At 33.7% G+C, this 72,089-nt stretch overlaps 3 protein-coding genes across 7 annotated transcripts; 2 read left to right on the plus strand and 1 right to left on the minus strand.

Moving 5' to 3' along the window:
• The first annotated feature begins 2,817 nt into the window (after positions 1 to 2,817).
• On the plus strand, positions 2,818 to 5,774 carry LOC126970670 (mediator of RNA polymerase II transcription subunit 7). Of its 3 annotated transcripts, none has more exons than XM_050816759.1 (4): positions 2,818 to 3,085; positions 3,234 to 3,441; positions 3,548 to 3,816; positions 5,533 to 5,774. In XM_050816759.1, the coding sequence occupies exons 2-4, from the start codon at positions 3,253 to 3,255 to the stop codon at positions 5,735 to 5,737; spliced, it is 663 nt and encodes a 220-aa protein (XP_050672716.1). In that variant the 5' UTR covers positions 2,818 to 3,085; positions 3,234 to 3,252; the 3' UTR covers positions 5,738 to 5,774. The 3 variants fall into 3 exon arrangements, with proteins under 3 accessions (XP_050672716.1, XP_050672717.1, XP_050672715.1); XM_050816760.1 differs by having other exon boundaries at positions 2,818 to 3,049; XM_050816758.1 differs by having other exon boundaries at positions 2,818 to 3,015.
• A 964-nt stretch (positions 5,775 to 6,738) lies between these two features.
• On the minus strand, positions 6,739 to 11,438 carry LOC126970633 (apoptosis inhibitor 5). 2 transcript variants are annotated; one of them, XM_050816704.1, is made up of 8 exons: positions 11,178 to 11,438; positions 10,891 to 11,052; positions 10,452 to 10,796; positions 9,889 to 10,086; positions 9,389 to 9,583; positions 9,037 to 9,306; positions 8,756 to 8,920; positions 6,739 to 7,834 (listed from the first exon to the last, which is right to left on the minus strand). In XM_050816704.1, the coding sequence occupies exons 1-8, from the start codon at positions 11,250 to 11,252 to the stop codon at positions 7,559 to 7,561; spliced, it is 1,686 nt and encodes a 561-aa protein (XP_050672661.1). In that variant the 5' UTR covers positions 11,253 to 11,438; the 3' UTR covers positions 6,739 to 7,558. The 2 variants fall into 2 exon arrangements, with proteins under 2 accessions (XP_050672661.1, XP_050672660.1); XM_050816703.1 differs by having other exon boundaries at positions 6,739 to 7,837; positions 11,178 to 11,435.
• A 10,636-nt stretch (positions 11,439 to 22,074) lies between these two features.
• On the plus strand, positions 22,075 to 48,840 carry LOC126970667 (homeobox protein CDX-1). 2 transcript variants are annotated; one of them, XM_050816755.1, is made up of 4 exons: positions 22,075 to 22,512; positions 30,644 to 30,658; positions 45,801 to 45,946; positions 47,461 to 48,840. In XM_050816755.1, the coding sequence occupies exons 1-4, from the start codon at positions 22,179 to 22,181 to the stop codon at positions 47,704 to 47,706; spliced, it is 741 nt and encodes a 246-aa protein (XP_050672712.1). In that variant the 5' UTR covers positions 22,075 to 22,178; the 3' UTR covers positions 47,707 to 48,840. The 2 variants fall into 2 exon arrangements, with proteins under 2 accessions (XP_050672712.1, XP_050672713.1); XM_050816756.1 differs by lacking the exon at positions 30,644 to 30,658.
• The last annotated feature ends 23,249 nt before the right edge of the window (positions 48,841 to 72,089 follow it).

The following is a 72,089-nucleotide window of genomic DNA, read 5'->3' on the forward strand; positions in this document are numbered from 1 at the left end:
TGAAAATACATTGCGTAGTTAAAAAATCTAATATCATTCATCTGGACACAGCGGGAAGCGATTTTGATTTATACTATGTAGCGATTATTGAAAATAAATTGAAATTAATAATTTATTTGTTTTGAACATTATGAAATTTCAAATTTTAATACTAAAAGTTCTGAGTTTTTACTTCTATCGACAATTGTAGAGCCTTGGCAAAAAAGAAATTGGCAATCAAACTTTTTTTTATGGGATGAGGATTATTTTTTTAATATATAAAATTCGTCGTTCGTATATAAAGGTCGCGGTGTTTGTTACCAAACTACCCCAACACGTCCCAAACGTATCGGGTAGGTATGAGAATCGGCCAAAATCTATTTTTATATCCATGCATTTTTTTAAAAAAATTCATATGGCAATAGTCAATACATTGTTTGCTGGGTCAGCTAGTAAATTTATAAAATTAATCTATATAAAATTCTATTTTAATTTAAAATCCATGCAATTCATATTATCAATAACCAATGATATTTAAAAGTATAGATAGGTTACGTAGACAACATTCGGTGTTTGAAAATGATACACTAACGCATACATGAATAATTTAACATTGCAATAGCACACTACATTACAATTACACGTCAAAGAAGGATAGTAAATGCAATTATCGCAAGCGAAAAAGAGATAACTCTAATTAACTAATTGCTTCGTATTTGTATAGAGAAAATACAGTTAATTCATCAGATATGATTTTTTACCGTACACCGTGATTTATGCCTAAATTACGATTCATTCATGAGTTCATGTAGTAAAATTAAAAGCTATAAAGTAGTAAAACTGAATTGAAATTAGGTAGATAATGTGTCATTGATTTTATAAAAAAAATATTTAATATTGATTATAATACGGTGTCCCAAATTTATGGGACATGAAGGGAAAGTACCTTAAATATCGAAGATAGGCTATTTTACTGAAAGTAGACTTTATGTTATTTTTAAATGTTAGTACTTCTGCATTCAAAGATTTTTCTAAAAATTACTTGCCTCGTCTAGGAATCGAACTTTTTTATGATGCCAATCGAAAGAATGACCAAAAACTAATAACTCTTCATAAGTAACATAGTATTTTAAAAGAAAATAGAAAGTTGCCATGACAACGGCAACATATTTATTTTGTTAGATAAATAATGAAATCAAATAAAATGTTATAATTCATGATTTCTTAACTGTGTATGTAATTCTATGATTTTTTTACTTTCGTATCATCAGTGTATCTTCCCATAACACATGACGGCATTTTAATGTTGTACCTATATCAAATTGTAAGCAATTCTGTCAACAACAAACGGGTGTGTACCGTTTTCGTATCGAGAGAGCGACTACGACGAAAGGAACCAATTTACTCAATTTAGGAGATTGATTTTCGGCGCGCTAGTGACATACCTATCTACCTCTTTTAATACTATAATAATATATACTATAATCAATAACTCGAAACTTCCCAAATTACAGTGTAAAAATTTCCTGTCATTTACTTCTGTAAACCTGAAAAATAACTGCTGTCATCACTACTCAAGCGTCAATTTTTTTTGGGATTTTATGACCTGGTAACTAAGACCTTTAAAACAAGTCTTTTTTATTATCTGAATATGTATACTTTTCATTTCACCGTTCACGTATCACTTCACTTTATTTTATATTGTTAGAATTGTATTCTTAATATATTTATATAATGGTTTATAACTTCTTTTGTCTCTTAATAACTGATCAAGTGGAGGCGGGCGGGATGAAGAATCAGTTAAAATTTTGGAGTAGAGGTGTGTCATTCAAGGTTTTTAAATTAATTTAACTGTTTTTTGTCAATGGTCAACAGGTTGAAAAAACTGTTAAATCATCAACAGGTTTTGAAAAAACTGTTATATCGTCAACGGGTTTTGAAAAATCGGTTATTGCATTTATTAATAATTTAGGTTTTTATTTCGACAATATAATATCAAGTCAACGTTTTCGTTCGCAAATTCGTCTTTTTTCATTGAAGAAAAACAGTTAATTCGTTAACGAATATAAAACTGTTAATAAAAACAGTTTATTGATTTAACGATCACCTCTATTTTGGAGTCACTGATTTCACAAGCCAGCACAAGTCTGTCATTCTGAAATGTTTGGCAGTCGAAAATAAGGTGGTCCATACTTCCTTACGTCTTCATTTTAATTGCAATGTGGGAAAATTTTATTTTCAACAATATCCAATCTTGCAAGGTGTGACGGTGCAGTATTATGGCCAAACGCAACCTATTTATCGCGGTAATAAAATCTCTGTTGCAATCCTTCAATTGATTGTACCAGGGTCTGATAGGCATGTTTTCTTGTATGCGGCCATTACATTTTCCTTTATTATCTTGGTCTTTCTTCCACATGTCTAACCATAACTTTTAAATTTATTGGTCAATATATTGGAGACAATCAGTCATAGGAATCTCTATAACATTTTTAACATCAACTGAATTAATACCTTCATATGCAGTCTTATCAGCCATTTCGTTACCTGTTATACCTTTATGTGATGGCACCCATAGGAAGGCCACTTGAATATGCTCAAGGTGGTATTTATATATTATTTCATTTACAAAAAAGAGGATATAGTTAGATTAGTTAAACCTTTTATTAAGCTTAAAGAATCTGTTACTATTTAAAAGTTCTTAAAGTTGTGAAATATAAAAAATTATACGAATTTCTATTTTTATAATTAGTTTGGCTGTATAGATATATATTCTTTGCCTAGTCTAGTAATAGACTGAGACAGATCACAAGATACCAGGCCATAAACTCCAAAAAAAAAAAAGAGACAGATCACAGAGCTAAAACCTAAATTTAATTAAATAAATTTTTGATTTTGATGAAAGTAGTTAATTGTTAAAAGTTAAAATGTATTCGTGATATTATTATTATATTCTCATATATCTCTCTGCTTGGCTTGTGTTGTACCCCTGTACCTGCGTCTTTAACTTAGTATATAAACATATTCTCAATATTTGTAAGTTTTCAATAAGATTTGTGTTTTTTATTTCGTAAGTAAATCTTAGTGTTTATGATAGTCAAAAACAGTAAGTAAGAGTATATATAAAACCATAAGTAGCCTTGTTGATTGTTTATTTATTTGAATTTTAAAACAATTACTATACTGGCTAATTCATGATCGAATAAGTTAAAGAAATTACCACGGCAGTCATATCTCGTAATTTAAATTTTCAGGACATATTTCTACCCAACAATGTCTTCAGAAACAGCACAAGTCAGTTCGTTACCTTTGCCACCCATTCAATATATAAATTTTTATACTGATGATAATGTAAGAAGAAATAGAGCCCCTCTACCGCCTAGACCTATTCATGATTCATATTCAATGTTTGGCAATACTTTTAATGCAGATGATGCTATTATAAGATCATTGGAAAGTCAGGTAAGAAAATTTAAAAACTTACTATAATGATAGTATTAATATTACAAAATAGTATATAATATCATAATCATCAATAATATATAATATTTTTTTATTCTTATTCAAGGGCTTCAGAAGATTATATCCTATGCATTTTGAGAGGAGGAGGGAGCTTAAGAAACTTAATCACTCATTACTTGTGAATTTTCTAGATCTACTAGATCTTTTAGTTCATTGTCCAGACTCACCTAAAAGAGCAGAAAAAGTAGAAGATCTCAGCCTATTGTTTATTCACATTCATCATTTATTAAATGAATTCAGACCTCACCAAGCAAGAGAAACATTAAGAGTTATGATGGAGTTACAAAAACGACAAAGAGTTGAAACTGCAATGAGGTATGTATGGATTTTCAAGCTTTAACACACACTATCCCAAGAAACTTATGCCCTTGTAGCATGTATATAATATACAGCATATTTTCTTACTATCCAAACACACTTTGGAGAGGAAAACATACAGGGCTTGAATATTACAACATAGGGTCAGTGAGGCCAAAATACTAGCAAGATAACTTTAGTAAGTATTGTAAGAATGTTTAATATTTTAATAAATGACCAACAAGGTTCTTTATTGGTCTTTCACACATTAGTATAAAATAAAGCTTAAGTAAGCCTGGTTTCATTACATACAGTATTTTACTGTGGGGTCATTCTGCTGATATTGACATAGTGTTAGCTCTGCAAAACAGAGCTGTTCATATTATATATCAGCTTGGTTATAGACAGACACTCAACGAAAAATTTAAAGAAATAAATATTGTGACTTCTTTGTCCGTAAATTTATGAAAATTTAATAAATGTTTACATAAATCCAACTACTCCACAGTTGAATATCTAAGTGATGGGACAGCCTGAGCCTAGATTATGATTATTTTATAGCAATAGCAATGACAGTATAATATTGTATATTTTATTAATAAGAGCACAAAAAAAGAATGCTGAGAGAGTTTCTTGTGTCGCTTTTCCCTCAGAGGTCCCATTTGTTTCCGGAGTGCCTAGTATTATCTAGTATATTAAAAATGACATCAAAAAGGAATCTATTTTCAAAGGTTGTCTACCTTGGTTCAGTGTATACTCAAATCTGTTCATGATCCTCAATTTGCTCATTTTCTAAAAATTTACAGAGTCAATTACTTGTTCTTGGGATACCAGGAGTACCAACTGATTAGCTAATTACCAATATTACACCATCATTATTGGTCACCATCCATGTAGCTCAGCTTGCAAATCTCACTCATAGATGGGTGGAAGCTAAAGGCTTGACATAGTCAAAGATTTTGATCAAGGTTAGCACGAAGGGATTCTAAGAAGTGTATTGTTATGGGTTCCTAGAGAAATTATACAATTGGATTACTAGCTTATCAGATCACAGCATAAAATCGAGTTATAGTGTTATGCCCTGCCCTGTTTCTCTCTGCTTAACAATGATATGCTGCAATTCAGTGGTATTCATTGCTATGTAAGCAACAGCACTTGAAGCTTATTATGATGATCAAGTCATATCCATGCTACTTGATTCTTAGATTTTGCACAGAGATGAGGGGTCTCTCAGCATCTTCTTCTTATACATGGGGAGCGATCAGATAGGTTGTTCTGGATATTATACCCAGCCGAAGTACACCACAGGACATGTGAATGCAAAAATTCCAAACAAATTCTTTATAGAAATTTTGACTGTATGTATGTATGTCCTGAAATTTTTTATTCTTATCTTACATGAACAATATTAAAAAGAGGTTGGGACAACATACTTTGACAATGGACAACATCACGGGCATCAGCTAGTATAAAATAATTATTGCTATCGCTGCTAGCCCTAGAAAGTTGTAATGTGTGGTATCAATCACACTGTATGCATTTAAACATGCATGGCTTGTTGAACATCACAGTAATTGTAGTGTATGTAAAATGAACTGAATATCATAGCAGTTTAGTTTTATTACTTTCAACATTTGATACAATTCAACAAACCTATCTTATGTCTGCTTTTAAATATTGCAATATAATAAAATCCACTAAATTAAGATACTATAACCATATAAATTATTTCAGATTTCAGAAACATTTAGATAAAGTTCAAGATATCCTACAAAATGCACTACAAAGCCTGCCTGATCAAAATGAGATCGAATCAAATTTCAAAATACCACCAGAAATATTAGAACAAATGGAAAGCAGTCCAAATGATACTTCTAATCCAGATGCATGTTATGAACTTGATTATATTATGTGTAATGTGGTGGACAATATGAGATAAAATGTACCATTTTTCAGAGAATAAATAATTTGGTTCATTTAGTTTTATTCATTTTTCCTGCACATAGGATTTCAAAATTACATATTTGTATGGAACTCTTAATTTTGCAATATCTATATTATGCTTGCACGGTTATACAAGGTGATGACTGTTTGCGAATTCGCAATCTGGCTGGTATGAGGGGTTCAGACTATTCTCAAATTAAGGTATTAAAAAAAAGAATTGACCGTCAAGAGTAAACATTTTACCAGTGGGAGGCTCCTTTGAACAGGATGCCGGCTAGATTATGGGTACCACAACGGTGAATATTTCTGCAGTGAAGTAGTAATTTGTAAGCTTTATTGTGTTTCGGTCTGAAGGGTGCCGTAGCTAGTGAAATTACTGGGCAAATGAGACTTAACATCCTATGTCTCAAGGTTACGAGCGCAATAATAATTGTAGTGCCACTCTGAATATTTATAATCAGACTCAGAATGAATATATAAGGGTATTTCAAGAATCCTGAGCAGCACCGCATTGAAATGGGCAGGGCGTCTCAATTGCCATCAGCTGATCGTCTTGATAGTCCCTTATTTTCATTAAAAAAGACGCCCTGCATCTGGCACATCTACGAAGATATTCAAATTTCTAACAGATGACCAAGTTATACGGCTGCCGTCTTACCACTGCCAATATAACGCTATTAAAATAATAACTATACAGGTACTATAACCGCTTTAATTTAAATTCCCATTTTTGACCTTATTGTAAAAAATAAGTTCTTTTATTATGACATCATTATCAAATTATAGTACAGGAGGCCATCTATGATGTCCAAACAAAAGACATGATATGAACATCATGTGTCGCAAACTGAGGAGCGCATTCGCCGCTCACAATATTGGGTTCAATCAAGAAAAGCAAGCTGCATTATATTGTAATGGGCTATAAATATTTCACTTTCCATCAGGCGAGTAAATAAATTACCAGACAAACTAGGCTAAAAATAAAAGTCAAATAGGTAGAATTAAAATTTATATTTGAAATTGTAATTATCTGGTCTCAAAATTCATGTTTCTGTAAGAAAATGAACCGTAGAAATCATTCTGAAACGATAAATATTAACCACAATACTGCTAGAAAAGATGTGCATGAATGTCAAACATATTAATGCCCATTACTTACCAGACCTTGATAGAAGTGCAGTCCATGATGATAAAATTGTGATACTGTTCTACTTACAATAGCTACAAGGGCAGGCCTTTAATCAGTTATAGCTTCCATCGATGATGAGCTCCAGATCTTGTTCATTTCATTCTCTGAGCACTGAAATTCACAAACTGACCCGCAAATGCCTTCTCAGAATCTATTCACTATACATTCCTAGTCATACCACCCACATATTACTTGACTTACATTAAAATATCCTACTCTCTATTTATTAATAATACAGACTTACCACAAAATATTAACCAATACAGAGGTTACTGGCAATGTCAGCTGACACATTTGTTGTCAAGAAAATAGCTGAAACAATTAAATAAAAAAAATCCATTGACCACACCATTGTATCACACAAGATACTTACCATATTGGTTTTTTTCCCATGCTTAATAGCTAAAACCAGTTAAATATACCTAACAAAAAATGCCAAACAGATCCGTGGGCTACTTCCTTCGCTGAGGCACCTGCATAATTTGTCTAATGAGATGTCAGTTAAAAGTAAATATGAAGTAAGTTAGTCAGGTATTAAAACATTCTTGCAAGTATTTTATAAGTCAACCCTACAAAATTTGAGAAAATAAGTCATTCCACTAATCTAATTGTCAGTCAAATTAAATGTTAATAGTTGTTACGACGTCTATAAGGTCCATTATCACGGTACTCTCTACGATAGCCACCACGACCCCTCCCCGAACTACCAGTGAAACGGCCGCTACTACCAAATCTTGAACTATATTTTCCGGATGGTGGTGTGTACATTTTCAAGTTTCTATCACCACTTCTTGATCGTTTTTCAGGGGATTCTTTATTGTTGCTGTTGTTGTCAAATGTGATTGGACGGTGTCGTTTTTGATTAGCTGCGTCTTTTTCCTCTGTTTGTGTTGGAACTATATCCTGCTGAAAAATTATGACATCAATAAAATCCCAATACACATTGTTATATAAAAAATGTAATATAATATAATCATTCTACAAGTCCCATATATCCAAGTTTATAGCTTCAAAACACCTGTAGCTTATTTTGCAGCACTCAAAAGACCACAATTTTTTTTACAAGATATCAATATACGACTTTGACAAAATTCTAAAAAAACATCTATATGTTTAAAAGTTAACTAAAGTTACTAAAACATTATTTTTGCTTACATTAAATACATCATCTTTTTATGATTTTACCCATAAAATAAGTATTTTCCTTAATATTGGCATTGCAATTTGACAAATTGTTAAATTTTAGAGATCTATTCCTTGGTATTGATCCTAGAGAGTTGGTTCTGGTCTCGAATTGTAGACAAGTTTTTCAAAGCTCACAACATGGATATGTACTGATATATCAGTACTATTAGTAGTCCTGAACTGTCCATAAATGTGTGTTTTTAGTGTTTTCTAGCATTCATTATGTCTGGCCCAGAGATCAATGAATGTATGGTAAATGTAACATAATAATTAGGAATGTAAAGTTTGTACTTTAACGATTTAGAACCCTGAGAGCTAAATAATCCACTAAGTTACATATATTTTAAAAACACATTAAAACTGCTAACAAGATGATTAATTGTAAGTTTAAACTTAATTAATATAATATAAATTAGCTACTACACAACCAATATTAGTACTCATATCAGAATAGCTTATATATATATATAAATATTTGTAAAAATTATTAAATTCATATAATATTTCTTCTATTAATGTAAGGCTGTAAGTTTTGAAATATATTCCATCTTTAAGCAGCAAACCTTAACAACAATTATTATTACACCCAAACTACAATATAACTGATACTTAATTACTATAAATAAGTTAAATACTTACCTCTATGTATGGCTTTTTCGTTTGAAGGAAGAGTTGAATTTTGCTCTTAAAACTGGGTGGTGTACGGAAAATATCTCTTATAAGTGTGTTAATATTTGATGTTGTCTTCAGAGCGGCAACTTTTAGCTTGTTATCATCTGAATTTTCATCTTCACCTTTTTTTCCCTAAAAATATTAATTAATAAAAGTCAAGCAACTATAACTGCCTATTTCAATTATAAGCCTCTGATAAACAATAGAAGGTTTAATTATTTTATCAATATAAGTGAAAACTATGTTACCCGAGTCACTTCTTTCAACTTCTTTATATATCCTTGTGTCAAACGTGCTGTGTACTGCAATCTTAGCCGCAGAGCCTTTAGTCTATCAACATCAGCTCCGAGTGCCTCTGGCGATTTTCTACATAAGGTATGTAAGGCATAGAGTGCATATTCTACATGAGAGAATTGTAATGATGGCCCTGATTTTGATTCATCCTCTTTTGTCTCACTTTTCTTTTCTTTATCTTGAATGTCATCTTCACTTGGCAATGGAGCTTCAGGTAAGTAGTTCTGAAAAAAAAATTAAATATAGCAAGAAAAAATATTAATGCCAGTGCCAATATATGATCATATATTGAGAAAGGACCATTACCATTAAAACATTATAAACAACATTAATTTTATCCTGAGGATTTTCAATTTCTCCACAAAATTCCGTTATTTCAGCAAAAGTCTTCAAGAGTTCAAGTTTTACATCTGTTCCTCCCTCTGTAGTAGTTATTTCATTCCATTTTGGTAGAACATGGTCACAGAATATATTTACAAATTGTGTTGAATCCACTTGGGTCTAGAAAATATTTATTTAATTACATTACTTACACAATAATATATAAAAATTATTGGTTTAAGTTAATTAGGTTTGATTTCTGTAAAATTACAATTTTGACAGGATTTTACAATTAATAACACAGAAATTAAAATTGAAGAAAAAGGGAAAGTTCTTACAATTTTTTGTATTTCCACCCAATTAAATTTTAACATAATGAAGAAAATAATTGGTTTCTTAAGCTTGTTTTTGACTGTATTATTTATTAGGGCTTTATTTGAATATAATTTATTAAAACAAGCCTTTTTAAATAACATTATACTTACCGAAAACAAAGGTATTGCATGTTGAGAGCACTGCAAAAGTCTGTCCACATAGTCTGGGTCCTCTATATGCCAGTCGTTTGGAGTGAATGCCAGAGCAGCAATAATTTGTGTTAATTCTTTCTTCCCTGCTGGTGTCTTGCCAAGACGAGACCATTTTAGTAGATCCATAATATGTTCAAACTCTTCAGCAACTACATCCTATAATTTAAATAAACTTATTTGTCTTAAAATAAATTAATAGTGGGCATACAAAAAGATTGACTGACAATCTGGTCTGGATTGCCTGAATATGTTGGGCGAGGGCAGCGCAGGACCAATTGTTGTGGAGATCTTTGGGAGAGGCCTTTGTCCGGCAGTGGATATCTTCTGCCTGATGATAATACAAAATAAATAAAGTATTATATGTATAATTATGATTAATTTACTATTTGAAGCAAATTAAGTAATTATAGTTTAATGATAGCATAAGTGTCATCATTGTACCAGGTACATAATTATCTTGTAAATTAAGTAATTACATTGAACAATAACTCAAATGATGAATGATTCAAATTATATCATACCTCTAATAATTTTTTTCCTTCTGCGATGATGAGATCCTCTGCTTCTTTATTTATGATTTCTCTTCCAAGTTGTTTCACTTTAGTGGCTATAAATTTAATGCATCTCTCTCTAACAGTTTCATTAGGGGCATCACTATCTGTACTCTGGTGAATTTGTAAGAATAATCCTGCCAAAGCTTCTTTAGGATCAATTTTCAGAACAGCAAGCAATGAATTAGTAACCACATTAACTTCTGTTTGATCTTCTGACTGCAGCAGTTGAGCTAAAATATCAGCAATCCTCTGAGTATGTTCTTTGCTAGTTTTACACATTGTAGGCAGCTCTTTGATAGCTTGCTTACGGATCTGAAAGCAAAGTTATACTTATTCATATAAATACGAGATGGATACAAGTTTATCACTAAAATATATATGTGTTTATTTTTTTACAAATACATACAGCAATGTCGTCATCTTCACATAGATCGAACTGAGCTTCAATTGCTTGTTCCGCCAAACTTGGAAAACTGCTGAAAAATTTCGCGATAAACTGTGATGCTAATCGTTTTTCCTTATCGGATCCCTTCACAGCGGCCAATATTTCAAGGTATTCTTTTTCGTGCTATAAGTGAAAATATATTAATGAATATAAAATATATAATATAGTAATGATAAAGCTACAGATATAAGCCTAAACTGTCAAGTATTTATTTAGTAACTAGCAAAAACATATATTTTATAGGTTACCTTTGATATATCATCTTTAGCATCAGCAAGCAAACCGTAATTTTGGTACAATTTTTCAATATTATCAGCAGCCATTATGTAAATATTACTACACTATTTCATTAATACTTGTGGGTTAAAGAATTGAGTAGTTTCTATACTAGTCACAAGTATGAATTATCCACAATCCACATGAAATAACCAAAGAAATAAGACTATTTTTAATACCTACTGAATGTGAATAGGTTACGACTAACGAGCGCGGTTGAGAATTTGAGAAATTGTAAGCGAGACGTCAAAAGAGTGAATTTACTGAATAGTGAATAGTGACACAATCCTATTCAACTGACAAGTGACAACGACGCCATCCGCTGACAGTATTGTAATGGGTGATTGACAGCCGACTGCACAGAGTACATTATATAATGTAGGTTGACTGTTTGTGATTGTGGCTTGTAATTTGTTGTTACACAATAAAATGGAGGTCTAACTTATATCAAGTAGGTTTTCTTTGCCCCTAACCCAATGACGTTCTCTACATATGGACATATCATTTGCAGTCTGATAACGGAACGGGAAAAGTGTGCTTAAAGACAAAGTAAGCACACTTTTCTCAACTGTGTGTCAATCAACAAGCCTAAGTGTGCTATAAAAAGTGCTCAAATAAATACATTAACGACTTTCTTATTTAAATGAATGCTGGTGCTTCCCGTGTGGATTGCAATTTTGTCCAGATCTGGCAATGGCAATCATGAGAAAAACATAAGTCTTAAATTTGCTATAAGTAGGTGCTCAACATATTTACGAATAAATCAATATCAAGCCAGCCAATTTCGATAATTATTTTTAATTGGAAAAGATATACTTCAAAAGTAGTTTGGTGATAGTTTGGTTACTTTCTGCTTATGGGATCCATAACAATGAACTCATCAATTACGATTACGATTAAATTAACGATACTACGCCGAATCTTTTTTATGCTATCCGTATATTTGAGTCACCTACCGTAACGTCGTTATGGTCAAGTAATTATCGTAGTAAAATCAGTCACTCCGTGAACGAACAATTTTTGTTGGCTAAAGCCAAATGAGTTAAAACTCATTTTCGAACACCCAAACTCGTGACTGGTTTTTAGTTTCGGATTCGTACGCGTATATCCAGGATTCGTCACCTGATACGATACTGTATACAGAATTTGAGGATCCTGCGTGGAATCTTTCGAGAGTTCTGACGCACCAAGTAACGCGAGACGCTTTTTGCTCTTCACAGAGCAAATGCGGTATCCATCGGGAAAACAACTTTTTTACACCTAATTGTTCATGCAAGATTATTTGTATTTGACTCATGCCAATGTCTAAAGTTGCCTGAATTTCGCGGTATGTCACATGTCGATCTTCCTCAATCAGCTTACGCACAGCATCAACATTTTCTTTGGTGACTGCAGTTTTTGGACGACCTTGACGGGGATCATCACTGAGCTTGATACGTCCACGTTGAAATTCAGCAAACCAGCGATAAATTGTGGTTTTGGATGGGGCTTCATCACCAAATGTAGAAATCATCCGGTCAACACACTGTTTTTGTGTTAAACGACTTCAAAAGTCATCATAAATCATCGCTCTAGAATTTTCTCGAGTCAATTCCATTTTCTCAACGACTAAACAAGTTTGAAAAGACCTTGTGACAAGACCGAGAATCTTTTTTTAAATAAATAAATGGTATTCGATTTTTAAAACCAAGGAGTTTTCAATTAAAAAGATTTTAATATGACAGGAACAGTGGAAATGTTCCATTCCCGATACTTTTAGTGCAGCCTATGTACAAATCTACCTTGGCTGACACCGAAAATTACAATAATCGTTACTAGAATTAGATTGTGTAAAAATACGCAATTATTTTTATACTTTTTAGTGCATATTAAGTATATCTATTGTTTTGGATTAATGTTCTTGAAGTCGTATTTTTTAAGGCCTAGTGAACAATGATTAGCAATATTGTATATTGTGTAATGTGAACGGCTTACAAGAACGTGAACAATTACATATTAGTGCTATTTACACGTTATCACGGAAGTATCGTTGATAATTGATACTTATTTACATCGCAAATATGTACCTAAAGCTTATATTTTTCAGCTTTACGTACACGAGATAATGAAAGAGAATTGGCGCCAGTTGGTAGCAAGAGAGAGATGTGAATAAATTTACAAACAAAATAAGCATATTTATATTTCACCACTCAAGGATTTAAGAATTTTGGATTTAACCACATTTAAAATTTGACAAAAGCTGTCATACAAATATATGTTGATCTCCGCTTACACTACTTATACCAAAAATATACCCTGGAAAAGATATTTAAGTCTAAAAGACAAATGTTATTTAATTCAAGAAACTTAACATTTAAATAACCAGTTTAACAAATTATTTTATGCAAATAAAAATATTTTGAGTATTAGTTTCTCTCATTATAGGTTACCTTAACTTATTAAATCCAAATCCCTATAGAACGTGAAGAACTAAAGAAGTTACAAATATAAACACAAGCCAATACACAAACATACAAACATTCCTCTTTATAATATCTATAGGTGTGATTTTTTATTTAAAACGTAAACAACCTCCGACTGAACAGATCTTGATCGGAAAATAGGGACAGACTCACGAACGTAAAACTTATAGCATCCCTCTTTTTCACTTGGGTTTAAAAAAATACCTAATTGCTACTCCACAGATGTCACTGTCCAGATCGGGTTCTAAATTCAAAATACGCAGCTGAAACTGTAGTAGTGTTTACATTGCTGCCTATTGACCAATAAAATTTAAAAAAAACTGGAGTAAACGCAGAAATGTATACACATAGCAGTCGAAGCTTATTATGATGTCATTTGTGGCATGTGCCATATTTCGGCTTTGATTTTGTATTAGGTGCATTGTCTATAAGTATAGATCGTCATTGCCCTAACCTAATAGGGGTTTTTCTTATAATCGAATACTTATATTGTAAAATGAACTAAATATTCTTCTTTTATTGTTTTTTTTTTGTTTGAGCTGATTGTCTTGTTGATAATGCTAAAAAATAAATAAAACTAAAGTTGTAATTTGTAAATTGTTTTTGTTTTATTTATTAAGAGCATTTGTATGCAAGGAGGAGCATGTCTAAATAAATAAAATAACATTAATTGAAATCTATATTTTTTAATCAAAAGTTTACACAACGGTCGTTTTGGATTTCACAAATTATCCAAAATTCGATTTACGTCACTCCGAGAACTATGGAAAATATAGTCTTTAATTCCACAGTTTTTGTATAAAAATTACCTACCCTGTGTATCATTTTCTATACCTATCACTTACAACGGTTTTAGGTACGAGATTTTTTAGCAATCAATTAATTATCGCTACAGCATGGAAGCGAACCCGGGACAGTGAAAGTTTTAGGGATCAGTATGGAGAGCATAAAAAAATTAAGGAAACAAAAAAACGTTAACATCAAACCTAGGTATCTATACGCAAAGGAAGTTGATGATTCTTTCTCCCATCATAATATCATAGATATTTTAGCCAGAAGAACCTTGAAGTATGTAGGTAGGTAAGTAGCATGAAAATGGCGCGTGCTGTCTCGCTAAGCCCTAAGCAATGGCAGCTGCGAAATATTGGTTTTCAAATATTAAAAGCATAAGATAAATCAAATGAACAGCAGCTATGAGCAATCTAGAAAACTCAAGTCGAAAGTAGTCGACAGTAAAAAAGTCAAGATGACAATAATACAAGGAGATTATCCAAATGTTGTGATTTTTACTGAGTCTCGTGCCAGAAATTGGCGAGACAACATCTACTGTGGATGCCTCGTGCTGAGGCGAAACACGTGTGGAATTTTTTAAGGAAAAAACTTAGTGATACTTACACCGAATAAAAATGACAACATTTTGATGATAATGTACTTCAGCAAAATACATAAAAAAAAATTCAAAAGGATTATACATTACTGCTTCACAACTTTCACGGAACGTGAAAAGTGAAAACTGCAATTCACATTCATATATTTTAATTCAGAACAGGATTTAAAATCACCTTAGGTAATTTATACATCTAGAAAGAATCTTTGCTGTTAGACAACAGATAAAAACAGGCTAGGAATAATACTTTAGTGTGCGTGACAAGCTACGTCTAACACTCGCGATTTGTATGACACTTTGTGTAAGTGTGCGTGAATTGCTCTAAATAGAGGTTCGTTCTAGTCACAATTTTTTTCACACAGCTGTCATAGTCTATGTATACAGTAACAATGTGAGAGATGTTCGTAACATTGTAAATAAAAATAAAGTTACTTTCATAATTAACAATCATAGATATACTTATTCTATTAATTATAAGCCTTTTGGATTTCACATTAGTATCACACTCCTTGCCGGCTAGATTATGGGTACCACAACGGTGCCTATTTCTGCCGTGAAGCAGTAATGTGCAAGCAGTCGGTCTGAAGGGCGCCGTAGCTTGTGAAATTACAGGGCAAATGAGACTTAACATCTTATGTCTCAAGGTGACGAGCGCAATTGTAGGACCGCTCAGAATTTTTGGGTTTTTCAAGAATCCTGAGCGGCACGGCATTGTAATGGGTAGGACGTATCAGTTACCATCAGCTGAACATCCTGCTCGTCTCGTCCCTTATTTTCATAAAAAAAAAGTTTAAATTATTTAAACACGTCTCATATTGGATGCAGCACTTGACACACTAATTTGTTATGTATATTACGGCCATTGTAAAATACTCTATTTGATTGAAAAGTGTGGCCGTTGAGTTTCTTGTATGTCCTTCTCATGAGCTCAACTTTTTGTGAACATATGATAAATTCAGTAATTTAAATGTAATATTTTGATTTTTGAATGTTTATTTGACTTTGACTTTGAACTATAGGTACAGAAGCAATCTTCGCAGTCTGAATCATCACTATCCTTCATATTTTTAGAAACCTTATTCTTCTTCTGTCGCTTACTTCCTTATTTATAGTTTTCCTAACAACTTTGGCTATTTGTCCCTTTAGTAGTCTTCAAAATTTAGTACCTACTTAACTTCTTAAGCTCTTGAACTTCTTTTTTATTATTCTTGAATTTTCTATCTTGTAAGGAGCAGCAGTCATTATTGCCGAATTTTCTTTCCTTTCCATTATTATTTCTGGACCCTGCTATTGGTTGGGGCTTAACACCCGAATAAGAGAGAGTGTTCCGAAGAGCTGTTTAACCTGATTCCTGCCGCCGAATTCCACCTTCGCACGACACGCCACAAGTTAGGATATCATCCTCACTATCTGGATGTGTGGCGGTCCTCCACAGTGCGGTTTTCAAGGAGCTTTCTTCCACGTAGGTACTACAAAGCTGTGGAATGAGCTTCCTTGTGCGGTGTTTCCGGGACGAAACGACATGAGTACCTTCAAAAAAAACGCGTACACCTTCCTTAAAGGCCGGCAACGGTCTTGTGATTCCTCTGGTGTTGCAAGAGAATGTGGGCGTCGGTGATCACTTAACACCAGGTGACCCGTACGCTCGTTTGTCCTCCTATTCCATAAAAAAACCCAAATAAATCAATTTTGCAAAGTAACATATCGGAATGACATGCATAGGTCATAGCGTAGGCACTGATACCAACTTGGTGTCATCTTGTGCTCATCATTTATTTTTTACGATTAAGTTTTAAGGTAGGCTCTACTCGAGTGATTATTTAAGAAAAAATTGGCGAATACTTATCGATGTTATGATATAATGTTATGTTCCTTAATTAATAAGATAGGCCGCTCTGTGGATATTATGTCGTAAAGAAGTCCTAACCTAATGTAGTCGCGCCTTATAGATAAGTGTATTACTCAGATTTAATTATTTTATATATATACCTACATACAATTTTAATTTATGGTAGCAGTAGACTTGGGGGATTAGATATCTATTTTAATTGATAATTATTCAATTCTCGAAGTCTGTGTTTCGGTGTCTAGAGAATACCAGCGTTGAGAAGTAAAGTTCCCAACATAATGCTGACTAGACACCATTTTGGTTCTTAAATGTCCATATTGTTATTAGTTATAAGATTTCTGTAAACTTTTTGAACTAAATACACCTTTTAATTATAATAATTATTTAATATCGCCATTTTAGCGCCACTCTGTTCGTACCGAAACGGGGATTGATCAGTGGAGTTTTTTGGGCTGAAAACAGCAGCTGATTTCCCCCACCGGACAGAGAGTCAAAATGCGTTTTCCCGAACCGATACAGGGAGCTTTTAGCTTAGAGCATACCACCAACATATGGCCGGTAACGCAACACTTGTCCCATGGTGTTGTAGTTTTTCAAGGGCGATTAACTCACCACTTCCCATGACTAGAGTTTCTTGCCTGTTTGCTGCCTCTAATATTATATAAATAATAAGCAAATGTAAGGCATATGATCCACGTTTGCGGTAGATACAAATTTTGGATTCGGGCCGCTCTGTAGAAATTATGTCGTAAAGCAGTTCTTACGTAACGTTGTCGCGCCTTACTGGAATCTAATATCGAGGTAGGTACCTTATAAGGCTTTGTGTACATGAATAGGTAAACTAATGAAATAAAAGATTGGTTTTGTACATTATTACCAGTGTAGCGTGCCTTGGCCCCCATATAAAAATTTGCTTGGGAGCCTTGCCTTATGAAGGGTAAAGATTTCTCGCAAAGGTAAAAAATGCTTGCATAAAATTAAAATAAATTTATTCATCATAATTATCGGTCACTTTTTCCAAAATTTATACAAACAATTCAAATTAAATATACCTACCTACACTCTCCTTGTCTGGTTTTTGGCAAGCAGCAAAAGTTTATTGATTTTTGTTCACGCACGCCGGGGGCCCCGTTGCCCGAGGCCCCCGGTAATGATACGGCAGACACGGCGGTAGCTACGCCCCTGATTATAATCTAATTTCTTTATTGAAAAAAAAAAAAACATTACCTACTACTGATCCTACTGGAAAATGCTCCCGCACATTTTTTCACTGAGTTTTAAACGAATAAGTAAGCCTGGGAAAAAAAGTTTACCTTTGCTAATATGACAAGCTTCAGACGTGACACAAGACGAGACAAAGTAGGTACCTACCAATGCTGAGTTAATGACCTACCTCTGAGCTAATCTATTTGTTAAGTCTCAGAACATGAATAATTCTATTATACTTTCAGACTCTAAGTTGCCTTCAATCAATTAATATAGTTTTAGCATGGATTCCAGGTCACGTGGGCATCTGTTGTAATGAATATGATTATTCAGTTTCCTGTCAGTATTCTGAAATATTCACTCATGACTTATGCTCTACCCTGAAACCCAAGATGTATGAGAGTTGGCGAAACGTTTGGCAAATTTCCAAAACTTCAAAAGGAAAATTTTATGGAGAACTTAAACCAGAAATTCCTCAAAAACCTTGGTTCTCAAAATGTAGGATACCTATTACATAATAAAACAATATGCCGCTTACGTTTAGACCACGCCTGTACTCCAGTTTTTCTAGCTAAACTTAGAATAAGAGATCATTCCCTATGTGATTGTGGCCTTGATGAGGGAAACATGGATCATTTGTTCTTCAGTTGTCCCTTAATGCAATCTTCTCTGTACAATTACCTATATACCTACCCGCTGAAGTCCCCCGTCCAACCTCCATTAAAAGTCTACTCTCCTTTTGTAAATATTTTGTGTAAATATATTAAAAATAAATAAGATTAAGTTGTAAATATCATTAAATACTTATATTAATTAATAATTTAAGTAATTCTATCTGTGTATGTCCTTTATAGTGTAACAGCATGTATATTATTTTTTTCAGATATTAGGTATAAGAAAATACAACTTTATGTAATCTTAACACCGATCATTACCATTAAACTTAGAAGACACATACTCAAAGCTTGGAAGTCTACTTTAACTCTTGTCTTCCACAGAAGCCATAGTAGGAAGAATAGAATCAGGGGCGTGCATATCATATACCTAGGCATATATATAGTGCATACCTCGTTATGAACTTAAATATAGCACTTGTGTTAAAGTTAGTTTAGTTTAATTTGGTTTCGTTATTTTATCACAAAACTTCTATTGAACACCCACTCATAAAATTTTCCCTTACACTAGATACTAAACACCCAAGGTAAGCAATCTTTGCTTATTCCAGAGCTCAACTACGACTAGTAAGATCCACGGTGCCTACCTTGCTAGAAAACCAATGCACGCCCATGAATAGAATAGAATAGACCTAACTCTGGATTTAACCTAAAGGATACCTACCTATAATTGCCAAATAACATTACCTTTATGTAAACAAATTTTGAAAGAGTAGGAACCTACTTATGTACCTAAAATACGTGAAGTAAGTAAGTAATAGGTAAATGCTACATTAGTGGTACCTAACTTAAGATATTCCTTTATTATTTTGAACAGTCCGATACTTAATATTTTCACTTTCATACCTACTCACAATGATATTATAGTATTAAAAGAAAATATCATTGCCTACTCATAATAGAATTGTTCGCACTTACAATCGATTACAATTTTTCGGTATAGGTAGGTAAGCTTCGGAAATTGATATGTTGCTAGACAGGAATATAATTTGCTGTTCAACAAAAATTATTTATTTTAGTTAATGTTTTAGTTCTGCCGTAGTTAAGTACCTTTTATTAAGTACCGTTTTGTTGGTATGTTACGATGGTACAATCTTACAGTTTCACATGTTTCGCCAGGTTTAACTACAATAAATGGTATAAGTTAAATAACACATAACAAGATTAAGTACCTAGATGATTAAATATGTCAGAAACAATATATAAATATTAATTATCGTAATAGATAATAAAAAAGAAATAAGGAATTACAGACTCACTAATAATAAAATAATAACAGACTAACATAATAATAATAAATATTGTCTAATTAATTATTAACAAAAAGTTTCACATTTTATGTTATTACATTACTCGCGTTCAGAAATTCATTAGTCTTATAAAATAATCGCTCAGTTAACCATTGGTTAAGTTTTTTTCTTAAAAAGTCTTTTATTTAGATAATATTTTAAATTACTGTGCAGTTTATTGTATATTCTGACACTCATAGCAAGACACCTTTTGTCATACGGCAAGGTCAGTGGGATTTCGTCGAAAATTATTCTATTTGGATCCCGGCGGTTTCTTTGAGGGTTAGTGTCACAAACATTCTTGAATAAATCACTATTGAATTTCACAAATACACACAGTTCATAGATATAAAGGCAAGCAAGTGGTAATAGTCCAAGTTTTCCAAACAGAGGTCTGCAAGACTCATCAGGTGGGTGTTGCAAGTAGCTCACAAACATTTTTTTTTGCGATATAATAACCCTAGAAATATTTGTACAATTACCCCACAAGAACTGTCCGATCATTATTTTTAAAAAATTTGTGAAATCTGCATTACTGAGAACTTGTTGCTATTTCAACTGTAAGTATCTAGTAGTGTCTAGTACCTAGTACCTACCACTGCTATTGATACTGTGATTTATTTTAGAAATAGAAAATAATCAACTTCAACTTTTCAATAATGGCTTTTGTGGATGAGATAAAATATAGAAGTCGGGCCTCTAATACAGTAGGATACCTACTAAATATATTAAATAGTAGGGTTGGCAATATAATAATATACTTATAGTTGCGACTGCCAAATACCTAGGTATAAGAATTTTCTTTAATTAACGCGAGTGTTATTCAATTAAATAAAAATCTTTTTAAAGGATTAAAACAATTACCTATACGCGTTTTAATCCTTTAAAAAGTCTTTGATAGGTATAAAGATATATCTTATATTTAAAAAAAAGCTGTTCACAAAATATTCATTTAGCTCGCTCGCATGTTACTATGTACCTACTAAAGTAGATAGTTGGTTACCCATGTACCTAGGTAGGTACCTACTAGGTACATACCTAGTAGGCACTAGTAGTAAATGGTATTATTTTCTCAAAATTGATACCTTTTAAATTCTTTATGGTAGATACCTACTGCACTAATTATATCGTTTCGGAAACAAATTAATAACGCTTTGATAAAGATGAAAAGGCGCAAAACGTTTCCTGTAGGCTTTTATTTTTTTTATTATAATATATACCCAGGCTGTCTGATTGTACTATAAATAGGCGCCTATTCTGCAGTTGACTAGGTAGGTACCTAGATCTAAGATTTATCCAAGTTTGTATTCCTAAAGAGATTGATTATTTTAACTTATTTTTAGGTAAGAAGGTACCTAGGTAGGTATTTATTTTTATGTTGGACGAGAACTCATGAAAACGCTTTTTCGGTTTGGAATGTGAATTCAGGAAATGTGAGGTACATTTCTTAAATTCACATTCTTAAGTATTTGAGTAGGTAGGGAGATACATACTTACCTACCAAATTGTTTTAAGTATGTACCTAGGTATCTACAAATAATGTGGCTATCGGTAATTGAAATGCCTGTATCTAATGTATCTTCCGTGTTACCTACTTACTTACTAGTCTATCTAGCTACGTTGTAGGTTCCTAATGGTAAACATCAGAAGTTACTAAGTAGATAGGTATCTACATAATAGGTATTAATAATCAGACACACATTCACAATTAGGTTAAGGTAACCAACATAAATTAAGAAAAAGGCTACATTTAGGAATCTTTGTAAGCACAAAACTACTAAAAGAAAATATGATTTTTTTCAGTTTGAGTTCATTACGGTGGTGTCCATTATTTTAGTTATAATTAGGCAAATTGAACGATAGCGCGGGGCGCGATCGCGGCTCTCTGTCGAAGGCGGTCCCAGAGAGCCGGGCCGCTATTGGTCGCGCCGCGGTTGGCCGCCTCTCTCCCCACCCGCTGGCGCGCCCCGCGTGGTCACCGGTCTCACTTGAACGCCTCCGGTATCAGTAATCAGTCGGCTGAGGTTCCGAGTGTTGTCTGTCGTGTCCCAAGGCGACGTGTTGTGCCCGCGAGTGAATGTGCAATGCCCGGACAGTGACCAAGCAATGGTGAACTACGTTAACCCGCTCGCCATGTACCAGGGCAAGGGCGGACAGTACGGCGCGGGTGGCTGGTATGGCTGGCAGCACCAGAACTTCGAGGAGCAGCAATGGTGTGCCTGGAACGGAGCCCCGGCGGCCGAGTGGCCCACGGACCCTCACCACTTTAAACGGGAGCCGGGAGATAGAGATATCGGTGAGATGCCCTCGCCGGTACGGGGAGACCTGGCCAGCCCGGGAGAAGGTTCACCCGGGTCGCGACCTTCGCAGCCCCCAGCCCCTCCGCGCTCACCTTACGAATGGATGAAGAAGCCGAGCTACCAGTCACAACCAAACCCAGGTAGATATTTTGTTTTACATAACTATTTATTACTTGTGAGCTAAGACAAATTGTGTTTAACAAGTTGTCCGAACTGATGATAAAATACTTATTTACTATCAGGTTGTCATTAAATTTTAGTCTACCTACCTACCGTCTATCTATTGAGTACCAATTATCAATAATTAGGGAGATAAATACAATAGAATAGGTAACTCGATATTATAAAAACACTAATACATCCAGGACTTGCAGTTTATTATTTAGGTACCTATTTAAGCGTTCATTAGGCAGATATTTGTACAAATATAATTAATACCTATTCAAGCTATTATTGGGGAATATATTAATTACGTGTCATCTTCTTACAAAACAAAGTTTAATACTATGATGTTTATATTTCTCAATATCGCCACCTAGGTACCCACTTCTTGGTTAAATACCTACTTAGGTACTTAAATCTAACTAAGACAGTTTGAGAAAAGTTGCCACTAATTAATATAAACACACATCCTCACAAAAAGTTATTTCAATTAGGAACATAGGATACCTACCTACAAATACAGTGGATTTATGACGCATGGCATAGGCATCTAACTATAATAAAATGATAAGTAACTAGGTAACTACCTACCTATCTCTAAAAAGTAATTATTCGCACTCAATTGATTTACAATAGGTAATAGCCGTCTGAGAGAATAAGCAAGGCTCCTAATCCCATTTGGTTATATACTGTTATTTTCAGTTACAGAAATACCTAAAACTACATCAGAACAAGTCATTATAAAATAATAATCATAATATCTACCTACCTATCTATACGAAAATAAACATACATATTGAATTGATTAACGAGAGTTAATAGTTTATTAACCAAATGTTTAGTTTTGAGAGAATAAGCAAGACTTTCCTAATTTCATTTGGTTACCTACTGTTATTTTCAGTTACAGATATACCTAAACCTACATCGGTAGAAGTCATAACAATACAATAATAAGTAGATAGGTACCTAACTACTTTAGCCCTTCAAATTGTCAATATTAATAAAAAAATAACCCCAATTTATTTTTTATTAGTTTTCTATCAAAAGACATACATACAGGTCATTAACGTACCTACGTTTGTAATGTAGATTGTACCTACACGATCGAATTTTGTAATAAGTTGTAACTCAATTATTTTGGTAACCGAAATTTGTTTATTTTTCCTTTTTAGGCTAAAACTCTAAGTACTATTTTCTATTGTTTCTAACTAGAAGAGTCTAGTAGGCGAAATACCTACAGAAATCCTAGTTCAACTGCTAACACACAATTTATAAATTATAGGTATTCATTACTTATCTTTGTATTTTGTACCTACGTACCTACGGATTGGTTCTAGGTAAACCTATTGTTATTAGATAATATTATCTTGCATCTAGTGCAAAACGGTCATTGTCGGCAACGTATTAGTGGCAATAAAATTTACTCTCGGCCATAAAACTGTTTAAAACATTGTAAAATGAATAGTAAGGTAAGTTTGTACGTTATGTGTAAGTGTTCAAGTAACGCAGATGTTTTAGGTACTATAAAGAATTGTAAATGGTAATAATTATTTATTTATTTTTTTAGGTTAGGAATTAAAGTTGTTAGTAAACTCTGTAGCGTAACTATATTTTGGGCAGTGACGTTACTAAGAGTAGTCCTTAAATGGAAATGAGAAAAATCAATATATCATTTACTATTGGTATTAGTATTTATAATTGGTATTTTTTCATTATCTGGTAAATCATAAACCTGTTTAAGATACGGTTTCTTGCATAAAGATTAAAGACCCTGTTTTTGTATCATTTTAATTACAAATGTATAGTTTTTTTCCCCAATACTTGTAGTATAAGACAGGATTACTTGCTAAATTTCATAGTTCTAGATCAACCTTACTCCTACATCTTGAGCGTGTCGAAATACTTATAGGTTTATTGCGGCATTAACGGCTGTATTTTTAACTTCGTGCTAAGAAAATTGTAAATTTGCGAAAATTCCGGAAGTCATTCGTTTTACCCCGTTTTTCGAAAATCGAGTTTTCATCAGATCTCGACGTTTTAAAGTTCAGGAAGCTTCCTTGACTATTACCGCGATAGTGTCCGTAGGTCTGTATATGAGTATGACCGACTTGTACCGATAGATTTTGAGAAATCTTAAAAAACAACTACGAAAAAAAGAATTTTCTAAATGTAGTTTTTTTTTATAGTTTTTAACAGCCTTACCGACTGAAAACTGCGCGAAAACTGAAAATCGGTTTATTCATTCAAAAGTAATTTTGTTTTACATTATCTTAGATTTATTCACAACTTCAAGGGACTTTACAATTGAGTAGTTTTAATTTGATCTCGATACTTCAACTCGTTCCTGAGATAAAGAGTTTTGGCAGACATACCTACAGACTTACAGACGGAAAACAAAGTGATCCACTTAGGCTTGTGTTTTTTTTCCTTTTGAGGCATGCAACCCTAAAAAAGCACAGCTTGACAAACATCGCCGGTACTTTCCAGTCGATATCTATTAGATAAAAACATCTTTCAGTTTATATGAAACCAAAAGAGGTTTTGAAGAAGACTTTATATTATTCTATATTTCGTTTTATTTACCATGTCTACTATTTAATCAGAAACAGATATTACTCACAGGTAAATTTTTAAATTCCCAAGTATTAGTAATTTTTTTTAAATAAGAACCTACCATAGCTTGTGTCCTGCCCTATCCGAAATCGTACTCGAAGTTCTAAACATAATCTATACATACTATAGGTACATAATTTATTAGTAGATACATACCGACTTACTGATCCACGAACAGTTTAATCTCTCAAAGCAATATTTGCACTGTGATATCTATTGGATTGGTTTTTGGTCCTTAGAGACATTGTACACGGCGGGGCTCATATCGTGAGGAACTAGATCATAAGAATTTTGATGGCTACGTGTTTTTCTGTCACTTTCTTAACCTCACCTTTGGTGAGTCAATTCCATACTGTATTTACCAAAGCTGCTATATCTAACATCTTGTTTAAGCCAAAGCAGGCAATGACGCGCTGGCATCTTGCAAGAACATGGAACAAACGTACGAAATAATTATAATATATTCTAGTGAGAAATCAATTTATAAGTAGGTACAAAGGTGTTCATAATTTATTCCCTTAAAGGGTTGAATGTTTATTTATTTATTATATGCAAGCCGAACCGACATCCGCTGTTCCGTCAATAGAAAAAAAAATATGATGTAAGTATTCGGGAATAAATAATAACGTGGATTAAAGCCATCGGAAATATGTTATCACCATTTGATTGGTTAAAAATGAAATAACTGATATAGTATGTGATCCTTGAGAGATATAAATATGCCATCAGACTTTAATGTATCATAAGATACATAATTCCACCATACATTATTTTGTTATATCTCGAAGGGCTTGGCGATTTCGCTGAAATCTCCCAACGGCTTATTTTTTCCGACACCTCCAATAAATATCGTTAATTTATACAAAAATGTATACAAAAGCTTAACAGATTATTTATTATGCTAAAACCTTCCACGAGAACCACGCTGCACCAATGTGAAAACAAAATTAAAATCGGTGCAGTAGTTTTAGAATTTATTGCGAAAAGACAGACGCGGCGGAGGATTTTGTTTTAATATATGTAGTGATGATATAAACAGTTCACCATTTAACTAGAAAAAAGTGGCAGTAAAACTTGGTCCGGTTGTTATGACAAGGTACCTAGTTTTTAGTCTGTATCAACATTTCAATCGTGAATACAGGTTATTTCAATTACTTACCGATTCGATGCGCTAGTCGAGTTTCATTGCAATTTTAATTATATCTGACGTCAGTTGTAGTATACTCTAAAACATATTTTATTAACATTTGCGAAAATAATCAATAAATAAAGGTACCTAAGTAACTTTATGTTGGTACCAAAATAAAGGTGTTTTTTTTTATGATCATTAATTATTTTGCTTATAAATTGGGATAGGTAGCTCAGTAGTTAAAGCGCACTTCCTACTGATTACGTAAGAAAGTATAGACGTTATCATTGGTATTATAATGCTCCCGAATCTTAGCAATTTTGAAGTAGGTATCTATTGAAAAAAAAGAAAGGGAAACATTTACATCGTATTTTATTCCAATGATAAATTTAAAGAATACTTTATATTAACCGAAGTAGCAGCCGAGCGAAACTCTATAAGAAAAAGCGATTCACTCGATTGTATGAAACTTGCAGTCATTGATAGATTGACAGATGACGGCTATAATCTTGTAAAAAACGGATATGGCCGAAATCCTCTACGTTGTAAGCAACTGCACGCTTTCAAACTTAACCGGACTATACTTCGTGGCCAATCCCCATACTGTAATTACTACTATTTCAAACTTATGTCAAATCTCACTGCACGTTTCATACTAAACTAAATTTAAATTTTTACTTAGGCAGTCCCACCTCTTATTACGTAGTAATAACATCCTCTTTCCGAAGTAGATACGTATTTTTGAACGGCAAACCGTTGAATGAGTGCTAAAATGCTTGACTGTGCTGGAATAAACTTCTAAAAAAGGTAATTGCAGTAGGTATTCATGCATTAGGTATAGGAATTCGGCCCACTTAGGAAGCAGAAAAAAAGGGGACGCTTCTGGCATTTTGAGTTGTTACAATAATTATATTTTAATCTCATCTAGTAATACTTTTATTAACCATAAGGTCTACATAACTCTGAATAATTACGCGCCAAGCCTTAAATTAACTATGATATAAGTAAATGACTTTCTTAATGATACCACAGATTGGGAATGGAGTGACCGCCCTCAGGCTATTAAATAATAAGTTTAATTGTACTTTATTACTTTGTAAACATATTTATTCGATGAAAAAAAAAAGCCCGCTGAGTTTGTTGCGCCCATTCTTCTCAGGTCTGAGGCATTCATTTTGGAATGGGTGGTAGTTTTTTGACTTTCAATAAGTGATGTCACATCCTATTTTGAATAAAAATATTTGAATTTGAAAATATATGCAAGCAAAAACTCTTCATAATTAATTGTAAAAAGTAGGTATAAGTAATTTTATATATATAACAAAGATATACTTGGTATTCCTTGTCATACATAGGTACCTACTACCTACTTGTAAATAAAATCCGAAATACGTCATTTGATCAATTCATTCTGTAGTTACCAAAAACCTTTAGTAAAAGCTACCTTAAAAATCTTAAATATATAATTTAATATAACCTTAATAAAATTTATTGAACGCTTGCTAATAATTAATATATTTTACCTAATTTTGTAACTATAGTAATTATTACAACCAATCAAAATATAATATTAGATATATTCAGAATAATGGGCGCAAGAAACTCAAAGGGAATTTTTGTAATAAAATTTCGTTACAATGTAGGTACTATTCAATAGCCTGAGGGTGGTCGCTCCATTCCCGATCTTTGGTATTGTTGAGAAATACATTTATGAGTACCTTTACCACATAATTATTTTGAATTTCGTAACACCTTTGTTTTGTACATTTTCTGGGACGTTGTTTAATATTATTTGTAAGAATTACTACTTCATATATTTTTCACCCTTATATTTTAACACCATTGCCTTGTATTATGACTTGCAATAAACAAAAATTTAATTTGAATTTAACACACGGACAGGATTTAAGACTGTTTTTTTTTATTTCGTAGAAGACATTTTTATTTTCAAGGCTGTTATTTCGGTTTCCGCCACCTTGATATCTATCCTCGTAAATTCTACTACTCCACAGCTGAATATCTAAGTGATCGGACAACCTGGGACATAATCATAATCTAATTATTATTTTATACCAATAACAATATTGTATATTTTTATAAAAAAGAGCGCAAAAAAAGAATGCTGGTATAGTTTCTTGCACCGCTTCTTCTCTCTCAGAGCGCCATTTGTTTCCGAAACGATGGTAGTGTTAGAAATGACATTAAAAGTATTCTTAAGAAAATCAATTTTGAGAAAATAAATGCTTTTTATTATTATAGCGCCCATAGAATAGCTCCTATTGGCTATAGTAACTATTGTACTGTCAAGATTTCAGCTAACTATTGAAAGTTTTTCAAATTCAAATTTAAATATTTTTTGTTCAAAATAGGATTTAAAATCACTTATTGAACGTCAAAATCTACCACCCATTCAAAAGAGACTGCCTCGGACCTGAGAAGAATGGGCGCAAGAAACTCAGCGGGCTTTTTTTTTAATATAAAATATGGATTACAATGTAATATCATACAATAAACATTTATAATTAAAGAGCCTGAGGGTGTTCGCTTCATTCCCAGTCCGTGGTGTCATTAAGAAAATCGTTTATGCTATAATAACCTTTCCCACACAAACGTTTTTTAACAATTCTTTTAAATTTCGTAACACATTTGTTTTGTACATTTTTTGGGATCATATTATAGAAGCTTATACATCGTCCAACAAAAGACTTACTAAATGAAAGTTGAAAGCGAAGTCTTAGACTGAGATTTATAGAGTGTACTTAGACTTTGCTCAGACTTTGGAACTTACGTAAAACTTTGCTGAGTGTGAGCTTCGCATAATGTTGATATCGTTTTTATCACAACAGTCATTTGACAGCTGAAATTATCCCAATACAAAAGCCAAGTTTGCATTGTATCACACTCTATTACGTACGATCTATAGATCTCAGCGTAAGACGTCGCTTACGTAGTTAGCTGAAATGGGTACCTTCAAAACAACGCGTACACCTTCCTTACAGGCTTGCAACGTTCCAGTGATTCCTCTGGTGTTGCAAGAGAATGTGGGAGGCGGTGATCACTTAACACCAGGTGACCCGTACGCCAGTTTGTCCTCCTTTTCCATAAAAAAAGTGCACTTTATAGATCTTAGGCTTAATAATAGGGTACCTTTCGAGTACAATACCTACCCTAGGATACGTAACCAACATTCTTAGTTTTTTTTTAATGAAAATAAGGGATAAGACGAGCAGGACGTTCTGCTGATGGTAATTGATACGCCCTGCCCATTATAATGCAGTGGCGCTCAGGATTCTTGAAACCCCAAAAATTCTGAGCGGCACTCCAACTGTGCTCCTCACCTTGAGACAAGATGTTAAGTCTCATTTGCCCAGTAATTTCACTAGCTACGGCGCCCATCAGACCGAAACACGGTAATGCTTACACATTACTGCTTCACGACAGAAATAAGCGCCGTTGTGGTACCCATAATCTAGCCGGCATCCTGTGCAAAGGAGCCTCCCACTGGTGATTATTAGTAGTAGTAGAAGTAGTAGTTGTTAGCATTGTGTTAACTTACCGTGCAGAATTTGATCGGATCAATAATTTATTATTAAGAGATGAAGGTTTATTGCTGCAACTGCAACAGATGGTCATTGCTAAAAGTAGCTGCCAATTAATTTGAAATTACGTAGGCACCTTCTGAAATGGTCGACCTTATAAATAGTAGGTCAAGTTACTTATGAACTATTAGTAAAAAAAATCATGTTAAGTTTAACCTACACGATCCTATTATATATACACGATCCAAGATCACATTGGTACCTATAATATTTTAAATAGATATTTACTAAGATTATGTGCAGGATTTTTTTCGTCATTCGATCGATTCTATGTTGTGTGTTTAAAATGTTTACACCAGGCTATTTGATTGAAATACTTATCATTTCACAATACCATAGAATTTTTATTAGTATACAATCCTAACTTGATATATATATATATATATATATATATACATATATATATATTCCGATGTACTACTTCCGTGTTATGAATGAGAAAATGAGAAGTGTTTGTGAATGCGTTCATGAAATCATTGGGCATACAAGTATTGAATAAATTGTAAATACTTACATAAAGCGCAAATAATTACGCTATTTTCAACATTAAATTTAGTTTAATGTGATGGTTTTATTATTTGAAAGATCATTAAACTTGAATCACAGCGGGTGCCAATTGCCACTGTAAATAGTAAATACCTAGTGTGTAAAAGAGTTATTATATTTATGATGTCTTTATGGCTATATGACTTTATATGGAGTCTATTAGGAATAACAATTAATTTACTATTTTGTTTATGTTTCATGTACGTTCATTCATTGATGAAGGATCATTGATAATGGGTATGTAAATGATATTTAAATAAAACAAAACAAATGATCTGTAACACCGAATTATTATTTTAAAGAAGTATAATATCCCCCTTATTCATAATGGTACGCTAACTTAAAACAGCCGCTAAGGAGTGCTTTTCTCATTCTGACTTAGGTCAATAGAAGAAGACAGAGTGAGAATTAGCAATGCTTTAAGTTAGCAGACTATTATGAATAAGGGGGGAAGTCTTTTGTGACTTTATAATACTTTTTTTTATTAAAAACCCACTAACGCATAACACTTTCCTATAACACCTTCCGACACGACAGTCGGCAATCTGTTATATGTATAATACTCAGATCAAAACAAAATAATTGAATCATATTTAAATTATTAAGTATTAACACAAATTAAAAAAATATCACATAAAGTATGATATTATCTTATATCTTTAAACGAGCAATTCTTGTAGGTATATATATAATCTGAATCTCCAACGAAACGGCTCCAACGATCTTAATAAAATTTAGTATACAGAGGAATTCTGGGGCGATAAATCGATCTAGCTAAGTTTCAATTTAATAAAAAATGTAGTTTTATCCCTGTGTAATAAGCAACAGCTAAAATAACATTAGAATACAAAGGTAAATCTCGCCACTATATACACTATATAAAAGCTCCGATGGGACATTGGGTGATCCGAAAAGCAGAAGGCTCCGGGTCTTCGAATCCAGATGTCCTATTAGTTTTTTTTGTTCAAGTTTTGTACATTCAAGAAAAACCCGAGCAAGGCTCGGTCGTCCGGATATTGTCTATATTATAAATCAGTATATCATTATTATAACAGAAAGTTTAATATTTAATACGATGAGAATACTCTTATAGTGAAAAGTATAAAGAGACTGCATAATAACGAGCGCAGTTGTAGTGCCGCTCAGAATTTTTCTTTTTTTTCAAGAACCCTTAGCGGAACTGCATTGTAATGGGCAGGGCGTATCAATTACCATCAGCTGAACGTCCTGCACGTGTCGTCCCTTATTTTCATAAAAAAAACTTTAATTTTAAAACCATTTTGTGCTATGTTTTTTTAATTAGTAGGTTAAAACGTATAAAATTAATAAGCGCATTTTTCCGATAAACGTAATGTTTGACGAGTAAATAAATGTAAGTAGATATATGTAAATAAAAAAACATATATTAACTAGATACTTACTAAATTTATGACTTATTAACGGACATACGGTCTTCAACAATTGGTAAAATATTTTTGGTCAATTCGTATAGATTATCAAATTATTTTACAAAGCATTCGGTATTTTATTGACATACTGGTGTTAGGTTTCGAGTGATCGTTAGAAGAAAGTTGCTATTAATGCCCTTTAAGAAGTTAAGATTTTATTCTGTTAAATTTAACGTTGCCAGCTTCATGGGTACTTTACCTGCCGACCGCGATCTTCGTGGTATACCTACTATTTGTAACAAATTAATTTTAATAGATTATTTTTGTTTTATTTTATTAGTAAAGTGAAACTTTTATTACATCGTCTCAAACTTTTTCGTCTGTATGTTGCATGTCGCGTGACGGTCGGGCGGCGTCTATAGTTCGCAGCCGTGACCGTGTAGTGTATAGACTATTACTCATTTGTGGCAGTGCTCCTCGCTATTTTGTTTGTTTTTATTATTTCCATCATCACATTCCAATTTTCCAAGTATAAAATTTCATTGATAAAGCGATTTTTATACCCTTAATGGAATATTATTCCAAAAATTTTTAGTTAAATGTCTATAATGTGAAAAAAAGTTTCACTTTTACCGTGGTTTTATAAAACATAATCCTTTTTAATTTTTATATATAGAGTGTTATTAATTATTAACTCATGTGTCATAAAAACACAGAAATATAAGCATTACACTTGTAAAATTAGGATCTATGTAGATACGCTGACAATATGCGGGTTACTTCTAAGTGCCTCTACAGAAACTTTAAGAAAGATTCGTTTTTTTTTCGGAAATGAAATGTGGAAGATACTATATTATTATTAAGAATACGTGAAACAGACACAGAATACTTAGACCAAGTTTGACGATATAAATACAATATTTCTGATGTTGATACGAATAATATTGTATTTTAAACATCAGTTGTGGAGGGTAAATAGTACAATCCTAACTTATCTCAGAAGAAGCGTTTTTTTCATAAGTCCTGATTTTTCACTCCAATAAAAATAAAGGGTTGGATTTAGTATCCCGTTGCACGAATTTGGAGGTAAAAAATATTATAGTTGATAGAGCTTTAGTCCACGATTATAATGATAACACGATTAATATGATAAGTTATAACCGAAATAAAATTACCATTCTTATCCAATAGAACACATTTCATTATTTGCATTTGATCTTAAAAAAATACCCCAAAAACAAGAATAATTTCGCAATCGTCCTCTGCGATTGTCTTACAATTAATATCCATAACATTACTCGTTATTTTACGTTTACTGCAACGTTTGTTTTAACTCGCGCCTGGGGATGGTGCTGTGAACAATTAACGCCGAAATCGGAGAGGGCTCTCGGCGACAATCACGGTCCACGACCCCCAAGGGATAAGAACAAGTTAAATCTTTGCCAAGTTTTCGTAACAACACGGAACTGTAATTGCACTTTGTCTATTCAGTAGTCGGCTGTGGTGCACTGTTTGTTCAAATGGATATTTTTAAATTTCGAATTTCTGTTTGAATCGTTCTCTATTGTTTATGGATAATAATTATCTGTGGTAGCTTCTAATTTGTTTTTAAATACAATGACATAGGCAATACTAATGACAGTAGTTTTAGTATTTATATCCTCTTTGGTAGTTCTTTGTCAGAAACGTTTTGATGATTCAATGAACCACTTTTCTTGTAGTTCGGAAACTAACCCTTGCATATATTGAGTGTGTCTTTTTTTAGATAATACATCAACAGTGTTTGCGGTGAATGAACTCAACAGTAACAAATTTCTTAGTTTTTGGTGACCTTTCCTTTACAAAGCCTGTTATATAGCAGAGTTGATTAATATACACTCTTCATTGGCGAAATCTAAATGGATACGCCATCAAGGCAAACAATAATAATAATAGTAGCTTATATTCTTAAGTTACAGCATGTATTTTATCTTGAAATATGTTACAATATCTATCCTACTTACTACCCTATGTTATTACATAGTAATCTTCAGAACTTGTTATTTTTTCTTTTACATCATAAAAGGTTGAGATTGGCATATGCTGAGTGATAACAACTGTTTATTATGTTCATATATAAATCGTTAAAATTAAAAAAAAAAAACAACTAAATGTCTGTAATTTTGGCCCTGTTAATAAGCGAAATATAAAACACTAAACCCATCACAATTGAGCCCTCTAGCGATATGAAAAGACATTGGTATATTATCTAGGTACCTAACTATTTCCAAATGCTTTAAGCTACATTACTTTCGCCAGGTTAAACTACGTATACGAAAGGTACTACCTACTCTTAGGTATACACACACATCTAATATATAATATTCTCGTCCGAACTCCTCCGAAACGGCTTGACCGATTCTCATGAAATTTTGAGTGCATATTGGGTAGGTCTGAGAATCGGACAACATCTATTTTTCATCCCCCTAAATGTTAAGGGTGGTCCACACGATTTTTTTTTAATTTTTTTTACATTATTTTTAAATTTGTTTGATAAAAAATACATATAACTTCAATTACTTTTGTATCGCGATTTTAATATCGGCAATACAACGTTTGCTGGGTCAGCTAGTATATATATATAAGTACCTACTCGACCTACAAATCTGAAGTTTATAAGGAAATGTTCAACTCAATAGTAGGATTCAACGTAATATCAGATTATAATAATTATAAGTACCTAAACAAGTAAATAAACATAACGTTGAATAAAACGGTCCTCCAACCCGATATTATTACAAACTGCGTTTTGTTATCAATAACACTATCATATTTACTGTGGTGTTTGTACAGTCTTCTATCTACAATAGTTGTCTACCTCGCCGGTTCTGTGTGAACAGACCTTTGTTTATCTTGCTTTGTTTGCACAAAACTAGGAATGTTCATGGAAATTATTCTCTATTTGTCAATATTCATTCACCAATCCCGCCGGGGAGTCTGCGCAACGAGATTATATCCTCTCGTCACAGTTATGGCCAATCAGCGCCTCTTCTGTGCTATCCATCAGTGATATTATCTGTAGGAAATGGGCGGTGAAAGATGTTTGTCAAATGTTGACCGAAATGTTGTCTAGCTGCGGGATATTTGGTGTAAGAAGTAAACAGTAGGAAGCTTTTGTTAAATAACATAATTGATTTTCTACTGTACTATTTATGTGAGACAGCAGTGTTTCTTTAAATGAGATTAGTAGGTATATATTTTTTTGTATTCTTGTGTAAGTTATTATATTATACAAATGATTTGAGTTTTCTTTAGTGGTAATTCCGTCTCGTGCCAGATTTTGGCGAGTCAACACGTCCTGAGGATGCCTCGTGTAGAGGCGAAACACGTGTCGAATTGCTTTAAAAGCAAATATTGGCGGAATTAACACTAAAGAAAACTTAAATAATTTGTGTAATTATGGATTTCCGCAAAGTAACGCCTAATTCAATAAATTTTAAGTTATTATATTGTTAATTTATTAATATATTAAACTAGGCGTTTAGTTGGGCGAATTTTAAAAGAAAATTTATGAAATATTAAAAAATAATAGTAGCCATAAATCAGGTTCAGGTCAGGCCTAAGCTTGAAAGAGCCTCGAACAAAAACCATTTTCTTTATACAGGGCGTCCCAAAGTTATGGGACATGAAGGGAAAGTAACTTAAATATCGTAGATAGGGTATTTTACTGAAAGAAGAACGTCGTCGAAAATTGACTCAAACATTTTACGTTGTTCCTTTTCTTTTAAAGAAGAGTTATAGTTTTTGGTCATTCTTTTGATTTGCATCATAAAAGTAGGTGTGTTTTCTTTTCATTTAAATCGGTTCCGATTCCCAGACGAGGCAAGTAATTTTTTAAAATCTTTAAATGCAGAATTACTAACTTTTAAAAAGAACATAAAGTCTTCTTTCAGTAAAATACCCTATCTACTATATTTAAGGTACTTTCCCTTCATGTCCCATAACTTTGGGACATCCTGTATATATTTAAATAGAAGATAATATTACATCTAATTAGGCGGGTATCAAGCTTATTCGCTTAATTTATTTGCAAAAATATTTTAATGCGCATTCTTAATTTATTAAGAGATAATAAACGCCACATTGAATATATTATATTATGTAGTAATAAGTTTTATTTTAGTATAATATATGATATCTATTAATTATATATCTGCCAAACAATACGCGGATTGAAGATTTAACAATGAATATTTAATTAAAATAGCTTTTCGGAAGTAAAGCTTTGTGATTTGTATTTTTGCGATAAAGTGGAGAAAACGGCTTCTAAATACTTAGCTGAAAATTAGGGATTCTTTAAGAAAATCAAAATAAACTTAAGGCGAAGAGTAAGCAGAAAACACGCAAACATGGTGTTTTTAGACAATTTTTGTGGTGAAAGTATAGCATTTCGAGCTATGAACACTACTTAATCTGTTACACATATCCTTAAGTCTTATTTGTAGGTTGCTAATGCTTTCTGTTGGTTATAGTTAGCACTGCCGAGCCTTTTTGAACTACCACTTTTATTTGAAGTTAAACAAGTTTTTTGGCATGGCGTGACGCATTTTTTTGGTACTTCTCTCAGAAAAGTTATTCTTATAGCTTGTACTTTTGTGTGTGGGTTCATTTATCCAGATTAGTAGTGAATAACGAGGATTGTAAGCATATAAACTGATTTCCACCCAAGAATTTTGAAAATATTGGCTTTGTTACATAGATTGCGGGCCGGCAGCCGTGAACTCATATCGCTCAAGGTCGCTGGCAAAAGTAAAGTGGCTACAAAAGTAACTGTTGATCGTAGATGGGTGAAAATTTGAATGTTTGTATTTTTAAATGCTGACTCATAATCAAACAAATTTAAAAAAAATGTCAATAAAATTAAAAAAAAAACTTTGGCGTGAAAAATAGATGTTGTCCGATTCTCAGACCTACCCAATATGCACTCAAAATTTCATGAGAATCGGTCAAGCCGTTTCGAAGGAGTTTAACTACAAACACCGCGACATGAGAATTTTATATATTAGATATAAAGATATAACTAACACGCGCTTTCGTTAAGCCTTTTAAGGGGCATCTTTACTAACACTCGCCTCATGTACCTATGTATATATCTATTAAGTAAAGAAACAGCATTCTTGATTTGACTTTTTATATACATATTACTAATTTGCATTTGCCAGACATAAATTACCTTACTTCCTAGTAACTTACCATCAATCTCTATATGTAAAATTTTTTAAAGGTCCATCTTTCTCGTATATCCTCTGCTGTTTCAAGAACACGAGCATAAGTAATCAGGAGGCTGCCAAACAGATTCTCCTCAAACACCAATAAACTATCAAGCAAAGATGGCGCATCGATTCGTCATTCGATCTAAATCTCGCATTGGCCACTGTAAATATGTCAAAATAAGATTAGGTATTCACACTTTAGAACGCATCAAACGCGTCTATAATATTATCGTCGTGATATCAGATAATGGCCGCGCCTCGTCCATCAAAAACGCATTACATGTGCTCACAAGAAGGTATCGCGCGATAGTACATACGTTGAATCAACACTGTCAAAGGCGCCGCTATCGGAGTCACTCGCGATAATCGCGCATTACTGAAAGCTGGATTTCGGTAGACCGACAAAGTGTAGCGTAACCGATAGCGAGTCGATTAATAATTGTTTCCCCTCCACAAATCGTGTACAACATATTGTACAACAAGCAATCGACTATCGATAGTGTGCGGCGACACGTGTAATCCGTTCATCGTCAAAGTTACTTTATTATATTTCAATTAGTAACTTCATGAAGCAATACAGCTTTAGGCGGCGTGGCTTACAAATATGATCGCAATTTACAGTAACAATTCTTCTTAAACATTCAGTACTCTTCTTTTATTTATAAAATAAAATAACAATAAAAAAGCCTTTAATTCCCATACTAATATACTTATATAAGTAAATTAAACTTAATTCCAAAAAAAATATAAAACTTATAATTATTGTTAGAAATCTTAACTAAAGCCTAATTACTAAAGACTTATATACGATTATAAACGAGAAAAAGATTAATGTTAATAGGTTTTTGTCTATTTCTTAATAATTAATGTTTTAATTTGTAGTATTTTCCTCTTTGGGTGAAGGCCTCCTTCATTTTCTTTCACACTATACGGTCTTTGCCCAATATTAGCCAGTCTTTTCCAGCGTATTCAATCACGTCATCAGCCCACCTCTTACACGGTCTTTCAACTTTTCTGATGCTCACTAGCCCTTTCCATTTCGTTGCCTGTATCGTCCATCTTGTCTGTGAGTCGTGATATATGACCGGCCCATTGCCATTTTAGTTTCAATGCGTGAGCCAATCTTCTTTTATTTATTTGCACATTATAAGACGGTCCATAGGTCTTTCAATGTAAATAGTGTTACAGTCAATGCGTGGAAATAAAAATAGGGTCTGACCAGCGCAGTGCAGGGGGAGGGGAGGATTGCGGCCAGCTGCAGTGCAGACTACGAAGTAGGGTTTTATATTGAGGGGTACAGAACTCAGGACCCGTGCAGAAGTCGTAGTATTATTATGTCGTCTAGCAACTGCCTGATCTATATTGTATCTAGTTGATAATTAAGTAAATAAGTTGATTGCTTAATATTTAGCACAGTTGGAAAGGTTAGCAATGCGAAATTTAAGCTATGACGGATAAGAAAGAGGGAATGGTTGTAAGTTGCGCTGCTAGAACAAGTTAACTGGTTCATTTGACTTTGTAACTAAGAATTTAAATTAAACAAAAGCGTGGGAACCTGACGAAAGATGTCAAAACGACAATATGTTTGTTTACACCTCTTAAGTAAACTTACCCAAAAAATGTTTCGATTGATATGGGAGGGGAGAAAGACGTGTAAATTTTAAAATTAATTTTAGGAACAGGAAACTTGGAAGGAACCAGAAAAATAACCTTATAATATAATATATACTATTAAGTGGCATTTTACTATATTCCAAACTAGCCTGATGTTATCTTAAGTTGAAAATATCTAATACACAAAAATATGAAAAAATGTAAAGGTTTAATGTAGAGCGATTTTTCATTCTCCTCATTTGGCTACTGATATCCGAAAAAGACACCAACAAATTGGTTTGTAACATGAAGATGATTTTGATAGTATGTTATTGTATTCCACTAAAATCTCTCTGTATTATATCTAGTGTCCCTGAATCGCGGTGTTTACTTCTACCTCCCTAGCTTTAGGGTAGGAGTTTCTCCATGTACCAGTGGGAGGCTTCTTTGCACAGGAAGCCGGCTAGATTATGGGTATCACAAAAACGCCTATATCTGCCGTGAAGCAATAATGTGTCAAAATTACTGTGTTTCGGTCTGAAGGGCGCCGTAGCTAGTGAAATTACTGGGAAAATGAGACTTAACATCTTCTGGCTCAAGGTGACGAGCGTAATTGTAGTGCCGCTCAGAATTTTAATGGGTAGGTCGTATCAATTACCATCAGCTGAATGTCCTGCTCGTCTCGTCCCTTATTTTCATAAAAAAACGTACATCAAGCGCAACAGTTCGAGCACAAATCCATCAACAGCTTTCAGTTTTCTAATTGCAAATCATCTTGGAAACATCTATTCCCGCGCAGACATTCCTGCCTTGGCAAAACTTCCGACTAGATGTCTCTACGATAAATCTGTCCATTGAAGGAGCGCTTAGCGGTTTTCAGTTCTCAACTCTCAAATATAAATCATATAGGACCACCAGGTTCTGCACTATTTCATGAAACAGCGGCTATAATACACCCCGTCCCGAGGCACTTTTATCTTCAGTGTATTTGACCATGATAAGGAAGTAGTGAGAGTCCTATCCCCCCAGAATTGCCGCGCCCGCCCGCTTAGTTTGCTCACCACAAACAACTTTTTTTAACTCTCATAATGATAACAGCCATTTTTGTTGCATTGTTGTTTGTACTTTATTTTAGCATCGCTTCACTAATTGCTTTGTGACATCGTTGATAGACCACATCGAAGGTTAATCATTTCGTAATTCTAACGTTGCGAAAGGTTTAATTTTTTGGTCCCTGTATTGATCATTTCAATCACAGACATAGATCCAAGTAGATAACGCAAATCCCTCCGTTTATATGAAAACCAAGCGTGCCCTTTTTTTTTACCTACTCTGACGTCTTTAAAAATGTCAGAGCCTAACGTTTAGCCACTCACCTCATCATTAGTTGACGTTTTCAGTACATCAATAGTAGGTATTTCTTAATACTAAAATCGGCAATGTATTATAAATAATAATAATAAAAAAACCGTCAAAGGAAGAGCATTGCTTCTCTTTTCGTCCTCTTTTTTGACACTCGAAGTACATACACTCGCGGCATCTATTTGGATCCATGTCTGTGATTTCAAGTATATTATCTTTGATTAAAGCGAGTGTTCCACATTTAAATAAAACATTAATAAAGGATTACAACGCGTGTAATTGTAACTGTGTTTTTACATTAGATTTTTTGCATATTTTTTATTTTTATTTTAGTTAGCCCTACGTTTCAAGACCTTTCCAGATCTCGTTTTCAGGGGGACTGCAGGTAAAATGAGTCAAAGATCGTATTAGTTATAGTTGTCAATATGAAGTTTAGCGCCATTTAATGCCTCGGAGGTGGTATTAGCTGTAGACAGGTGGTGTAAAAACATAGTTACAATTACACGCGTTTTAATCCTGCAAAAGTGTTTTGTTTTGATGATGAAAATATGGGATGAGATGAGAAGGACGTTCAGCTCATGCTAATTGATACGCCCTGACCATTATAATGCAGTGCCGCTCCGGATTCTTGAAAAGCCCAAAATTTCTGAGCGGCACTACAATTGCGCTCGTCACTTTGAGACATAAGATGTCAAGTCTCATTTGCCCAGTAATTTCACTAGCTACGGCGCCCTTCAGACCGAAACACAGTTCTGCTTACACATTAGTGCTTCACGACAGAAATAGGCGCGGTTGTGGTACCCATAATCTAGCCGGCATCCTGTGTAAAGCAGCCTCCCACTGGTTGGCAGCACGGTTTGATAAACGTACAAACCGTATAAATTAATGTGTCGAGGTGCATTATAAATGCACAAGGTGCTCGCCTGACCGTCGTTATTGACAAAACAAATTAACAAGTACTATCAAACGCATCTTCCACAGATAGAACGGGTATTTGTCTGACCCGCAAGAAATTCCTTTTGTTTACTTCCCTTGCAGAAAATTTATTTAAGTTATAACTTTTTGTCGTGCTAGCAAACCAATTTTGTATGAATTATGAAACGTGTGTACTCAATTGGAAGCTAAATTAATCGTGAAAATATTACCCAAGTAAGTCGGAAATAGTAGTAAAGTAATAAATTGGACTACACCTAGGGTTGCCAACTTTTATTAGAAGAAATAGAGTATCTGATTTTAAAGGAGGTAAATAAAGAGAACGGACTTTGGAAAATGTTATACTTTTCTGGCCTTACACATTATGCCAAATCTTGCAACTATGGCTTTGACAATTAATTATTTATTAACGAATACGGCTGTACGGGCTTCAACCCTTTGCCTATCCAGTAGAATATAGTTCTAAATTTGTGTATTTAAATTAAAAAAAAGTATATGAAATCACTTATTGAAAGATACAAACTACCACCAGTTCGAAAAGTATTTCTCAGACCTGAGAAGAACGGGCTCAGTTTCTTTTTTTCGTAAAAATATCGCGCGGGCTCCTTTTTTTAATCTTAATATGTATAAATCCAGTATCTTTATCCTGATCTGTCCTGTGGACAGGGAACTCCTAAACTGATGAACGGAATTTAATGGGGATTACTTCATGGAGTGCAATTTAGTCTAACTTGAGAGATAGGATAGTTTTAATTTCGATTTGGGACCCATAATTATTTTCATTTCCAATATTTGTTTTGGTATGGACATATATTCTATGAGGGAATTTATTCACGCATGGTTTGACAGTTCTGCTGTGAAACAAAAATACACTCCATATTTTACGAAACAATTCTTGATGTTATGAAATATTATTGACAAATTCATAAAAAAAAACAGTATTTTATTTATTATGTACAGAATTAACGTATGTCGGATCAGCTAGTAAACTTATATCCAATCTGTGCAAATTACCACACCACCTATAACATCTCAATTCTCAATAGCTGCCTTCACATCTTCTTTGACTTCTCAATTTTTTTTTTAATGAAGACAAGGGTCTAGACGAGCAGGACGTTCAGCTGATGGTAATTGATACGCCCTGCCCATTACAATGCAGTGTTGCTCAGGATTCTTGTAATACCCAAGAATTCTGAGCCGCACTACAACTGCACCTTGAGACAAGATGTTCAGTCTCATTTGCCCAGTAATTTCACTACCTACGGGGCCCTTCAGACCGAAACACAGAAATGCTTACACATAAGTGCTTCACGGCAGAAATAGGCGCCGTTGTGGCACCCATAATTTAGCCGGCATTCTGTGCAAAGGAGCCCGAAAATTAAATGGGATGATTTTTTTTTAATTTGTACTTTACACTTGAGAACATTACATAATAATATTAAAACCCACTATGATTGTGTCGCACCTGACAAACATAATTTATGAAGTTCCTAATGCCAAGATAAGGTGTGTTTACAAAGTGCGATTGCTCGCTCATGCATCCACATCATCTATGTCTTACTGCTGTGTCAACAGATCTTAGTATCTTGGTAATTTTACTCGTTGAGAAATCTACGACAGATAAAATGTGTAAATAATATTACACTTTTCGACATAACGTCGAAAATATTAATGTTACCTCGGTATTTACGCTTCTTAGCTGTGTTGGTTGAGATTAATGTCGTGGATTCCAAACATCTAAGATTAGATTGGGCAATTGTACAACTGTCATTATTTTTTTGGTAAATTTAATTCATTTTGTGAATTTATTAGCCTATTTGAAGTCACTAAGTCTGAAATTACCTGTAGATAAGTTTCGCAGGTTCTAGATGTATATGAAAATTCTAAGTTTTAATTACTAGCTGACCCGAAAGACGTTGTTTTGTTCATTATAAAAAAAACCTCTTGCGGGTGGATTTATGTAAACTCCGTTCTTAGCTGACCTCTTTTCGGCGAAAGGAATATTTCTACCAAATGTCAAGTCTCATATCGTGATGAGTAGGTACCTAAATACATAGATGGAAATCTCTTATATATATTTAAAGATTAATTTAATATATTTATGAGAGGCTAAAGACAGTCGAAACCGAAATGGTTAGTTTTGTCTACATTTTAAATAATTTCCGTGTAACATCATTTTTGTCTGGAATTGTAAACAATGTTTTAATCAGTGGAAAAAATACAAAATTCATATATTTATCCACGGACTAGTAAAAAAATAAGGACTCCGTGTCACCTTACATAACAGTGTGGCACCAAAACAAGCCGATTAACGTGTAAATACATAGCCCCACGCACACACTTACACTACTACAGGCCGCTAGGCGGCCGTTATGAGAATTGTCATCGTCTGTGACAGATCAGTTTGCGTCTCAATAAAATATTTTAAAAATGCCGTCGTGCGTTGTAAAGAAGAGTAAAAACGATACTATATAAGTATTTGTGGCCATATTACTTATTTAAGGGAGAATAAATTGTGTAACTAGTATCCCCCGTAACCGCACACACACTAGCATAACGGTGCTTTACTTGCTAATATCACGGCGCGGAGTCCTTCTTTTTTTACTCGTCTGTGCAGTTATATTGAACTATAAAAAGTTGATTTTGTTTTTATGCTTGGACTGTTTACTTTATCTTAGTACTGTTTCATGACACTGTGATAGGCAGGCGGGTACATATGGTAAGGACTAAACCATCTTGTCTGCGAGGGCGACGCTCGGTGTGGTCTGCGATGATCCCTGGCTTAGCTCCACCGCGCGGCGTCTTTGTTTCTCATATCACTCTTATCAAATCCTCACACATACTATTTTACTTGGTACTACTAGCAATGAAATGTATAACAATTTTTTTTATCGACATGAAACTAATAATTTCTTTTTAATTTTGTTATTATTTTTTATAATATCTATATAATACTAGCTGACCCAGCAAACGTTGTATTGCCATATAAAGTAATTAAAAGAATTCAGTACCTAATTAAAATTTTTGGGGTATTACAAATTGATGACTGATTCTCAGACCTACCAAATATATCGTATCTGCTACAATAATTTTTATATTCGAATAGAATAATATTAAATATACCCATATGAGATACCCAATATGCACACAAAATTTCATAAAAGTCGGTCACAACACGCGCATCGGTCGCGACACGAGAGAAGAGAGAAACAAATTGTATTGCTTTTTAAGTAATAACCCTCACTTCTGGGATTAATTACACAAATAAAACTGAAAACAAGTTTAGATTTACAAGAGCGACATCTCAAGTCAATTTCCTAATATGCAAATATTGGGGTTGAGCAGGTTATCAACTGTAAAGTAGATCCTGTAGATGAAGCCACAACCTGAGAGTTGAACAAGGCATACCAGATTTTATAAACGATTCGTCACTCGAACGGTTGGCTCAGTTGGAAAGAGCGCTCGCACGGAACGCGAGAGGTCGCTGGTTCGAGTGCCGCATCGTTCATAAATTTTTTTCAGTTTTATTTGTGTAATATTAGTATCTTTTACTTTTATTTTGGTTTCATATTGAACTTATAATTTAGATAACCGTTAAGTTAATTTCTTCAATTTAAACAAAAATTGTCATTTATTTATTTGTTAACTTACACACTTTTATGTCTATTAACTACATCTATATTAACTTCACTTATTATACTTTTTAATGAATGACGGACCGGAGTTGAAGGCTCTCGAAATATCGAATTCAACTTAAATGAATATTTAAGTATGTTTTATTTCAGACCTTAAAGATAGATGGCATAGCTCTTATCTTTGACTTTTTTATTTATATGAAATATACTAGCTGACCCATCAAACGTTGTATTGTCGATATTAATATCGCGATACAAAAGTAACTGTTGATCGTAGATGGGTGAAAATTTGAAGTTGTATGTATTTTTTAATGCAGACTCATAGTGAAACAAATTTAAAAAAAATGTCAAAAGAATAAAAAAATAAATTTATGTTGAGGATGAAAAATAGATGTTGTCCGATTCTCAGACCTACCCAATATGCACTCAAATTTTCATGAGAATCGGTCAAGCCGTTTCGAAGGAGTTTAACTACAAACACCGCGACATGAGATGTTATATATTAGACTGTATTGTCCCTTTTTCAAAACTGACTTCCAAATAAGAGTTGGTTCCCAATTTTTCTTTCGTATAGTTTTCTTCATGTATTTAGATCTGTAACGCGCATTCCCTGTCAATTAATTCGAAACTGAGTCAATTAATTCGGAACTGATTTTACTAATTATTTTATCAATGAGTTGGTTACAATTTAAAATGTAAGAAAAATTAAGGGATGAAATTTAATGAATCTTTAAATTTTCTCCATTTGTGGTCAGATTAGCTGCCTTTTCTAAGTACTAAATATAATTGAAGTTGTATTTTATATTTATAATTAAATAGGAGTGGATAACTAACTAACTTACTCCTATCTAGTCCTATTCAATCCTACCAAAATGGTAAAATTGATAAAGTTTTTTTTGGAGATAGGATTTTCTGAAGATAATACTAATATATCAGATGAAAAAACCCTATATACAATGATTATAATAGTTATTTAGATCGGAAAGTCTTAATATGTCAAGTTCATGCTGGAAAAATTAATATATAATATAATATTGACACACTTTTACACAAATTATCTTGCCCCAAACTAGGCATAGCCTGTACTATGGGTACAAGACAACGATATATTTAATACAATATACTTACTTAAATAAATGTTTGCACCTTATATACTTCGTAAATTATAATTAACTCGTTAATAGAAACTTGTATCATCATGAGTATTTTGTTGTAGGTAAAACCAGGACGAAGGACAAATACAGGGTCGTGTACAGCGACCATCAGCGACTCGAACTGGAGAAAGAGTTCCACTACAGCCGATACATCACCATCAGGAGGAAGGCGGAGCTGGCAGTCAGCCTGGGGCTGTCTGAGAGACAGGTATGGACCTACCAATAGTTAAGCTGTAATTTTTATTTTACTAAAGACGAGATGATTGTTTCGCCCTGCTCATTACAATTCAGTGCCGCTCATGATTCTTGAAACACCCAAAAATTCTGAGCGCAAAAACAATTGCACTTGTCACCTTGAGACATAAGATGTTAAGTCTCATTTGCCCAGTAATTTCACTAGCCTACCCTTCAGACCGAAACACAGTAATGCTTACACTTACACAAAAAACGAGCAACTTCGTAACTATACTACTACACAATAATGCTTACACATTATTGCTTCACAGCAGAAATAAGCGCCCTTGTGGTACCCAAAATCTAGCCGGCATCCTGTACAAAGGAGCCACTGGATAAGTTTATTGACTAGGACGATAAATCTTCTAGCCTAAACACATCATCGGATTTGGTATTTCCGAATCATCAAACACGATCTGGTACCGGACCATATTCGATAATTATTATTATTACTGTCCGGACCGTACTGAATACTACACCGGACCATTTGGTGGGAGGCGACCACTGGACCGTCCGATGGTCCGGCCGTACCAAATTCGGTCATGTGTTTAGCCTATTAGGTATAAAAAGAGATAAATACCTAGTAGTGAAAATGACTACCTACACTAATACACGTATTTAATATAGAGTTGGAGATCACTCAGTCGTTGTATTAATTATTCGTTGTAATTGAAATCATTTTGATATTTATCTCTGTATTAATTCATATTTCATTTTATAATTACACAAAATGACAACAAGAAAATGGTCAGCTAATAGATTTATATGTGAATTATTAAAAGAGCTATATATAATAATTAAGTATGTATCATAGTAAATTTGTTACAGAAATGAAGTTAGGGAAACGAAAAATATGCTTTATTTTAGAAATAAATTTGTGATGAAATTACTGATAAAGGAAAATATTTACTTGCATTTAAGCATACACTAGTAACTGGGAAGCCCCTTAAGCATAGTATAAAAATGAAGAGATAATGACTTTTTAGAAAATTGGTTTTCTATCTCGTCTCTTCTTTTCTTCTCTTTAAAATTATTGTAAATCACTGAATAATAATTAATTGTAAAAGTTATAAACCTAAGTATTCGTTCTTAGATAACACATGTATATAATACATATAAAATAACATTTATTACTCTTCCAACATATTCATTGTTATAATTTTATTGTAACGTTTAAGTTGTCACTTATATTTAATGTTGCTATTAAAGTTTTAATTGTTATATTCTTTTAAATAACCGCTATCTACGATCTACGACAATTACTAGATTGGTTTTCGGTGACAATTATTTTATGTTTCCTAACAACTATCATTTTTGTTAAAGAAGTAGGGCTTGTAAAACTATGATTTTATGTACAAACGAATATAAATTTTACCTAAAATAAATTTATATAAAATTAAATTAAAAAGGTCATTTATTCATAGGATTTTATCAGTATATTTTGAAGAAGATTTAATAATTTGATTAAAATAACGTTTTTGTTAACAGGTAAAAATTTGGTTCCAAAACCGGAGAGCCAAAGAGCGGAAACAGGTTAAGAAACGGGAAGAGGTGGTGATGAAGGAGAAAGGTGATCACGCGTCGTTACAGCACGCGCAGCTTCATCACGCGACGATGTTACATCACCAGCAGATGATGAACGGCATGATGCACCACCACCATTATCACCAAGGAGTGCTGCAGGGAGTTCCCGAGCCGCTGGTGCCAGGCGTAGGTCCTGTTCCTCTCCTGTGACCGCATCAAACAAGTGCTATAGACTCCTACCAACATTGACTATTTGACCAGTGATTTATGTACCTCGGGTACATTGTGCTTTAAATTAATATTAAAAGTCCGTTGTGATAAGTAGTGCAATATTCTCGCGAGAATATTTATTCAGATTTAACTGAAATACATGTAAATTATTATACACGCGTGGACTGTTAATTGTAAATTGTTGTAACACTCTGTTGTTTGTGGCTTATTCGTTAGTTACGACCATTTTGCTACACTCCCGACTGTTTAGCTCACGGATTAACGAAAAAGCTCCAACATCAGAGTCGTGAACGTGTTCATAGCTTTTTTATTGCTACATAACTTCGTATGTGCCTCCTTAACTATTATCTTATGGCCTGTTACGTCTAGCATTAGGTTAATTTAAAAGAATTCCGCAATTGTAAATATAGATACTTACTATATTTTTTATATTATTATAATATTTAAGTATTATTATTGGATTGGTTAATGTATTTCTCAATGCAACGAATGCAGCTAATAAGGTCACTTTTGACACAAATTGTTAAATAAATCTGGCTCATTCGTAATCCAATTATTGTTAACGATTTTTGAATCTCACCGGTATATACTTGATAAATTCGTAAACTGAATCGATAAATTTTTATCTTCTGATTTATTGCGTCTGTTGTATTGAGAAATATATTTTTTTTTTACGTTGAATGAGATTATTTGTAGTTTTAAACGTTCTGTAAATAGTAGCTTCGGAATAGACTTAATATCTCATAATATTTAATACTATTACAATACATAAATATGTCACCTGTATCACAATGAATTAGAAATAAAATGAGATTAATTCCTAAGTATTAATTAATTAACCGGTGGTTTTATGTCTACATTTACTTAACGGATAGTTAAGTTTTAAAAATGTAATGTTTTGTATTTATTTGTCATCCTTCGGGACTCGTGTATTTTTATCTATAACCTGTGGTGCTATGACTATCACATGTTACGTTTGTATTCAATTAATTGATGTAATATAATTATGATTGTTCTTATGTAAATGTTTGTGTACACAGGATTGTTAGTAAGTGCAGCACCGACACGAAACACATTTTGATTGAACTCAATAAATACATGTTAATCTAAAAAGTCTTTTATATTATCTTCTATATTATAACCTTAGCGGTCATACCTCAATATCCACAAAAATTCGATTCTAAGAGAGTCGATTACAACGTAACGCAATGAAAATATTCCGACGCAAAAAATACATTACAAAAAGAAGTACTTAAAGAAAAATTTGAACCGAATAGAATGTTTATATATAATTTGAAATTTCCAATAAAAAATTTGGATGTTGCTTCCCAAAAATAAACTTTGGAGTTAAAAATTTCTGAATGTTCAGCGATAACAAAATTCTTTTTTGAAAGAATTTAATAGAATTAGTATTTTTCTAAAACTTAAACCGAACAATTATTCGATTTAATATGTATATTTTGAATAAACAAAAGAAAACCAATAAAATAAATGCTCATTTGCAGCTTAGACTCATGATCAACACAAATATTGTACTATTTGTTGTAGCGTTTACAATCCAAGTCAGTCCGCGCCTTAAGGTATAAATATATGATCGGATTTGGTACGGCCGAACCGGGTAAAAATCTTAGTAGCGGACCATATTCAATCGTATGATATAAATAAAAATCGGTCCAGCCAATAGCAGGAGATCACTAACATACGTAGGAGAATTATATGTCGACTGTATTGAGAATCTAAACCAATCTCGGATTCACTGAACGCATAAAAAATCATTCAAATCGGTCTAGCCGTTAAGGATTAGGTCACTGTCCGCTACTTACATACGTATTTGACATAACCCACGAAGGCAAAGGAGGTTTTACAGGTGATGAATCCCTCTCTATTATTGATGTGTAAATGTTCTAGTTATTTATTTTTTTCGGATTGGAGTAAATAAAACTTAACAATAAGTATGTTATGTGTTATGTGTTATGTAGATTTTAATATAAAAACAAAACAATATCAATAACTTAATATACCTTGTTACTTAATAGTCTTGCCATAAATACTGAAATAAAGAAAAAAAATGTTCTATTGCAAATAACATTTATTACTTTTACAATGTGATAGTTTAATATATAAATAAAAAAATATATAAAAAGCTTATTCAAAGTGGTCTCCATTGGCTGCAATACAGTCCTTCAAATGTTGAGGCCAGTTATCAATAGAAGCACGCACTCTTTCCATGGGCAAATTCTTCACTACCAAACGCATGGATTGTGTTAGGGACTCCAAATTATCATGGCGTTTCGAGCAAGCCGTACTCTCTAAAACTGCCCAATCATAATCCAGCGGATTAAGATCGGGACTAGACGACGGCCAGTCTTCAGCCCCGATGAAGTCCGAAACGTTCGTTTCCAACTAAGACTGCGTAGACCGAGCTTTATGACCCAGCGGCGAGTCTTGCTGGAAGGCCCATTCGTGGTTATTTAACATGGTCTTGTTAGGGGGCTTCACTACGTTCTCAAGAATGGTATCTTGATACACTTGTGCGGATGTTTTGATACCTTTTTCACAAAAGTACCTATGGCTTAGTCACTCCTTCATAGCTAATACCCCAGAAAATCATCACTGAAGTCGGATAGGGCCCACGTTGCAGTCAGTCGACTAATTGGGAAGGTTCCTTAGAGCTTTGGGCATAATAATGGTCATTTTGTTTGTTACGATGTTGCTCAATTGTAAATATTTCGAATCCGTAAACAAAATTTTTCTATGACCTCCCTTTGCGTACCGCTTCAGTAGTTGTATCGATTTACCTAATCTTTTTAAATTATCAGTTAAGAAATGACCATTACTTAATAGACTGCAAGTTCTAAGTCATCTTTTCTGCTGTTCTATACATATTAACGCTTAAAAATCTCTAATTTAAAGTTACTATATCTCATGCTGAATTCATCATTGGTAAAGTCAGTAATGGAGATAGTGATTTTGGAAAAATAGTAAATGTTAGGTATTAGGTTAGGATAAAAATAATTAACAACGCTTAATCGGCTCCTTTTGATGAATCTTTGATTCCGATCAGACATAACTGTATTAATTGGTTATTATTTTAAACAAATATAATGCCAAAAGTCGGCAGGGGTGACCTTTAAATGACCTGTAGTGTGCGAAACAAGTTCCGTCGATCTTCATGATTACTTGAATTTGCAACGGTTTAAAAAGTTTATTAACATGTTCATTGTCAATAGGAATATTAAATCTATACGTAGATATTATCCATCGACTGTCTAGAGTCTAGACTCATTACGATGGGGCCCCCGTATTGAAGGATTGGCGAACAGACTTAGTTCTGCAGCATACGCGGTTAAAAGATTAGACAATTAACTGACATAGATATGGCGCGACTAGTTTACTTTAGTTACTTTCATAGTATTATTTCCTATGGTATATTGTTATGGGGCAACGCTGCTGATATAAATATTTGTGCTGCAGAAGAGGGCTATTCGCGCTATTTATAACCTAGGGCCTGAAGAATCATTGGGAGTAAAATTTAAAGAAATTAACATTTGACTGTTGCTTCTCAATATATTCTTGATAATGATATGTTTTGTACGTACATAGGCAGATAAGTGAATTTGCTAGAAACTGTCATAACCATAATGTTAACACCAGGAACAGACATATACTTATAATGCCTACTACTCGGCTAGGTCGCGTTGGTAAGTCTTTTGTGGGGTGATGTATATGCTTTTACAACAAGATCCCAGAAAATATTCAAAACAAAAGTATTACGATTACGATATTCAAAAGAATTGTTATAAAAAAATTGAGTGGTAAAGGTTACTATAACATAAATGACTTTCTTAAGGATCGCACGGATTGGAAATGGAGCGACCGCTGTCAGGATATTAAATAATAGTTTTAATTGGACAATATAATTTTGTAAATATATTTTAATGAAAAATGAAGCCCGCTGAGTTTGTTGCGCCCGTTCTTGCGCACGTTTTTATACAGGTGGTTTTTTGTGGAGGGCGGTGATGGCCAAGACGGAAACTACGAGACTTAGAGGAAAGTCGTAAAAGGAGCCATGCCATCGATTTATAATAAACCAATAACTGCATATGCATGCAATGAAATGCAATAAGGTCATTAACTTTGCATTGGAGTCAACGGAAACATTTTGAGCAACTTATTAGTTAGGTAAAAGTGAGATATGAAAATTTGTAAATTTTTTCTATTTGCTTTCATTTTTAGTAATACATAATGAAATAAAAAATAAAATTATACCTCATCGTAAATATATTCTTTGCAAGTTTGATTCTTTTCAGCAACAGAGTCCATTGGTTGAATAATACAGGATGTAGTTTTTTTTAAATCTCATTCGTCTCGATACTCGTCAAAAGTTTAAGAAATTAAAAAAAAAACTAAATATGTAGTTATTGTTTTCTTATAAATCGAGGGCTCTCCTTTCACGATTTTCCTCCAAGTCTCGTAGTTTCCGACTTGGACATCACCGCCCTTCTCAAAAAGCCACCCTGACAAACGGTAGGTAGCCTTACCTGATGGATTTTTACATTTTATTGGAGAATAGTATATCATGTATCGCTTTTAATGCCAAACTCAAATAAACTTTATTCGAATAGGCTTAAATTCGAATAGGCTTCGTTACTAAGCGCTTTTGAATTGTCACCATAAATATTTCTTTAAATTACTGAATCTACCATATTATGTTCGGAAAAAGTAGAGCTCGTGAGAAGAACATACAAGAAACTCAACGGCCACTCTTTTCAATCAAATAGGGTATTTTGAATTGGCTGTAATATACATAACAAATTATTAATTTATAAAGTGTTGCATCCAATATATGATTAGTGTTTAAAAAATATCAAATATTTCATAAAAAGTAATAAAGTATAAACAGTAGATATAAATATAAATTATCGTATATTTGATGTACTAACCTTTAGAGCTTGATTCATTGTTTGTATAAGGATGCTTCGTGAACATGATAGTCGTGATTACTGTCATCATTAGTAATCGCATCCAAAAATTACAATGCAGCACCCGTTCACGAGTTGACGCATGAACCAGCCATCGTTCCCTTCGCACATAATATTTGAGGGAAGATGATTAGGTAAACGACTCGACAGTGCTCTGCCATCCTGGACGTTCTTGAGAATCATGTTATTCTTCCAGGTCTCCCCGATAGTCTTCGTTTCTGTAAAGACCGCTGCCGTCACCAGGTGTGACTGATCTAGCGCATGCCTTGACATTTATATTATTACTAGCTGACCCGACAGACGTTGTTCTGTATATAATAAATAAAATAATGTTTTTTTATGAATTTGTCAATAATATATCATAACATCAAAAATTACTTCGTAAAATATGCACCCTGCTGTCGTAATGAAATTGTTTCACAGCAGAACTGTCAAACCGTGCGTCAATAAATTCTCTCATAGAAATTATGTATGGACACATCAAAGGAAAAACAATATTGTTGTTCTTATTTAATTTTGTAGCATTTTCCTATTTATTCACCTTTTAAACCTTCTCTGGACTTCCACAAATAATTCAAGACCAAAGTAAGCCAAATCGGTCCAGCCGTTCTCGAGTTTTAGCGAGACTAACGAACAGCAATTCATTTTTATATATATATATAGATAGATTTGGCGTCCAAAGTTTACTTTAGTTTAGTCCAGCAAATTATAGGACTAAGGAAAGCCTATCAACATTAATTTTCGAACCCAAAAAGAAAAATAAATACAATCGAAATGTAAGGAATGTTGCTAAGTGGTAAGTAAGCCGGCACTTATTGAGGGCATTTGGGAGGCTTTACAAAGGTGCCGCGGTCACCCTCCCGTCCTCTGCCCTCCATCTGCAATATGTATCCAGCTCGTCAATGGAACTTCCTCGGCACACGGAACACTCTGTGCTAATTGTAATAATGACTCACGTCAAATATACTCTTAGTTCATTGATATTTCTTACTATATCCGCTATAGGGTTGCAAGATGGCAATCGAATACAATAATAATTGTAGTACGATATATTTGGTAGGTATGAGAATCGGTTGCATCAAAATTTTAATAACTGATTTTTTTAAATATGTTATATGGCAATACGACATTTGCTGGGTCAGCTAGTAGATTTATATAATCAAAACGCGTTTTTTTGAGGCGTAATAACGCTATGATTGTGAAACTGATGTCGCAGTGGGCAGGGCACATAGTTCGACGGACAGGTGGCCGTTGGGGCAGTAAAATCCTCGAATGGCGACCACGTACCGGAAGACGCTGTGATGGTAGCCCCGTACAAGATGGACCGACGGACGGTCAGGTCAAGTTGGATGAGGGTAACGCAGGACCGATCGTCGTGGAAATCTTTGGGGGAAGTCTTTGTCTAGCAGTGAACGTCTTCCGGCTGATGATGATGATGGCGAATAACGTTAAAACTATTAAGCGTACCTACGGAGATGGCACAGTGACCATACAATGAATACATCTTTATATATATAATTCTTGTGTGCGTGTGTATGTCACTGAACTCCTCCAGACGGCTGGACCGATTTTATTGAAACTTTCTGTGTGTCTTCAGGTGGATTCGAGAATGGTTTAGATTCACAATTGAACTACCTCCTGAACGGCTGGACCGATTTTGATGAGATTTTTGTGTGTTCCAGTGAATTTGAGATTGATGTGTGTCTTCGGGTGGATTCAAGAATGGTTTACATTCATAATTGAACTACCTCCAAAACGGCTAGACCGATTTTGATGATATTTTTGTGTGTTCCAGTGTATTTGAGATTGGTTTAGATTCTCAATTCCGTCCATATAGTGTATTTTAGTGGACTCCTCCTAACGGCTGGACCGATTTTTCATATTTAAGACGTGTGTCCGAAATTTCCGACAGGACAACGTCTGTTGGGTCCACTAGTATTATAATATATCTATCATTTTAATGACTTGTAAAAGCAAGTTTTGTATATTTTGAGTTACATTTTTGCAATTTTCGTGACGATATCAATTTCTTATTTTATTTTTAACTCTACCACCACTTACGAAACAAATGACTCTCTGAGAGAGAAGAAGAGGCGCAAGAAACTTTCCCAGCTTTCTTTTTAATAAAATATACAGTATTGTAATGTCATTGTTATTGCTATAAAATAATCATAATCAAGTCCCAGGCTGTTGAATCCCTTAGATTATAGATTATTAGATGGGAGTAGTAGGATTTATTATATTGAGACGCCTTTAATTAAATCGAGCAAATACTTCGATTCTTCTTTTGTGAGAGGCTTGCCTTTAACCTAAAAGCAAACAAATTAGGCGGAAAAGCGTTGATGTTATATAATAATGGTGTAATACTATTTATTGTTATCACAAAATTATCTTACAGCAGTTTTTAGATGTTTTTATAAATTATTTGTTTTAAAAGACATAACATTTATATTTGTAAAAAAACACACATTGCATGCAACGAAACGGCCAAGAGGGAACGGATCAGAGTAAAGATTGTGAGTAATCTGCCGATTCAGAACGATCGAGATAGCCTAGTTGAGTTATTGGCAAGCAGGTAGGACAGCAATCCAGCGATAATTTTGAGGTCAGTCTGAATATGAGATTGCAGATACAATATTAATTTCGGGCTTTAGAATACTGATGTTAGTCACTTCCCAAAAGCCGCGATCGTAGGCGAGCTGTTGTCTCTGGTTCGACCACCGCGTCGTAACAGACGATCACACGAGCAGCGGCCCGGTGAACAACAAACACCGTTCTGTTTGCTCTGCCCCGGTTTGTTTACTCTTTGACAGCAGTCTTACAGGTCGTTAACACGTCATGCCTAACTGGAGGACAATGTCAACATCTAGACGCTACAGTAACCCTTTAATTAAATCATCGGACACGTCATTAGCTGCCCGGGCAAACAGTGGGAGTTGCTGGAAACTACGCACCGGATATTTGGACAATGACACATCCGTGATTAGGACACGATGTTAATTAAATCATCCTGTAATTTAGGATAAATATTTACGACGCAGGTACTTTTATACTTACATGAATTATTTATAATAACTTAATTAAGTCTGGTCTAATTGTAAGATAGATGTAGAAATAGTTACCAACACAGAACACAGAAAGATTCGATGAAATTAGATTCTTGTCTGCGTGGCTTGATGACAACTCAAAATAATGGTGTGATTTGAAAAAAAAATAGAAAAATAATTGCTCCTGCATTATTTTCTATTTAATTTTAATGAGATCTCTGCACACAATTGTTTTTGAGTCTACAAAGGGTTGTGTCTATATTTTTATAGACTTTTATCAAATCTGAAGAGCCAGGCCTGTAGGTATATCCGTACATGCAGACAATATTAATCTGCTCATATTCAATTGAGCTCATTTTAGAGAAGTTTAGTTTCCGGCACCGCTAGAGATACTTTTAGATTACTGATATTTAACATCTAATGACGTCAGACACCTCGTCCAGTGACTTTCCATTATTTGAACAAATCGTGAATTATTAAAAAAATAAACTTTAAGCTAAGTGCATACTCTCAACTTAAAGGCTGGCCTCACATCTCTAAAGCCCTGGTGTTGATGTCAATGGCCTTTAGGCGTTACCACCCATCACGTGGGCTTGCCCATTTACCCCCTCTTACATAAAAAAAACTATGATAGGTAAGGTGGGGATTTCGATCCCACACTCCCTCTCGGGAACCAGATCTTAGATGTGCCTTAGATCACTCGGCACACCTGAGTTGAAAGCAGTCGCTGAAATTAATGATTCAACTTCACCCTCACTCCGCAGTCTCCTGTAACGTAACATGCGAAATATAGAGGGATTTTTTTTTGATGATGCAATAAAAGATCCATTTTAATGAGACAAACTAACACCTAATCAAGTAACGTAAACATTCCGCAAACGTGAACCCACAAACAATTCATAACATGAAACATATCTACATCAGATTATTAATTGTTATCACATGGATTGTATTTACCTAAGGTCCGCTTAATCCCCCTGGATTGATATCAAGATAAGCTCCGGATTATCGGCGAACATGAAAGAGGCAAAATGAATTTTTAATCCCGCTTTTCCTTCGCCTCCATATCTTGACTTTGTAATTTAAGTTATGATAGCGCTGAACACAATTACCTAATTATTTTAATAAAATAAAACTCAAATAAAATTTGTGAGTTAAGTCAAGTAAAATAAAGTTCGAGTCCCGCATCTATATATATAAAAATGAATTGCTGTTCGTTAGTCTTGCTAAAACTCGAGAACGGCTGGACTGATTTGGCTAATTTTGGTCTTGAATTATTTGTGGAAGTCCAGACAAGGTTTAAAAGGTGAATAAATAGGAAAATGCTGCTAAATTAAATAAAAACAACAATATTGTTTTTCCTTTGATGTGTCCATACATAATTTCTATGAGAGAATTTATTGACGCACGGTTTGACAGTTCTGCTGTGAAACAATTTCATTACGACAGCAGGGTGCATATTATTTTTACGAAGTAATTTTTGGTGTTATGATATATTATTGACAAATTCATATAAAAACATTATTTTAATTATTATATACAGAACAACGTCTGTCGGGTCAGCTAGTCGTTCATAAAATTTTGTTTTCAAATTTTAATTGTGTATTAATCCTAGAAGTGAGGGTTATTACTTTAAGAACATAACAAATTGTTTAGATTTGCAAGAGCGACATCTCAAGTCAATTTCCTAATATGCAAATATTGGGGTTGAGCAGGTTATCAACTGTAAAGTAGATCTTGTAGGTGAAGCCACAACCTGAGAGTTGAACAAAGCATACAAGATTTAATGACGATACCTCACTCGAACGGTTAGCTCAGTTGGCAGAGCACTCGCACGGAACACGAGAGGTCGTGGACCCGCATCGTACACAAAATTTTGTTTTCAAATTTTATTTGTGTATTAATCCTAGAAGTGAGGGTTATCACTTTAAAAACATAACAAATTGTTTGAAATAAAACTGTTTAATAGTCCAGTCATTTAAGCTTATATTAGGTAAGAATCTCGGAATTCGAGATACCCAGCTGTAAGTCTGTAAATACTTGTATATTGACACCCTAAAAGTTGTCTCAAAACCTACATATACCAGGTAGGGTGTACGCAACTATTAAATTTCATGGTCAAAGGTCACAAAAATCGCTTTTATGCGCTTTTTTTTGTAAATATCTCATTTCCTATAGGTTTTTTGCTATTTGTATTTATTATCAGTGTTGTAGAATACAAAATTCTGTATTATGTAGGATACCTTTAAGGTTGACAAGTTTTATAGTTGGTTCATATAATTACAGCAGCTTCCTCCTTTCTCCAAGGAAGGGATTACGAAAGGCTTGGTAACAGAATAATAATTCGGAGCGGTTTAAGTTTAAGTAAAATAAGTCAGTAAAGAACTTTATATTCGGTTTTATTTAAGAGTCGTAAGAAATCCATAACAGTTCTTGATTCCAGTCTTGTTATGGCTTAAAATAGTGGTTTTATAACTGATCGTTACTTTTGGAAAATCGGTAAACTAAAATATCACTAAAATCGTCAAAAGACTCAAATAAAAAGATAGTCGGAGCGTACTTAGCCGTTTTATTCAACATAAAAAAATCCAAAAACCGTAATATTTGGATTAAAGTTTAAAACAAAACCGAATACAATAACAAAATCTGATCCTTTGCTACTGATATAAGGTTGTAACTTTTAAGCACACATCTATTGTGAGGGTTGCAATCAAATCAAATCAAACCACTTTATTCATGTTGGTCACGGAAATGACACTGAATGAATGTCAAAAAAATATTTTTCTAATTTAATTGAATTTACCGCCACTTCGTAAAGAGTGGAGCAAATGAAAAGAAGTGGCAAGAAACTCATTGCGACTCTTTTAAATCAACATTTACATTTTTATCGTTTCATATATCATTTCAATTACAATTTAATATCTAAAGTGATGCAACAAAAATACTCAAACGTCAAATAGTCAATGCCTTACGGCCGTTCCCAATATTCAGTCTATCTCTTACTTGAGATAAAAATCGTAACTATCGATGACTTTTCTGTCCCAATAAACTTATCGGCGGTAACTCACCTTATCCATACACGCTGTCTGTGAATGGGACGACGTATAGCTTACCAGCGATAGATGTTTGTATGGAAATTGTAACTTACGCGTCCCAATATAAGGCGATAAGAATGACTTAACGGGTAAATTGGGACAGGGACAGTAGAAGGTAGAAATATATCTCTATCTGTAGATAGTATATTGGGAACGGCCGTTACACGAGTAAGTCAAAAAAGTAAATGTTAATTAATAGATTACAAAAGTTGTTGAGTACAGTCGTTGCATCATCCACAAACACCATAAAAAAAAATAAAGATATGTTGCGAGCATTTAAGAGTTTAAAATAGATTCGTTAAAATTATTACCAAATAATTTTACTCAGTGAATGGTGCGGTTGAAATATTCAAATACCTATATAGTATTTAAAAGATAGTGTTATCAATAGGTTTACTCACCAGGCTTATGTCTATTCCAAACGTTTAGTGAAATTATTGTAATTAATCACTATTAATTTCAATATGTTCCTAATTGAAACATATAACTAATCCTACCTCTTGCGAAATAAGTCATTAAAACATGTTTAATCTGATAATTTAGTATCAACTAATTTTTATTCATTATTAGTAACTGGATTATTCTTTTCAAATGGATGTATAGCTAAATAATCTGCGTTTTCCTGTAAAACTTTGTTCTTTCTTTCTTTTTGAATCAAACTAAATAATATATTTTTCAAAGCACGGTGACTCCTCTGTTTTTATCACTTGTATAATATATATTATAAAAAAAATGTCCTGAATATTATTCTTCTACTCCAGAGCTGAATATCTAAGTGATCAGACAGCCTGGGACTAGAATATGATTATCTTATAGGGATTGCTTGTAATAAGTTACAAGTCTATAAGGACTTCATAATATACATAATATTAAAATAAAATAAAAAATAAAAATAAGTAAATTTAAATGTTTTAGTAAAAAATGGCTCTGTCGTAAATTCTACTACTCCACAGATGAATATCTAAGTGATCGGACATCCTGGGATTAGTTTATGATTATTTTATAGCAATGGCAGTACAATATTGTATATTTCATTAAAAAGAGCGCAAAAAAAAGAATGCTGGGAGAGTTTCTTGCGCCGCTTCTTCTCTCTCAGGGCGCCCTTTGTATCCGAAGCCGGAGTTCAAAATAAATTTCACAACAAAATTCAGTTTCCTCCGACTAATGATTTCAAAAAGAGCGGCTGAAGTAACAATCGAACTATTTAAATCTAATGTAAAAACACAGTTACAATTACACGCGTTTTAATCCCCCAAATACCTCTTATACCATACGTAAAGTGGAACAGAAAATATGAGTAACTACATCACATTTGGCATAATGAGTTTGATTTTATAATTTTCGAGTTTTCGATATTTTAAACATCAAACGTTGCAAACTTCTACCACTTTCACTAAGAATATCTACTTTTAGTAGCTACGGCACTCTTATGAGGAAACATAAGTAGCTGTTTTTTTCGTACAAACTCTCGACACTTTTTCCTTTCTACGTTTTTAACTCTAGATCAAAATTATTTTCAAATAAGATTAATATTATTATTATCTGTGTCTCTCTGTGACATTATATATAAATCAATTAATTAAACCAGAAGTATTGTGTGCACAATACTTTGCCATTACTCATCTTTAGAGATTATTAAAACAACATTATACCAGTGGGAGGCTCCTTTGCACAGGGTGCCGGCTAGATTATGGGTACCACAAAGGCGCCTATTTCTGCCGTGAAGCAGTAATGTTTTTGCCGTAAGCATTACTGTGTTTCTATCTGAAGGGTGCCGTAGCTAGTGAAATTACTGGGCAAATGAGACTTTACATCTTATGTCTCAAGGTGACGAGCGCAGTTGTAGTGCCTTTCAGAATTTTTGGGGTTTTACAAGAATCCTGAGCGGCACTGCATTGTGATGGGCAGGGCGTATCAATTACCATCAGCTGAACTTCCTGCTCGTCTTGCCCTTATTTGCATTAAAAAAAAACAAATACATTCGCAGCATGTTACTAACCTACATAATATAGGAATAGGTAGGTACTCAAAAAATTTATACGGCTTGCGAAAGTTGAGTAGTTCTGTAATGAAGAAATCTGATTAAAAAGTATTCAATCTGATAACATTCGAGACACTAGCGTTAATTTTATATTATGTTAATAATAAGTGTGATATATAAAATATTCATGCAGTGTGAAGATCTGAGGATAAGATTTGGTAAACAGAATACTATAGCACCGCTTACCAACAGGTCCACTTAAAATATCAACTCGAAGCATGTATGCGATTTGATGTGTACCAAGATTTATGATTATTGCTCTTCTAATTTATAATGTGTTGTAAAATACGTTGAAATGCGTCCGAAAAGCTACAACCAAGAGTATAGAATGGTTTGGGTATTTAAAACATATCCTTTCCGTTCACATGCTTATTATTTAGTTGTTTTTGTTTATGGGTTCTCTTGCACCTATATATTTATAGGTTGTATAAATATATTTGAAGTGGTTTGGACACGTAGAGGGATATTCATCATAGAAAATTTATTGAAGTAGGCGTTACTTTGCGGAAATCCATAATTATCCAAATGTTTTGCAACTCTGGCACTAGACAGTCTCGTGTAAGAGTTTGGCAAGAGGCGAAACACGTGTCGAATTGTTTAAAGACAAATATTGGCGGAATTAACACTAAAGAAAACTCAAATCATTTATAGGAATTCATATTTTCTAAAAACCTTATTTGGAAAATATTATATATTAGATAAGTTCAATTATAACACCACTAATTTATTTATTTGTTTCATGTTCTTGTAATAAAATAATTATCACTACAGAAATGTTCATATAGAAACAAAAATTGTAATAAAGTAACTAAGGCTCGATCAAAATTGTGATCTCTTATTCTCACTTACGTTTAACAAGTTATTTCTTAAACCTATTTTAAATACAACTTTTTAATACAGATTACAATTTTAATACAACGATACAACAAGTATTAAATATGTTCAAAATACTTTTATATATCGCTTTAAGTATTATGTAAAATTTAAAAATATCGATGTACATACTTGTTCGATCATACAGTTCGAGAAATATATTACAGAATACTTGTTTATATAATTTCATCTTAGCAATAAGCCGTTTGATTTTTCATCTAAAGAATTGTAAGTTTTTAATTTCTATTGCTCACGTGATATGTATATTAGTGGAAACTTTATTGGTGTGTATACAAATATATATATATTTCTGTAAATGTTTTAAATACTGTTTGTTTCCCAAAAAAAATACTTAACCTGTCTCTTTTCAATATAACTCCTACCTGATCGTGAAATGTTCGCCAAGATCCATCCAATTACATTCTATCTCTCTCTTAAAAGTGCAGTCAATCTACTTTATTCATCATCTCTACATGACCTTTCCATTTCAAATTTATGTATATAATAATAACATATATAACTTGCAGTTTCCCGCGGCTTCATTCGCGTGGAATGATAACGTGTCATAAAATTCCTATTGTGGATAATGTTTAATACGCATAACGTATTCCAGACTTTAATTTAGATGTAAGTACTAAGCATACTTAGCTAGCACGTTGTATTTACCTAATAAACATTAGGAAGACAGTTCAGTTTTTTCATTCAATGAATATTATCATTGACAAAAATCATTTTAAAGCTAGCTGGGTCATGTAGAGATGATAGAAGCATAATTAATACTATAAATTCCAAAAAATTAGCACGTTCAAACAATTAAACGTTAAAAATAAAAACATTCGGTTAGGTTCGAGGGCTATGCTCGGAGTTTCCCTGCGAGATCGAATCTGTAATGAGGAGATCCGTAGTAGAACCAAAGTTACCGGACATAGCCCAAATGATTGAAAAACTGAAATGGCAGTGGGCAGGGCACAAAGTTCGACGGACAGATGGCCGTTGGGGCAGTAAAGTCCTCGAATGGCGACCACGTACCGTAATACATAGTATTGGTAGGCCCTCCACAAGATGGACCAACGATCGCCGGAATACGTGGGGTGAGGGCAGCGCAGGACCGATCGTCGTGGAAATCTTTGGGGGAGGCCTTTGTCCGGCAGTGGACGTCTTCCGGCTGATGATGATGATATAACTCTTTGTTTATTTTATTATAATAACAGACAGCATGACTTTTACAATGTATATAGGAACATTTAATCCTGGATTGTGTAACAATGACAACTTTGTCTTTACTTACAATATTGAGATCGTAGGATATTAATTATTTTTATCGATTTATTATGCAAGAAAACACTTTTTATACTTGTCATATTAGTATAGATGAGGTGCCGCTTAACGCTTCTTAAGTCCGTTGTTATTACAACAACGCAGTAAATACCAGTAAAAACCAGATTCAATAACCGACAATCTAAATACAATCAATAATGTTTATGGCGTTATGAACCCCAGCGATCAGTAGAGTCCATACAAGCCGATGATGATTCCATAAATGTATACAGTCCACAATAAATGCTACTTGGAACAAACCGTCGTCACCTCACCGCAGCTGGTCCTAAGTCACGCCCAATCATTGTTCTTTGTGTTTGCTAGTGTTAGAGTAATTACGGGCGTCGACTTAATTGCCGTTAAAATTGGTAATGGCTCGCTTTATTGGGTATCCAAGACCCGGGTTCTGATTACGTGCTGATAAAGATTGATTAGCAATGATCTCGGTTTTATGTTATGCAATGTTTACGTTCGACTGCTTATTGGATGTAATTCCAGAAAAACATTCCAAACCACAATTATGTCGAAATTGAGTTAAGAACACAAAACTGGTCATGTGATTCATAATAACGGACTGACAAAAAATACCAGCCCTACTGTCACTATTTAAATGACATCATGACTTAGTAGCCCAATCCACATGTATGGAATACACTCATATTTATTAATCTTTAAAGACGAATTCCTTAAAATGTGATGTTTGTGGCTTGGAACGTTTTTCAGGAACTATGTCCAATTAGGACAACGTTAAATCTTAAATTATAAATCCCCAGAATTCGTCGGCCTTCTTTACATCAATATAATGTCTGATAATGTTAAGATTTTCCACGAAAGTGTAATTATAATCCAATAGGTAGTTTTGCACCTACTTATAGGTGCAAAACTTTCAACCTATCGACTCCTAGAACCAATATTGGGTTTCGCGCGCCACTTTCAAAATGTGTTCTTCATTGGATACTCACATTAATGTCCACCTGTTTCGGCACTCCTCTACTGTGTCATTTAATTATTAGTTAAAACATCAATTACTGTCCTTACCTTAAACCTTGTATCTTCATTCATTCATATTATATCAACTAGTATGTCTGTCTGTGTTTTGATTTATATAATATTGTGTATTCGCCTAAATATTCTCTTGTTTACTTATCTTAACGTTCTGTTGTCATGTCTGTATAATTGTATTCTTTTGTGTTCTCAGTGAAACTATTCTAGGATATATCCAACATTGTAATTTTTATATTTTATTTAACTTATTTTTTATTTTGTTTGCTTAATAAATAAATAAATAAATATTGACTTTTTTTATGAAAAAAAGGAACGAGACGAGCAGGACGTTCAGCTGATGATAACTGATACGCCTTGCCCATTACCAAAAATTCCAAAAATTCTGAGCGGCACCACAATTGCTCTCGACACCATAAGAGATATGATGTTAAGTCTCATTAGCCCAGTAATTTCACTAGCTACGGCGCCCTTAGCAGTAATGCTTGCACATTACTACTTCACGGCGGAAGTAGACGCCGTTGTGGTACCCATAATCTAGCCGGCATCCTGTGCAAAGGAGCCTCCCACTTATAAAGAGTGACGTCAGGGTTATAATTATTATTCACTCCCTAAGGATGTAGTTCATAATTTTAATTATATGTAATCCTACATAGGTAATTGTTATTGTCCATATACTTGCTATATACAAACCGTGTGAGAAGAACATCTCTTACGTAGATACAGCAAGAAAGAAAGGCATTTTAGATGCTGTAACCGATTTTGATAGACAAGTAGTAAATAGTCAGCAACGCTTGGTATTAGCTCTTAGTATTTTGAATGTATATTAGTTACGCATATAATATTTTCTTAGTCTATGGTCGGCCATAAATAAGTACTGTTATAATTGAAAAAAAATGAATTAAATTATGATTTAATTTAGTCATTCTGTCATTCTTATAATATGAATAATATTCACTACGATTTCTCATTTTTACGGCAATCTGTATTAAATATATCTACTTGCGAATTGTGTTATTAAAACGGAGTGGAGATAGTATTGCTGTAATAGCGTCTTAAAAGGAGGTATGAAAAAAATGATGCGTATGGTATAAGCAGGAGTCGAGCAGGACTTTCAGCTGATGGTAATTGATACGCCCTGCCCATTACATAGCAGTGCCGCTCAGGATTATTGAAAAACTTCTCTTAACTCGTCACCTTGAGACATAAGATGTTAAGTCTCATTTGCCCAGTAATTTCACTAGCTACGTCGCCCTTCAGACCGAAACACAGTAATGCTTACACATTATTGCTTCACGGCAGAAATAGACGCCGTTGTGGTAGCTTTCAACTAGCCGGCATCCTGTGCAAAGAAGCCTCCCACTGGTAAATAATTAGTTAATCTAAGGTTATATTTTACGTCATCAGTACCACATATTATGCCATAGAATGACCTTATTGTTCATTCACAGCGGTCCTAGAACCAAGAATTAACACATTGGATAATTAACGCACAGTTGAATTTCAATATAATATGATATGGTTACATAAGCGATGACTTGCGGCCGTGGGATGAACCTACGTAGGCGGAGTCAGCGGGCGGACATATATTATCTCGCTAGGGTTCTTACAACTGCAAATATCAAGTTTTACAATTAAATTAATATATAATATACTTTTAATGTATGTGTTTGTATATTTTTCAAGTGAAACTTCTTTGCGAGCATGAGGGTAAAATTTTGAACGTATGAAACGCAATAAAGTGACACGAAAATGTGGGATGTTTTTTTAGAATTGCATACCTATACTATTTTTCAGAAAATATTTCATAAATTCTCTTTTCTAAATTTTAATAAAAAAATATGAATAATTTCTAATTTTGACAATTATATTTAGAGAACAGATTAATATCAATAGAATGAGATTAAAAAATTTGTGTGTAGGTACTTGTTTATTATTTTTTTTAATTATTTACATTTAGATGGCAGAGGCAACAAATGGCGCTAAACTTCATAATGACAACTATGACAAATACTATCTCGACTCCCATCAACCGCAGTCCCCCTGAAAACGTGCTCTGAAAAGGTCAAGAAACGTCGGGTTAACTAAAATATTAATAAAAATGTAACTTTTACACACTAAACGCGTAAAATGTAACTAATATAAGCACAGCTATAATTATCTAACACAGTTATTATAAACAGTTATTTTTAACAAAAATATTTACTTAAGATTTTATTTTAATATATTTTTATAATATCCTTATTAAAAATTTAATTCATGATAAAGTTATTAATAATCTAATGGCTACACGCGTTTGAGTCTTTCAAAAAGTGTTTTATTTAAATTGATCAGATTATAAAGGCCCTGGAAGGTAAATAACACAAAATAAGTTAGCTTTTAATTAGACGTCAGATATCAAGTGTTATAATATATGGTGGCAGCCCTGGGTGTTCGGTGTGAGTTTGAACGGACTGGCGGCGGATTAGTCTTGGACAAAGGCGCACATGAAAAGCACCGCTGAATCTGCTTATCAGGAGGTTGATTGTACTGCCCGTCGCTAATATGCCCTCCAATATATTATCACTCGAGTGTACGCCTGTGGCCCTCCACGATAGTACTCTACGAAGCTATATACTTTCAATGCAGCCATCTTGGATAAATAAACTACATACTTTGCTCTCATTCGATCTCGGGTAGCGTCGTTCCGGAATAGGACGAGTCGCTCCAAGACATACTGAGGGCTGTCTCGGGAAATATCTTTAAGATATTATATATGTTATTTAAAATATGTATAATATAAGTAAAATTCTCGTGTCCCGGTGTTTGTTACCAAACTCCTCCGAAACGGCTAAAGAAATTTGTTTGAATATTTGTGTGTACAGCGGATGGGTCTGAGAATCGGCCAACATCTATTTTCGTCAAACCCCTAAATGATAAGTGTCACCCTAAATTTGTTTTATTTTTTTTATCGCCTACGATCACCACCTATTTTTGTATCCCGATTTTAATATTATTCTATTCCATCCACAGATACTAGAGTTGCAAGATGGCAATCGAATAATCATCTATTTTTCGTACCCCAAAAAATCTGAATGGCACCACAATTGCGCTCGTCACCTTGATACATAAGATGTTCAGTCTCATTTGCCCAGTAATTTCACTAGCTACGGCGCCCTTCTAACCGAAACAAAATAATACTTACACATTACTGCTTCACGGCAGAAAAAGACGCCGTTATGGTATCATAATCTATATATAAAACACAACTTTTTCCATCATAATCTATTAGAAAACTAAAGATTCCCGCCAGTTTGCGCATCTTATCCCTTTCAATACGACCAAAGTCAAGAAAAAACCCCAATCAAAAATAAATGTATTTATTTTGGATTCAGTTATCAAACCATGGTATGGATGCCTGCATTGTGCAAATTACAGCCCAAAGGGAACCCGACTAACTACGCTTTTACGACGTTTTATGGCGCATAATCGTGGCTCTTATTAAAATTTTAGTGGCGTCTTTGCCTTACACCGTATAAATTACGTTTCGTATAGGCATTTATTTTAAATGAAGTCAAATCAAACATTACATAGTTATACGCCGCGTAATTCGGTAACTTTATATCCCTCTATAATATAACAGTTATTTTCTGCAAATTGTGTATAAGACACACAATAATGTATGTCTATTAATTATGTTTTTAATAAAGAAATCTGTTACATTAAAATTTAATGTGCTGGTTCAGGAATTGTGCGATGCTAACTAATATTTTACAATCTTCAAAATATTGGCCATCGAAGCGATTAAAGAGTATACATATAAATTTAACTTATCATTTATTCAAACAAAACCAATCTTATAACTATATTTACAATGCTATGATTACATAAAATTAAAACTGTCACTACGGGGAAGCGTACCAAGAATACTGGCAGCACTTCCGAGTTGGTTAGCTAGGCTGATCCGTTGACCGAAATAGCTGCCAGCGCTTGGGTCCAGTAGACTTACTGAGGAGTAAAGGTAGTACTTTGTATATTTTCCACGCCTCTGGGCCCCACGGGCCAAGTGTCTCGACACCAAAGATGTAAGACTCACTGAGACCGACATATTTGCGACGTTTGCTGTCTTTGGCAGTCGAAGCAGCACCAACTGACGTAACTTGGACATGAGAAGGAGCCAGACTATCCCGACCCACACCAGCGCTTCCCTGTGCCCAAGCCACCAACGTTATTCGTTCTGGACGCTTGCCGCTCTTAATATACCATATGTTTCTAAAACAGCAGGTATATTAAGTGCGGCAACAGCAAAGCAAATAAAGTTATTAGCAATATAATTTATTTATTTGAAAATATGACAAGACAAGCAATAATTTTACTTCATAGTAACTGATGTGCTCTGTTCATTATTTGAGATTAATTATGAGGTATGCGATTGTGCTCTACCTTTGTCAAAATAATGTGTTGAGTCCCATTATACCAGCAATTTCACCAGCTTCAAACCAGCACTAGCCGGCAGACTGTGCAAAGAAGCCGTACCACAACTGTTGATTAATTGTTATATAAGTAATTTCTTTTAAGAATATTTAAAATCATCTCATAATTTTATAGCCAACAATTTTATTTAATGGAATCGTAGGTCAATAAGGAAGAATTCGCTGAAACATTACAATAAATACTATACTGAGAAAATTTTGAAAAGAATCCAAATTTGACGCACATTTTCGTTCATTTAGGTATTTCGCTATTGCTTTACAGGAAAAGCTCTTGAGCTTCCAGTATAGAAGAGGTTTTTAGGTATCCGCTTAAGTGTACAACTGAGCTAAACATATTATGGGCCTGCATTTTAATCATTTAACCTGAAAGGCGTAAATGAAAAGGCATAGAAGACATTTATTTTCTCAAAATTGATTCCTTGAGAATTCTTATTGATGTCATTTCTAATAAACTAGATACTACTACCGCTTCGGAAAGAAGTGACGCTCTGAGAGAGAAGAAGCGGCGCATGAAACTCCCAGCATTCTTTGTTTTGCGTTATTTTAAGTAAAATATACAATATTGTCCTGTCATTACTATTGCTATAAAATAATCATAATCTAGTCCCAGGCGACAGCGGACTCGATCATTCAGATATTCAGCTGTGAAGTAGTGGGATTTAAGACATTTTTTAATGAAACATTTAAATTTATTTATTGTATACATTTACCCATAAAGCTATTATGTATCTTATGAACCTACTAGAATAAGTTACAAGCAATCCCTTATTTCTAGTGTTATAATAATGAAAATCACTATTAAGAGCAAAAAGGTGACGATTTTTGTGAACGTTTATAAAATTATCATAAATGTACTGACAATTAACAGTCATAATATTTAATTCTTCCTCCTCTCGAAAAAAAAAACATTTTTAACAAATTTTTCCCACCTCAAAGTAAATGAATAAATAATAGCATGATTTTCGTATCGATGCACGTTATAACTGGTTCATAGACCGTTAGGGAGTTGCGTGGAACGCGGCGTATTGTAATTTTGTGCAATAAAATTTAATTAGTAGGAGTACACGACGGACGCGGGCAAGCGGCATTAGTGCACTCCGAGTGAACATGGTCACAGAGCAGCTATATCAATCACTTGATCATTAATTTAACTGCTTTTAGAATTCCACGGGAGTAATGGAATACGTCACTCGTAAAGGATATAGTTTTACTGTTACTGTCTTATTCATAATGACATATCGGAGATTTAAAACATCGCTAATATACGCTTGTTAAAAAATGGTATTCATAATCGCATATTAGAGCTAAAACGCTCATTATCTCTTCGATAAAGCTGACGTGACTTAGAGTAGCCAGGACCCTTCTATAAACCTACTTTAAGCACTCGTACGCAAAAAAACATGGCCGACATCGATCAGCTGTTCGTTAAATAATGTCATAAATAGCTTCCTGCTCAAAGTTGTTGGATATCCGTCATAGATTGACAACCGACAGACTTCAAAACCTAGATTTTTGAAGTTTGTAATTATTCTGACATCGACTTTTCACAAATGACAAACCATTGACATTAAAAAGATGTCTGTTTCCATTGACAGTTCCTCATTAAATTAGTTAAAATCATGTTTTTTTGTACGAAATAGCAACATTGCGTACTATAGGGACGTATTAGTTATGGGAGATTTATCTAACAAATATGAATAAGGAATTTTATCGAAAGTTTGATAGGCTTAAAACACGTTTTAACTAATATAGCTTTATACCTTCGAAAAGCGTTTATGAATAAGGCAGAAGATCATAGCTAGTGAGCTATAGCTATTCATAGTCCAATATACGATAAGAAAACGAGCCAATATCATATCACAATTAACAAAAATATATCTATAAAATATCATATCAAACAACTGAAATGGAAATGGGCTGGACACATGATACGAAGTAAGACTGAGAAATGGACTAAAGAAGTGACAGAATGGTGTACAAGAAATAATACCAGAAATAAAGGAAGACAGCATAGAAGATGGGAAAATGTTCTTCAAAAGATGGCAAGTGCAACTTGGATGAGGAAAGCAAGAGATAGGTCTTTGTGGAGAACACTTGGGGATGCCTACGATGACAAGCAAAACAATTTAGAAACCGTTGTCTAATATAGTAAATTATTACATAAGTATTTTTATATAAACAAATTAAAACAGTAGATTTAAGATTAGTAATGTAACTGCACTTATTTATAGATTGTTAATAAAGGTGTTTATTATGATTATCATATATTCACAGTCCATGCATTAGGTTATCAATCCACTGCTCAGCACGGACGAATAAAATAAGAAGGACTCCGTGTCACCTTACATAACAGTGAGGCACCAAAACAAGCCGGTAAACGTCGCGCAAGCATTCAATCAATAAAATAATACTCCCCACAAAATTAGAGTAAACAATTAGTTGTTAACAAATATAATAAAAACGCTGGTTCAACAAACACCATATGCCGACTGTTACATAAAAAATAAAAGCGTTAACTTCCAGTCTTAAGCCAGATAATCATGTAAACAATAAAATAAAACTACCCAAGTTAAACTTAACAATAAACTAGCTGTACTTAGCTAAAGAGATTACTTGACTTTTCTACAAGCAAACAGTATTTCGAGCATAATACAATTACCGGTACCGAGAATTGTGTCGGCATTTATTGTCTTTGCTTATCTGAGACTATTATGGATGTAGCAAAGGTTTCGTTGGGGAATACCTCTAACATTAACACTGCTACTATTAAATAATTTACTATTTACATGAAGCGAAAACTTGGAAAACCAGATACCAGTAATAAGAATACTTATTTACAGGATATCTGTAACAATTAATTCATGTACCTATTTAGATAATATACCTAGTCTTGTCATAAATACTGAAACATAGAGAAAAACGTTTATATTGCAAATAACATTCATTACTTTTACAGTGTGTTAGTTTAATACATAAATATAAAACAATTTAAAATATACAAATAGTCTGCAATACAGTCCTTTAAACATCGAGGATAGTTATCAATAGAAGCACGCACTCTTTCCATGGGAAAATTCTTGACAGCCAATTGTACGGATTGTTTTAGGGACTCCAAATTATCATTGCGTTAAGAGCAAGCCGCACTCTCTAAAATTGACCATAAATCCAGCGGATAAAGATCGGGATGATGAAGTCCGAAACGTTCGTTTCCAACCAAGACTTCGAAGACCGAGCTTTATAACCCGGCGCCGAGTCTTGCTGGAAGGACAATTCTTGGTTCTTGAACATGGTGTTGTTAAGGGGATTCACTACCTTCTCAAGAATGGTCAATATCTTGATCACTTGTGCCGATGTTTTGATAACTTTTTCACAAAAGTATGGCTCAGTCACTCCTTCATAGCTAATACCTCACCAAACCATCACTGAAGTCGGATAGTGTCCACGTTCCACTCTGTCGACTAATTGGGAAGCTTCCTTAGAGCTTTGAGCATAAATGCGGTCATTTTGTTTCTTAAAATGTTGCTCAATTGTAA

The sequence above is a fragment of the Leptidea sinapis genome, chromosome 21 (assembly GCF_905404315.1).
Source record: "Leptidea sinapis chromosome 21, ilLepSina1.1, whole genome shotgun sequence".
NCBI classification, from domain to species: domain Eukaryota; kingdom Metazoa; phylum Arthropoda; class Insecta; order Lepidoptera; family Pieridae; genus Leptidea; species Leptidea sinapis.

Bases quoted from the DNA above. Each gene is read 5' to 3' on its own strand.
- LOC126970670 (XM_050816759.1), top strand. From the start codon at position 3,253: ATGTCTTCAGAAACAGCACAAGTCAGTTCGTTACCTTTGCCACCCATT. The intron at 3,442-3,547 runs GTAAGAAAATTT...TTCTTATTCAAG, and splicing joins TAAGATCATTGGAAAGTCAG to GGCTTCAGAAGATTATATCC. The intron at 3,817-5,532 runs GTATGTATGGAT...AAATTATTTCAG, and splicing joins AGAGTTGAAACTGCAATGAG to ATTTCAGAAACATTTAGATA.
- LOC126970633 (XM_050816703.1), bottom strand. From the start codon at position 11,252: ATGGCTGCTGATAATATTGAAAAATTGTACCAAAATTACGGTTTGCTT. The intron at 10,087-10,451 runs GTATGATATAAT...TTTAAATTATAG, and splicing joins AAGGAAAAAAATTATTAGAG to GATGTAGTTGCTGAAGAGTT. The intron at 8,921-9,036 runs GTAACATAGTTT...TAATATTTTTAG, and splicing joins AGTTGAAAGAAGTGACTCGG to GGAAAAAAAGGTGAAGATGA.
- LOC126970667 (XM_050816755.1), top strand. From the start codon at position 22,179: ATGGTGAACTACGTTAACCCGCTCGCCATGTACCAGGGCAAGGGCGGA. The intron at 45,947-47,460 runs GTATGGACCTAC...TTTTGTTAACAG, and splicing joins TGGGGCTGTCTGAGAGACAG to GTAAAAATTTGGTTCCAAAA.